This window comes from Diabrotica undecimpunctata, chromosome 9, assembly GCF_040954645.1.
Source record: "Diabrotica undecimpunctata isolate CICGRU chromosome 9, icDiaUnde3, whole genome shotgun sequence".
In the NCBI taxonomy this organism is placed as follows: domain Eukaryota; kingdom Metazoa; phylum Arthropoda; class Insecta; order Coleoptera; family Chrysomelidae; genus Diabrotica; species Diabrotica undecimpunctata.
This window is the reverse complement of record NC_092811.1, coordinates 69,520,383-69,592,471: the sequence shown is the minus strand read 5'-3', so window position 1 is coordinate 69,592,471 and position 72,089 is coordinate 69,520,383. Positions and strand designations below refer to the sequence as shown.

The following is a 72,089-nucleotide window of genomic DNA, read 5'->3' as shown; positions in this document are numbered from 1 at the left end:
TAAAAACTGAAAAAGCCCGTTTTCTCCATGTTTTGACTACATAACCTCAAAAGACTCTGAAAAATGAATCGTGAATTAGAACAGACTTGTACACTCAAAAGTTGTAGAATTTTAACCTAGCGAATATATCTATATACGTGCTATTACATCACAATGTACATGCATTTATACACAGGCGCATATCTATATGGTTCCATGACTTTTAAGATCCTTGTTATATACATTCATAAGCTCGTACCACGCTCGTATATGTCTTACTCTTCCGCTTAGATACAAGAGCGTTATACCCATGCTTATATCATTATTCTTTTATTTTATATTTACTTAACTGTTTTACAATCCTTGATGTTTTAGCCCTACATCTCGCAACGCATATCCAGGGAGCTTGATTGTAACAGAAAACATGGCGTTGATAGTTGCTCCGCACGGTAGTTGATATTACGCGGCGCAACTCTCATCTTCAGCTGCGACCATTGGTCTCAAAAACAATGAATGTGTAGATCACTTGGCTAAAATGAGTGTAACAATTGGCTCTACGTTGAAATATATGCTTAACACATCAGATGTTACTACGATTTTCAAAAAAAATCAGCAACTTAGATGGAAAGAGCAATGGAAACATTACTGTTCTACAAACCCTAAAAGGTATACCTCTTTACAACCAACTCTACCTCAAACAACCTGGTTTCAGAATTTCAAAGCTCCTCGTAAATATATAAATCGAATACGCTTTGGACATGCATGCTACCCATGCCATTTATTTAAAATTAAAGTCATCGATGATGATAGTTGCAAACATTGCGGCAAGCTAGGTGACCTCGATCACATCTTCTTTGAATGTCCTAAATTTATTCAGCATTCAAACTCCCTGTATACAAAATTAACTAAATGCAATACATACGCTCCATATAATATACATTCCTTGTTAGCCATAGGTTCTGTAACAATATATAATTTAATTATAGAATTTTTATCAGACACATGCATAGCTTTATAAATCTGGTACTCGTTCATGAAAATTTTCATGAGCGTGTATAGGGTTAGACTTGTACCCTTTGTTTATCCTAATGTAACAATACCTTATCCGTGGTCCAGTATTGTTTGTCTGTTAAAATAAATGTCTTGACGGACCCCTAGACGAGAAGCGAGTGTCCTTGTATTTTCCTTCGACGTGTTCTTCTATTAATTATTCGTCTATTTCGTTTTAGGGATATCGCTGTGCATTTGTCTGACAGAAATATATATAAAGTTTCATACTAGAGAACATTTTTTAGTTTAAATTCACTTATTTCATTGATAATTTTGTATTATTACTACTCTTGTTACTGAAATAGATAAATATTTGATAATAAACTTTGTTACTTTGAACAAAGTTTTAAACGTTTGGAGCAAAAAAGTGTAATAATTTTAATTACTATTTAAATGGGAATAAGCCACAATTAAAGGTTAAAATACGTTTATTGACGTTTCAATTTCCACTTCGGAAATCGTTCTCAAAATACAAAAAAATAGGTTTGTATTTTGAGAACGATTTCCGAAGTGGAAATTGAAACGTCAATAAACGTATATTAACCTTTAATTGTGGCTTATTCCCATTTAAATAGTAATTAATTTAAAATGCCACAAGAAAATAGCTTCAGTGTAATAGTTTTATTTCAAGAAACCATTGTAGTTTTGAATTTTTTGTATTATAAAATGTAAATGATTACAATTGTTATTATACTTATTTTACTTGGGCTTGTAAGCTACCTTATAATATTATTTTATAATATTTATATATATTACATTATTTTTTTAATTGTTTTATAATATACTTTGTTGTACATTGAACTTATATATGTATAGTTTCACTGTGTATTACTTGAGAAGTGATAAGTATCTAGATCTTGTATCCGTTCAAGTGCTTGGTTCAGAATTTAATTTATATTGAATTTTCCGTGTTAATAATTTTGGCTTGATCAGGTTTAACTGTGATAAAGTTGGTGAAATTATGCAATTCTTTCTTTTGTATTAAAAATTTTGTGTGAAAATGTTTACTGTGGTAGTAGATACCTCCGGTAAAGCGTGTTTTCAGCTAGGTCCAATTGTTAAAAAAGGTCTTGTTGACTAAGGTTGCCAGTTTATTTTATTTGTCCCAATTTTTTTAGTTTATAACCTATTAGGCAACTAACAAATGAATTTTTTTATGGATACGTTTTATTAGATTGTGAACACAATCTGGGTCTTTATTATCACTTTCTTTCAGTGAAGTCTTTATGTTAAACTCGGAGTTGAGTTTAAATCAACTCTTCTACACATATTGTTTTGGTTACTATTGGTTAGATTGGTTATTTATTCAATAGTACTTTATTTTTGTAATAACATTGATTAATTTTTTTCTATTCATTCAAATTATTAACAATCAACAAAAATATCTTAGTGAGTATTTCTTGATAAATCTAATGATAGCATAATTATTATAAGATTTTATGTATAGCTATATAAATTGTATTTCAAAACTGTTTAAGCTTTAAGATTTTCCAAATGGGTCATATGAGTTTTTGTATAGAATATATTTTATTTTTTTTATCGGTATTGGCCCTTCTCCTTCTGCGCCTTACAATTCCTCTTTCATTTTTTATTAGCTACTCTACAATACACACTACAATACCATGTTTTATTTAGCATGTGCCACTGTCAGCTTTACTAACATATTTAATAAGGAAATAAATCTTCTTTGTGGCAAAAATAAGTTCTGGTTGAAAAGTAACTGTCAATTCTGTATAAATATACTTGTTGCTATTGTACCTGGCAAAACAGGATAAAAACAATTTTTAGACGTTTTGGCAGGCGTATGACATATTTGAATTAATTAAAAAAGGTTATACTTATAATTTCAATGTACATAATTATTTTTTCCAATTCGAAAATATGAATATTAATCATAATTATTAAATAATTGTTAAAATTATAACTAAAAATGTTAGGACAAATACTTGAAGCCAATAGCTATTTACTTTTCTATTCGTTATAAACAATGTCATTTTTTTTTTCAGTAACTCAAATATGGATTTCCTTGCTGCTTTTAATGCAAATACTCAATGCTGCAAATGTTTTCGGATAATCAACAAATCCGCTGCTCGCATAAAAATTATTAATACTCCATCTGAATGCGAGGCTATTCGAGAGCAATTAGATATTAATGTTGAAGTCGGGTTCAAGCTTTGCGATTCATGCAGAAGGCACGTTTTTTTTGGATCAGAGCACAATATATCTAAACCACAATCAGCAGCTAGTCAATCGAGTGAGAGCCAGTTAAGTTCGGACACACCCATTTCATCCCAAAGTTCTGGTAGTATTTTTGAGGTTGTAGTTAATCCACCTAAAGAAAAGAAGCCTACGGTTGAACTACCATTAAATAGAACATTTATTTCACATATACTTTGTTGTGTATGTAAAATGAAAGATAATTTAACCTCAGTACCAATTGATGCCAGGCTGCAATGCTTCCAAAAATTAAATATTTTTATTCCTAGTGGAAATCGAGTTTGTACTCGTCACTTAATAAAAAAAAAATTTTTTGATGACGACTTACATATGATACAAATACACAATAACTCCAGTTTCTTAACAACGGATGAGATTTGTTTATTTCTCACACAACTATCGAATTCAGCTTCTTCAACATTTTTAGATAAATTTAAATCAAATGACCTTAGTGAGAATCAGTTATTCGCTTTTACAAGTTTTAATAAAAATCAATTAGAAGATCTACAGCAATTATTAGTTTCGATGAGAAATTCAACTTCAAGAGATGTTATGCAAGCTTTGGTTGTATGCTTATTTAAATTAAGAACTGGATCATCAAATAATTTTATTTCATCAGTTTTCGAAATAGATAATGAGATCAAAGTATCTGATTTTTGCGAGTCTGTTATCAATTCATTGGAGAGAGATGTATTGCCACAATATTTTGGAGTAAAAAGTCTCGTGAGAGAAGACTTAATCCGTAACCATACTTCTGTTTATGCCATAAAGTTATTTAATTTGATGGACGATCAGCTCCCATTAATTTTCGATGGTACTTTTTTAGCTCACCAAAAAAGCAGAAATAATTGGTATCAAAGAAAATCATATTCGGGACAGAAGAAAAAACCGTTGTGCAAGCCGTTTACCATCTGCACAAAAGACGGATTCGTTGTAGATCTATCCGGTCCATTCTTAGCTACAGAAAATGATGCAAGCATCATGAAGAAGGTTATGGAAGATCCTAATGGAATAAGGTCACTTATGAAAAAAGGTGATGTTTGTATTGTAGATAGGGGCTTTAGAGACGTTGTATCCTATTTAGAATATCTTGGAATATCTTGGTCCACGGCATTCTTGGAAAAAAATATAAGCTCCTTCATCAACAGTTGGATAATAAATTGTTACCAAAAGCTGGAGCATATTGCAGAATTGCATGTTTCCTTAATAACCGTTATGGAAAAAGATTATATAGCGATGAAGAAGATGAAGAATTAAAAAAATTAATAATACAGAGAATGTTGAATTCCAGTAAAGTGGATAACACATTGGCTAAAGAGGCTGAAACAGCAAGGTGGTCTAGACGAAGTAGGACGACAACCAAGATAACATCGCGAGAAATTCTCGATTTTCCAGAGATAACAGAGAGAGATCTCAAAATATTCTTTTCGGGTACGTACCAGTTAGGTCAAGCTGTATGTTACCTAGCTGAGTTACTGAACGATAGAAACGAAATTAATTTAGAATACATCCGAATGAAACCGAATATTATCAAGGTTTTGATACAATCCAGACATCAATAAAAATTTTTATAAATGTTACATTGAGTATAAGCCAGAATATATTGGCTACAATGCAATTTTACGTCACTCGTGCGATTGTGCTAATGGATTGAGAACTGTTGGATCCTGCTCACATGTTGCTGCTATTATATATTATTTAAGCAATGCTAGGTACAAATCGGACATTATTAGACCAGCTAAATTTCTTTCAGAAATATTTGGTGAAACGGAGATTGATCCGGTAATCGACGAGGATAGTGAGGAAGATTAATAAAATGTAATTATTCTGTCATTCAATGTAACTAGATTAAATAGAATATTGTAAATATAGATTGTTAATTAGTAAATATATGAATTTTCTTTACCTCCAAAAAAATATTTTGTTTTCCTGCGTACAATCAGCTGTAAAAATTAATTAAAAGATATCGAAAATATGGTTAATTTTTCAGAGTCTTTTGAGGTTATGTAGTAAAAACATGGAGAAAATGGGGTTTTTCGGTTTTTGAGAATGTTGGGAGATAAAACTAATGCTTTAAATAGCTGATTTTGATTGTAGAGGGAAAGACACATGTGAAAATGTAAATTATCATTCATTTAGACACTGGATGTAGAGGTTATATAGCGAAAGATTAAAAACTTTTGTTTTTAATCTTTAATTAAAACAAAATTTTGTTTTAAATCCTTTCATTCTTTGTAAATTGATACTAATAAAATATATATGATATCTGGTACCGTATATTACTACCGTCCTTTTAAAAGAACATGTCAAAACTTGACAGGTATCGTCATAAAAAAATATATGATTGTGTTTTTTGGTTCCATATGCTATAATTTCCATGAAAATTCGAAATTAATTCAAAATGTTAACAATAAAAGTTTCAGTAATATCTGGGTTAATATAGTATACATGGTGTTTGGTAACGAATGGCCATAACTTAATCTTAGATTCCTGAGATTAAAATAGGCCGATTTAAACTAACTTACTTTAGTAAGAAAGTTGATAATAACCAAAATGAAGGGGGTCAAAGTTAAACTTTTATTTTTAAATATTTCGTGATAGGCATGAGATAACAACACGAAATTTGGTAAGCTGGAGTTTTTTGGGACGAGAAATCAAAATTCGCCACTAAAAATGATAAAGGACGCCACACACATCTTTCAGTGCTCGTTTAATACGTTCAATTTTTTTTATCTCCCACTCGACATACTTTTAGAGTCAAAATTTTTATTCTCTTAATATTTGTACTTAGAAAAGATATACTACATCGCTGTACAACCCATTACTTTTTATTATTGTTTTATAAATTTGAATTAATTACAATAAATAATAATTTTAGTTTAGAAGGTAATAGTTACACCTCCCTAAAACCGCGATAGTCGATGAAAGTCGCTACTCAGGTATTCAGTTGTTTTGCTATCGAAGTGGACACGGACAAGTAACAGTGGTGTGATGACGATGAGTAGAATACTATTTTGCTGACGTCACGTTGCCCAGCAACCGTCGATTCTATTCGTCGTTGCTACGCAACGTGGCGTCAGCAAAATAGTATTCTACTCATCGTGGCCCCACCGCAGGACATGACTCACATATCGATTAGATTATCTAAGCAGTGAACACTTATTATACTGTTGTGAGTAATATGGAAAGTGAAAGCAGTAAAAGTAAACGACGTCCAAATTTTTCGATGGGAGAAAAAACTATTATATTCAATGTGTATTGTGGACTCCGTGAAAGGAATAAAAGTATGTCGGTCAACGATGTAGTTACCCTGTATAGTGATTTGACTAAAGTTTCTACGAGAAGTGTATACAGAATTGTAAACAATTTTAAACAAAGTGAAGGCAAATTGCATGATGGACCTGTTGAAACCATTGAAACCAGAGGTAGAAAACGCATTCAGCTTGAAGATCATACCAAATATGCTATTCGGAGGAAATTCCATGCTTTCTTTTTTCGGAGCGAAATCCCAACCTTAAAGAAAGTTGAAGTTGAAATAAATTCCGATAATTCAATACCCAAAATATCACGACGTGTTTTATTGCGAACATTAGAACAAATGAACATTAAATATATAAAAAGAAGCAGGAATAGTGTTCTTTTAGAAAAAGATGAAATTGTTTTGTGGCGGAGAAATTACTTACAAAAAATCCGAGAGTATCATCGTGAATGACGAAAAGTATACTATTTAGATGAAACTTGGCTAAATCAAGGTCATACTGTCTCAAAGGTGTGGCAAGATTTGGAAATTAAAAGTCGTCGACAAGCCTTCATTGAAGAGCTTTCATTAGGATTAAAAACGCCAGTGGGTAAAGGACGGAGGCTCATAATAACACATATAGGCAGCGATTCGGGTTTTTTGGACAACGGCTTGTTACTATTCGAATCCAAGAAAACCAACGATTACCATGAGGAAATGGACGCTCAAAGATTCGAAGGTTGGTTTTCAAATATTCTACCAAGCCTTGAAGCAAATTCTGTCGTTGTTATGGGCAATGCGTCATACCACAGTCGACGGTTGGAGCCATCACCAACGACTACCTGGCGAAAAGGTGAAATAATCAACTGGATCTTTAAAAAAATATACCATTCGATGACAACATGTTGAAAGTACAATTATTAAACCTCGCGAGGATACATATACCCGTTTTCAAGAAATATGCAGTCGATGAAATGGCTCGTGCAAACAACATAATTGTACATCGCCTCCCTCCTTATGATTGTGAGCTGAATCCTATCGAGCTTATATGGGCCCAAATAAAAAACCAAGTGGCAAGGGAAAACTTGAGTTTTAAAATGAAGGAGGTGAAGTGCTTGTTAGCTACTCCCATACAAAATGTCACACCTGAGTCTTGGAAAAATTGTATAAGACACACTATAAAAGAAGAAGATAGAATGTGGGACTTAAACACAAGAGTGGACATTTCGGTTGAACCATTAATTATCAAGGTAAATAATAGTGATCGCGATAGCTCTTCATCAGCCGACGAGTCGTCTTCATACGATGATTAATATTTTAACTTCCTGTGGAGGTCGAACCATTTTATTAAGATTACTTTCGTATGTAAGTAAGTTTGTTTTGTTAACCTAGTTTTCAAACTGAAATACATTTTGTACCAATATACTTTGCTCTTAAAAAAAATGAATACTTCTTATATACACTTGCGTGCATAGAAATCGGCCCACTCTAAACTTTTGACTATTCCTATCAAAGACAATTTAATATGCTTTAATGTGAGTATAAATTTATCAAGAAGGCTTATCGTTTACATGCGTAGTAACCGGTAAACAAATGAAACGTGTTTATGTGGTGATTGTCACGAAAATAACAAATTTGTCTAATTGTAAAAGTATTGCCTTTGCAAGTGAAATTTGCATATGATTCGTTTTTCATAATCTCAGCAGTGTTCAAGTGTGTTAGTTTAATGCATACTACACCACAAAAAGCCGCCCAAGTTATTGCCCTAATTGAAAATGGACTTAGTCAGCGAGCTATTGCTAGACAATTGGATATGACACGCGCAGCGGTTCGAAGAGTGTGCCAACGTTATGAGGAGACTGGATCCTTTCATATGCGACCTGGAACAGGCAGACGGCGATTTACAACCGCTCGTGATGACCGCTTTATTGTGTCAACATTAAGAAATCGTCACCTTAATGCCGTTCAGGTGCAACGACAGCTCCGTGAGGTGCGAAGAGTGGCTGTTAGTCAGTGGACAGTGAGACGAAGACTGCGGTAAAATAACCTGACCCCTAAAACACCTGCGATTGGTCAAAAACTTACTCCAGCTCATCGGCAAGCACGCCTGCGTTTTGCACAGGATCATCGGAATTGGACGTTGGAACAATGGGGATCTGTTCTGTTCTCAGATGAGACCAAAATATACCTCTATGGTAGCGACCGAAGAAGGAAAGTGTACCGGAGACCAGGAGAGAGATTTGCAGAATGCTGCTTTGAAGAGCGGAGTGCTTATGGGGGTGGTTCCTGCATGATCTGGGGTACAATTTCTATAGGAGCACGAACCTATCTTGAGTTCATTCGTAGGGACGACTGTGTTCACGGAAGAAGAGGTTTAACGGCTGCCAGATATATCGAGGAGATTTTAGCAATTCATGTGGTACCTTACGTCGACTACATTGGAGACGAATTTATCTTTATGCATGACAATGCAAGGGCACACAGCGCAAGAATCGTGCAAGATTATATTGCAGAAGTGGGTTTTCAGGTTATAGACTGGCCAGCAAACAGTCCTGACCTAAATCCGATCGAACATTTATGGGATGAGCTAAAACGAAGAATTCGACCTAGACTTCATACCCCAGACTCGATCCCAGAGCTTATTCTTGCAGCAGAAGAAGAGTGGCTTAACATCCCACAAGCAACAATAGCAAACTTGATTAGATCTATGCCTAATCGTATGAGAGATGTTATTAGGGCAAGAGGAGGTCATACCCATTATTAAAAAATTAAGTGTTAAGTTTTAAATTGTCAATAACCCTATTTATGTTAATAATAAAAAAGCTTAATTTGCTTAATGAATTCATTTCACTATGTTCAACATAGGAAGCCGAAATAAGTTTTCATAAATTTATACTAACATTAAAGCATATTAAATTGTCTTTCAAACAGTATATTTGTTTTTGTGATCTGATGAATATTTCTTGAAAAAAATATAGTTAAAGTCAAAAGTTTACAGTGGGCCGATTTCTATGCACGCAAGTTTATATTAGGTATATTCGATTCGATTTATTTTATTTAATTATAATATATATGTGTGGGTGTTTATATGTTCACTAAAAGTAAAAGTTCACTTCATGTAATCGGCAAGTTCAGAATTGGATTTTCATAATTATGTAAATTAGTATATTTAAAATATAAGTAATTCCACTGAAAAGAAACCTTTCATTGAAATAACAGCAGGGTAAATCTCTATACCTGCCTTTTTGATAATTAATTTTTGTAACAAACAAAAAATGTCATTAAAAAAAATTATAGTTTGTCATTAAATGTCATAGAAAGTTTCTTTGTCTCGTATGTTTTGTACAAAATTATGGAATTTGAAAGTAAGTGTTTTTTTGTGATAAGTATACACTTCAAAGTTAAATATAAGTCTCATATCATATTATATTAAGATTAATTTTTAAAAGTCACTTAAACAGTGTGAACGATACGCTACTGAGTGCCAAGCTAGGAAGTCAATGAGCAATTTATCTCTCTCTCTCTATATTATGACAACGTTGATCTACTATTCCTTTCTACCGGTCCTAGAATGCGATGTTGTCATGTATGACTTTTACAAAGAATATTATCGTACTTTAGATGTTTTCTATATATAAGTATTGTATATAAATATAATATTATACATAAATATTGATGTTACTAAATACATTTTATTATATACCTTAACAAATAGAAAACGATCATTAATATGATAATTTTGCTGCATGTCACTGATTAAATGATAAATTGCTAGAATATCTATCATTAAAATCTGGCAACGATGTTGTTGGTTTATCGCATTCACAGTTCGGAGAATTTACTGCCTACAAATTTGATTCTCAAGTATAGTAAATTGCGTGTGAAGTGCGTAGTTCATTTGAATATTTATTAGTCTTATTAGTTTAGAAATAAACTTAATCATGCCGCCTCAGAAATCTAAGGTATTATGTCAGTATTATGCCAAAATGGATAGCACTAAAGCCACGTGTAAGAAGTGCTTAAAATCTAGTAAGTACAGAGACAACACTTCAAATTTGTATAAACATTTGAACAGTGTACATGGAATTGTGGTGGATAAAAGAACATCTTTAAGAAGTGAACCTATTATGTAAGTAAATTTTATATTAATTTACTGTATAATTTATAATATACAGCGTGATTCATAACTATTGGGACGTAGACTAAAATTAGATTACTTGGATCAAAACATGCGAATTAACTAAATATGCCTTAATAACCTGTTGATGAATAAAAAGATACAGGGTGTTGAACCTAATTTTTTTTGTTTTTTGCTAATAACTTTTACTATATATTTATAAATGCTTATTCAAATTTTCACAGAGGCATAGCTTTAGACAAAGACTGTTATTTTATTTATTATTTAAAATTTTGTTGTGAAATTAAACTGGGACGAAACTCTTTTTTTGATTTCATTTCAATTCAAAATTTAAAAAGTTATAAATATATATATATATATATATATATATATATATATATATATATATATATATATATATATATATATATATATATATATATATATATATAGATCTAGCGGTTAATGGGGGCTCCGTACTAAAACGGTATTATACTAACTCCAGGCGAATATACATCGTGTATATTATTATCTGGGTAGCGCTTTATGTGGACTCCGACCAACACGTCGGATTAAGTGGACTCCGTAATAGGTTAAAACACTTTTGGGATCCGTATACATTTCTTTGCATACACAACTAAACTCCTCCGATGTTGCCAATAATTTGATTAGTCGTAGATTTTTAAATTTTACAGCAAGTACGTTTTGGAACTTCAAATTTATTTAAATATCAATCAATTTAGTCATCGAGAAATTTCACAAATAGGTACTCGGTTAATGTAGTTAAATATTTTATGGTGGTTATTTATATTACTTGCTTTAATTATTTTCAAACTTAAAAAAGTATTTATTATAAGCTTGGAAATGGCTAGTTTTCGTTTTATTTATTATTATTTTTTGTTAAAATGAATATGCACTTAAACATTTAGTCTCTAAATGTACTAACATCGAGTAGAGTAGTCGTGTAACAGTTTAAGAATGTAGAAGCCCTTCGGTAGGATTATAATAAACTACATAAAATTAAAAGAAACTCTGTAAACAGGAGATCTTTGTAATTTTTCAATTCCTGCAATTTATGACGTGCAATATTTGTTTCATAAAGTAGTTAAATTTAAACTATAATAATTTATGGGAAGCGTTTAAAGAAGTAATCGCTAACCTTAATTAGAATACGGCACAATAAGAAGATGAAACTTACTGTATTTTTAATTATTATATTCACAGAAAGAATATCCAAAGTAAAATTTAACACGTTTTAATGGAGTTGTAGTGAAATTTGCCTTCTTATTACGATACCGGATCCTGTAAAATTTTAAATACATTAAATCTCCCGCAAATTATTAAACTTATTCTTAGAATAAAATAATTAGTAATTAGGTACAATATACCGTTCACAATTATGTGATAATGTATAGGTGTCAAGATTGCACGGTCATGTGCCATAAGGTTTCATCTTTCATATAAACATCGATAGTTTTTAACTTTGGGTGTATTTGATTCCACCGTGCTGTAACCGATCCAACTTGAAAAGTGTTATTTTACATAAAATTAGCACGTTGGCCCTAATAATGACCTATAACTATACATTGCTAAAAATTGTATACATTTATCAATTTAAAACATTCTTTGTCGTCTTCTGATCTTCATCTCCATTCGTTCCTAATTAAGCACATGTTATCCACAGGATACCTCTCTCATTTTTAAATCATTACTCTTTTTGCCTTTTGCCATGGATTTCTTTATTTTGTTTATTCATATCGTTTTTACTCATAACAAATATTGGGTAGATTATTGTATCATTAAACTTTCTCCTTATATGTCCGTTTCATATAAGTTGTCTAGTTATTTTAGCGTATATAATGTCGTATGTTAATTCCATTTTGTTTAACAATAAAACAGCAAAACTTCTACAAAATTATTTCTATCTTATCACTACAGTTGTTTCGGAGAGTGCCTTTCTCAAGTCTCAAGTTTCTCGAATCCATCAATCATCCATTGTATTTCTTATACTTTCATTTTAATCCTCTCCAATCAAAGATTTTGAAGCAGCTTTGCTCTATAGTCCATTTTTGTTGCTTTTTGTCACTGTTTCTCCTTTCTCTTTATCATTATCAATACGTAGCGCTACAACACTGGGTAGGTCTTCGCTGACTACAACTTATCTCCAAGTTGATCGATTTTCCACGAATCTGCAATCAAATGAAATGTTCATTTTTTGAGATATGATTGGATGTTTTCTCTCCATTGTATACTGACATGCCCAAGTGGCATTCTTCTGTGCTAACTTCCTTCCACACCAGTTCTACAAGTTTGACATCTTGGCGTCTATGCACGTGTCCGATATACCTTAAGGGATTTATTTTCCTGAACAATATCGTTATGCGAGCTTTCTTTATTCAGTATGTTTTCTTATTCTATACGGATTTGTAGCGATATGATAATGAGTTCTGAAGCTATTTTCTTGTGGCATTTTAAAGTAATTACTATTTAAATGGGAATAAGCCACAATTAAAGCTTAAAGTAAGTTTATTGACGTTTCAATTTCCACTTCGGAAATCGTTCTCAAAATACAAACATTAGTGAGAATGATTTCCGAAGTGGAAATTGAAACGTCAATAAACTAACTTTAACCTCTAATTGTGGCTTATTCCCATTTAAATAGTAGTTATGATAATGGGGTTAAATAAAAATTTCTGATTATTTTCCTTTCAAATATTCGGAGTGCTTCCTTATTTGTTTTAGTCATTCTCCATGACTCACATCCATGTATTAAAATAGGTCTGAAGTTTGAATTATGCTGTGTATTTCTTTAGTGGCATTATTACTAACCGTGATTAGTGATCTAAGATATTTAAAGTGTTCCATACTTTCGAAATTGTAGTTGTTGACTTTAATGTTTTTTCTAAATTTATTGAATTGGTTGATTGGTTTTCTGTTGATTCGCTTGTATTTGGTTTTTATTTCGTTGATTTTAAGTCAAACATTTTTTGTGCTCTCTTCACTTTATTGAAGTTTGTGGAAGAAAGAGTTTTTCATTAGAGTTATGAGTTCTATATCATTAGCATATGCTAGGAGTGCTTTGTCCCTTGGGCCGTTAATGGATTACATCTTAAATAGGCGTTATTTCTATTTTAGTAAGCTGTTCATTAATTTTTTGATTATTGGAATCGAGAATCTGTACTTTATTCGACTGTTTTATAACACAGAGTTTCTTGGAGCATATTTTTATCTTTGGTTTCCAGTATCATTATTACAAGGATTTTGCTGGATATGGACATAGTGAACCCGGTGGTATGTACATGATGTTTTCATAACCAACGTTCAAAAATTTTTCTTACTGTTAATTTATGATTATTTTACTAGGAAATATAGTGTTGTTTAATAATAATAAAGTTCAAGCGACAATTCCTATATGCATTAACTCGGTAATGATAATTCTGCTCCCCGATACCAGGTAGCAGTACCGAAAACATTAAAACTGCTACACTCATGCTTCTCATTATCCAACAATTAGCCAGTCCAGAACTATACGCCTTATTATGGTACTGATATTGCTGCTGCTCCTCATAAGTGAATAGAATATGCAAGGAAGGTTTTGACAATTTAATAGGATTTTGTGTGTTAGAATATTATTTCTCCGAGAAAGTGAAGAATATCTATTTGCTATCCGGATTTAATCCATAAATTAAATAATAGAATGCTCTAAAATAATGCTAGTAGCAGCAAAAAAAAGCGGTCTAATAGTCATCATCATCATCATCAATCAGTCATGAGTTGTCCATTGTTGAACATAGGCCTCCTCTAGACTTTTCCATCTGCTTCTGTTCTGCACCTCTGGTATCCAATTGGTCACGATTCTTTTGAGGTCGTTGGTCCATCGCTTTGGGGGTCTTCCTCGGCTTCGCTTGTCAGCCCGTGGTCTCCACTCAAGCAATTTTTTGGTCCAACTGTTGTCTTTCATTCTTGCAACATGTCCTGCCCATCTCCATTTTTTTTTTGTAATATGTTCGATAATGTCTTCCACTCCGGTTCGTCTACGAACTTCCTCGTTTCTTATTCTATTGATTAAATTTATTCCAAGCATTGATCTCTCCATCTTTCGTTGTGTCCTTCTCAATTTTTCGGCTGATGTTTTTGTGAGAGTTAAGGTTTCTGCTCCGTATGTGAGGACTGGTAGAACGCACTGGTTAAAAGCTTTTTTTTTTTTAAATGGATCGCTATATTTGTTTTAAATACGTCTCTCATTTTTCCGAATGCAGCCCAACCCAGACTTATTCTTTTGAGTAGCTCGCATGTTTGGTTATCTCGCGTTAACCTTATTTCGTGACCCAAATACACATATTTTTCTACAAGTTCTATGGGCGACTTTTTGATTTCTATTAGCTCATTGGGGACGAGATTGGTCATCATTTTTGTTTTTCCATAGTTTATTTTTAAACCGACTTTCTGGGTTACTTGCTGTAGTTGTTGTAGCATAACTCTGGCTTCTCCTAAGTTGTCTGTTATGAGAACAATATCATCGGCATATCTGAGATGATTGAATATCTTTCCATCGATTCTAATACCCTTTGATTCCCACTCTAGCCTTTTAAATGCGTACTCCATGACTGTTATAAATAGTTTTGGCGACAAGGTATCTCCCTGCCGCACCCCTCTGCCAATTTTTATCTTCTCAGTGCAATGGAGGTCAACGGTTGTTGTCGCATTTTCGTATATATTTCGAATAATATTTGCATACCTTTGATATATTCTGCATTCTGATAGTGCTTTTAAGATAGCAACTGTTTCGACTGTGTCAAATGCTTTGTGGAAGTCGACAAAGATAAGAGCAAGGGGTCTGTTATATTCGATAGACTTTTCAACTAGAGTTTTAAGGCATTGCAAATGGTCGTTTGTTCCGTGTCCCGCTCGAAATCCTGCCTGTTCTTCTGATTGATAGAAATCGAGTTTTGCTTCTAATCTGTTTGTCAGTATTCGAGTAAAGAGCTTGTATAGGTAGTTAAGCAAACTAATTGGCCTATAGTTTTCGAGATCTGCTTTATCCCCTTTTTTGTGGAGGATGATTGTAACCGATGGTGTAGTCTCAATGACTACACCATCTTGCCCCGGACCTCTATTATTTTTCATATTTTTGAGGGCATGTTGAATTTCCTCTCGTGATATATCTGGTATATCCTCCGATCCTACATTATGTACCTTTTGTATTGGTTGTTCGATGAGCTCTGGAATAAGTTGACTTTTATATAATGTTTCCATATTTGTCTTTAAGTTGGAAGATTTCTTTTTTGTCATTTTCTATTTTTCTCCTCAACGCTTTCATGCTTTTGTTGTCTTCTATAGTTTTTATAATTTTCTCGTTGTTGTATTTTCTAATATCCCGTCTGATGGCTTTAGAGATTTCTTTATTTATGTTGTTTATATCTTGTGAGTCAACATTTCCTTGACTTCTCAGCATTCTACAATATTACATTTTTTGTTTCGTTTCTTTACTATTTTTTTGTTCTTTTCCATGTTTAGGGCCAAATTTTTCCTGATCTTGTGTTAATGTATCTACTATTTCTTCGTTTAGGTTATTTATGTCTTCTCTTGTTGTATTTCTGAGTAAGTTATTGGTGATATATTTTTCAAACTTAAGTTCATTCGTTGGGCGCATCCAAGGTTTGAATTTTTTACTGTTTATCATCTTCAGTCTTTCGTGCTTAATATTGACTTCTACAGTTGCTCGGACCATTCTATGATCGCTTGCAACCGAAAATTGATTTAAGACTGTAACATCTTTGACTATATGTTTTTTGTCAGTGATGATGAAGTCGATTTAATTTTTTGTCTTACCATAGGGGCTCTTCCAAGTCCATCTTCTATGGATCTTCTTATAGAAGAAGCTATTCATTAAATATAGATTGTTTTCTAATAGGAAATTTAAGAGTATTTCGCCCCTTTCGTTTCTACCTGGTGTGCCAAAATTTCCGAGGGCATTTTCAGCTGGGTCAGTGCTTATTCCTATTTTGTCATTAAAGTCGCCACATATTACCGTAAAATGTTCTTGGTCTTCTGAAACAGCTGTGTACAAGTCATCATAGAACTGTTCTATTTCTTCGTCAGCGTGACTCGATGTTGGTGCATAGACTTGAATGATCTTTATGGAGTAACGGGTGTTTAGTTGTAATTTTGCAAGTATAACTCTTGTGGAAACTGCTTTTACTGATATGATATTCTCAGCTAGTTTTTTATTAATAAAGAGCCCAATGCCTCCATTCCCATAGTTTTCTCCGACATGATAGAAAATGTGACCGGATTTTAAAGTGGTTAAGCTTTCTTTAGTAGATGTTCTAGTAGAAGTTCTTTAACATACAAAAGAGAGGATCGAGGGTAGGGCATAACGGAACAATAAAACCATATAATTTTGAAAGATTGCAGCGTCTTAGATGCCGTAGGTAATGTTGTTACATAAAAAATAAAAGGGAATATTTAGGTAGCTAACTGATGTTTATGTATATATAACCCTCTTTTAAATCCAGAAGTCTAATTCGAGTCTCTAAAATCAGGATATATAAAATAGTGATCAAACCAGTGCTAATGTGTGGATACGTGACGAGAACGTATTAATTAGACCAGGATTGCTAGAAAAGCCATCAGAGGTATTTTCCGACTTACAGAGGTTTGAGTACTAACCAATACCGAACAGAGCTAATTCCAAGATCAAACACATATATAAAGATAGCAACGTCGTACAAGAAACTAAATCTCAGTGCTAAAGTTGCGCTGGCTTTATCCAAAGACTCTATAATAACTGCATTGCCAAGTTAAATTGGGAGGATGCCCCAAGAGAAAAGATGCCTTTAAGACTTCCACAAATGAAGGAGGAGGTAACACATGGTCAGATTTAGGAATAATGAGACTATCTACCGACCCATTATATTTATCAACACCTGCTATCCTACCTACAATCAATACTTATCTGTTGTGGAATATCAAATCAATTACATGTAATCAAACGAACTGGGCTTAAAAAAAATATCCAAGGAAAGGCACTTCAGAAATATTGACATAAATTTTAAAAACGTCATTTACCTGGCTGTATTTTCAATAGGAAAGGAAAGACAAAAAGAAGAAAAGGCAAATAAAAGCAAGAGAACTATAATTATAAAACGAAAAGATTACGAAATGAAAAGATCATATAAATCCCTTATATTTACACAGACTGTTTTACAAAAGGTGACCGAATGAGCATAAAAGGACAGCTGTTTTACAAACTTAATATTATTAGACGCATTTAGGATCAATTTCACTCAAAATATGATATGCTAAAATATGATACGACACGAAAAAGGCAATGACTTTTACAGCTGATTACCACATAAATATCAATGTAACCCAAGTATAATGATTTTTGCCACAGCAAATTTAAACTGTTCCATACTTTCGAAATTGTAGTTGTTGACTCTAATGTTTTTTCTAAATTGGTCTCTTCTGTTGATTCGCTTGTATTCGGTTTTCATTTCGTTGATTTTAAGTGAAACATTTTTCGTGCACTTTGTTAAAGATGTTTGCGGACCGGAGAAAGTTTCTTATGAGATCCATATCATTAGCATATGCCAGGAGTGCTTTGTACCTTGGCCCGTTAATGGTTTACATCTTAAATAGGCGTTATTTCTATTTTACTAAGCTGTTTATTGATTTTTTGACTATTTGAATCAAGAATCTGTAGTTTATTCGACTGTTGAATAAAACAGACTTTCTTGGTGCATATTGTTATCTCTGGATTTTTGTTTGCCGTCTCCTTATTACAACGATTTTGCTGGATATCGACATAGGGAACCTGGTGGTATGTACATGATGTTTCCATAACCAACGTTCGAAAATTTGTCTTACTGTAAAGTCATGATGATTTTACTAGAAAATATAGTGTTGTTTAATAATAATAAAGTTCAAGCAACAATTACTATATGCATTAACTTGGTACTGATATCTCTGCACTCCGCTAACAGATGGCAGTCCCGAAAACATTAAAACTCATGCTTCCCATTATCCAACGATTAGCCAGTCCAGTACTATACGCCTTATTATGGTACTGATATTGCTGCTGCCCCTTATAAGTGAATAGAATATGCAAGGAAGGTTTTGGCAATTTAATAGGATTTTGTGTGTTAGAATATTATTTTTCCGAGAAAGTGAAGAATATCAATTTGCTATCCGGATTTAATCCATAAATTATTAGAATACTATAAAATAATGATATTAACATAAAAAAAACGGTCTAATAGTCAGTAATAAAGCATATAAATGTTCTTTAACATACAAAAGAGATGACGTAGAGTAGGGCATAACGTAACAATAGACCCATATAATTTTAAAGGATTGCAACATTTTAGATATCGTAGATAACGTTGTAACATAAGAAATAAAAGGGAATATTCAGGTAGCTAACTGACGTATATATAACTCTTATAATACTTTTAAATTCAGAGGTCTAATACGACTTTCTTAAATCAGGATATATAAAACAGTGATTAAACCAGTGCTAATGTGTGGATATGTGGCCAGAACGCTAACAAAACAATGTACGTAAAACTCAGGTATTAATTAGATCAGGATTGCTAGAAAAGCCATCAGAAGTATTTTCCGACTTACAAAGGTCCGCGTACTAACCAATACCGAACGGAACTAATGCCAAGGCCAAACACATATATAAAGACAACAACGTCGTGTAAGAAGCTAAATCTCAATGCTAAAGTTGCGCTGGCTATATCCAAAGGCTCTATAATAACTACATTGCCAAGTTAAATTGGGAGGATGCCCCAAGAGAAAAAATGCCTTTAGGACTTCCACAAATGAAGGGGGAAGGTAACATGAGGTCAGATTTAGGAATAATGAGACTATCTACCGACCCATCATATTTATCAACACATGCCTGTTCAACTACCTGCTATCCTACCTATAGTCAATACTCATCTGTTGGGGACTATCAAATCAATTACATGTAATCAAACAAACCAGGCTTAAAAAAAGTTATCTCAGGAAAGGCACTTTTAAAACGTTATTTACGTGACTTATTAAAATTTAAATTTTTAATGAAAAGTAAAAGATTAGCCATTTGTTATGGGGTTCAGAGAAAAACCTTCACGATGTTAATTTTTTGAGATATGATTGGATGTTTTCTCTTCATTGCATACTGAGACGCCCAAGTGGTATTCTTCTGTGCTAACTTCCTTCCATACCAGTTTTACAAGTTTGACATCTTGGCGTCTATGCATGTGTACGATCTACCTTAAGCAATTTATTTGCCTAAACAATATCGTTATATGAGCTTTCTTTATTAAGTATGTGTTCTTCTTCTATACGGATTTGTAGCGATATGATAATGAGGTTAAAACAATTTTCCTATTATTTTTCTTTCAAATATTCGTAGTTCTTCCTTATCCGTTTTAGTTATTGTCCATGATTAGCATCTATGTATTAAAATAGGTAAAAAGGTTAAATTATGATCTGTATTTCTTTAGTGGCATTATTATTAACCGTGATTATTTATCTAAGATATTTAAAGTGTTCCATATTTACGAAATTGTAGTTGTTAACTTTAATATTTTATCAAGATCTATTAAATTGGTCTCTTCTGTTGATTCGCTTGTATTTCTTCTTAGCTTGACGAATTCTTCTTTTTTCATTCTGTGAACTACTAGTGGGTTCTTTTTACGGAATTTTTTCATCACGTTTAGATAATCATCAACGGTATATAAACGTTGTTGAAATTTTAGGGCATTTTCAAAATCTCCAAAATCACTACCATTGGGTAAAAGCTATGACTAGGAAAGAAATAGCGTAATGTAATTTTTTCAATGGTAGGATGAGTTTCCAAAATCATTTTCAGAATCAAAACTATTTTAATGCTGCGGTTTTGGCCGCCACAAGAGTCTGACCACAAAATTACATGTTTTGCAGAAGTAACATTTTCTTCAATGTGTTTCTTAAGACAAATGCCTACGTCCTGGGCTCCCCGACCAGCTTCACCTTCTATCCAAATATAACAATGACTTTTTTATCCTTGGCGCTATGGATACCAAGGTTGTAAATACATAATTGACGTTTATAATATACAATATTTATTAGAATTCTCGAAAGGGGAAGAGTTTTTCTTTAAATCAAAACAAAAGGTTTCCACTTCTGGTTGATCGTTGCTTATCTTCATGTCTAGCTTTCTTTCTTCTAAGTGCACATTTTTTCTTTTTTTAACGCTTAATTGTTCGTTATCTGCGCAATTTTTAATTTCTAATTCGAAACAATCACATCTACTACAAGTATCTTTTTTCAACTTTTTTCTTTGAAGATTAAATCGTGTTAAAAACATTTTTTTGTAAAACGAAAATTTAACAAGATCATTGTCTGCTTCTTCAATATACAATTCATACATTTTACTTAATGTTATGTCTTTTGTTAAGTATTCTCTTTCTGTGTTAGCTCTTCTGTAATGTGAATATTATAGAAAAATTTAAGCAATAACTGCCACTACTTCTTAACCTAAACGCCTCAACAAGTTGCCAACGTCACCATTGTTAACCACTTTTATGTACATATGTTGCCAAATATTCAATTTACAATCATTAAAACGCTCGCAAGAGGCGCTTGGTCCAAAACTAATACACAAAAATTAGTCGCTTGCTCTAGTTATGCAAAATTCAAAATCCAAAATAAAAAGAAAGGTACTTAATCTTTTTAAATATATCTGGTTATCCGTTACTAACAGGTTAATGGGATTTATTACGTAGATAGTTTATGCCTTTTTCTATCTTCTTCTTTAAGTTCCATCTTCTATCGAAGGTTGGAAATCATCATGGCTATACGGACTCTGTTGACTGCCGCTCTATAAAGTTCTGCACTACTGCATTCAAACCATTCCCTTAAGTTTTTAATCCAGAATATTCTTCGTCTTCCCACATTTCGCTTTCCTCGGATTTTGCCTTGCATAATAAGTTGTAATAATGCGTATTTTTGCCCTCTCATCACATGTCCTAAGTACTCAAGTTTTCGTCTTTTGATAGTTAATAATATTTCCGCCCCATTTCCTATCATTCTAGTTACTTCCACGTTTGACATTCTTTGAATCCATGATATTCGTAGGATTCTTCTGTAACACCAAAATTCAAAGGCGGCCAACTTATTCAGATGGACTTGTTTTAGTGTTCACGCTTCCAAGCCATAAAGAAAAGTAGAGAACACGTAACATCGAAGCATTCTCAGGCTCTAACTTTATATCCCGAAAACAAAGAAACTTTTAAAGTTTAAAAAATAATGCACGTGCTATTTCAATGCGTGTCCTAATTTCTTTTGTTTGGTCTACATCTGATGTTATCCTGTTGTTCCTCTTTTCCACCAGAAAGCGCCATAATCCACAATTTAAGAAATTGGGGCTGGGTCTAGTGATACATAACGCCGTTCATATAGCAATTTGTTGTCACATGTTTATAGTTTTTCAAAAAATGAACTTCGATTTAAAGATTAAAACTTAAAACAAAATATAAAAACCTATTGAGGGACATTCTTAATAAATGTATAATCTAATATGGAAGCATGTTTATGTTTTACAGACTTAGAAAGCACTGAGCACACAAGTATTTATTTTTTTATGTACTAGGTCGTAAAATAAGTATACTCAAAACAAATAAATATTATCTACCAAGTATTCTACTCCACTTTAATATCAATGCATCAGATATATTATAAAGATTTCGTCGTAGTTGTAAATTAATAGGAGATAAAGCCAAATGTAGAGCATATAGTGAAATCTGAATATCTTAGAATAACTATATCGAGCGGGAACATTATTGATGAGCAAAAGGGAGACCCATCGCTGAGAAAGTGACAAAGCAATTGGCAAAAGCAAAGGGTACTTTGTACTAAAGTACCCATACTCTAAAGCATAAGCAGGTCTTTTCGTACTCTTTTAGTAAGTGATAGATTCGACCGTTACTTGATGGAAATTCATTTTATCTAACAATTAAACAGGTATGCGTTTACACGTCATATTTTGTAACTGAATAAGTTGAGGAGGGGATAACTATTTGTCTCAAGTTGGTCATTCAGAATTATGTCTGTATTTTTTAATTTGCTAATTTCCATAGATTCTAATATTCATGGAATCTACAGATAGCTTAAGGCCTTTATTATAAATACACTTTTTTAGTAATAAAAATATATAAATAGAACCTAGAATACGCCTGTAAAAGTATGTAACCTTTGATCTCTGGGATAAACCCATCTCCTGAACAATGGTGCCGATATATGTAGGTAAAATTTTCTACACCTATTTATTTAAACCTGTTTATTTCCTCATTATCAATATATATGAGTTGTAACCGATACCACAAACTCATTTACTTATAGAGACTATAGTTATTACTATACAAATCTGACTCGAAATATCGTCTTAAAATAACAGTAACAGAAAAGTGAAAGATTAGTCATTTTTTATGAAGTTTAAAGTAGAAGCGTTCACGAAAATTGAAGTACTAATAAGACCACCGCAATCGGGCGTACCCTGGGTAATGAATAATTAAGTAATCGTTAATTCTTAAATCACCCGTTCAATATGTTTTTTGTCAAATTGGTCCTTTTTAGGACCAACTATTCTAATGATGTGTATAAATATTAAGAGTATATCTAGAGATAAAGACACTCCACTTTACATATTCGCTTAACAAAATGCAGGAAGCACGTAGATGGCCAATCCTATGGTATTTGGTATTAAGCTTATCGCTGAAAATTACATATTAAATACAGGCAAAGAAGCAAAGAAAAACTTATAATGAGAGAAAACAAAACCAGTCAGCTGAGAGAACCTTTCAACGATGTTGAGCTTGGATCCGCTATCCACGTATATAATGAACAATATTACGGCTCCTGGCTGAGGATCTAAGCACAAAACTAACTATAAAATTGGAACTAAAAATACAACAATGGCTAATATTCAAAGTCTTTAGACAAGCAAAGCAAAGACAAAGTTGTTGCCTTTAATATGTGCGCATTAATAATACGGTAAGTGAACCCTGTGTGTGGTTCTTTTAATAATATTTCTTAAGTCTAGTATTTTAGTGGAAAATATAGTCACACGTATGGTGATTTGTAATAGTATTTTTTTATTTGCAGGTTATGTGTTCTTACGAGAAAGAAACAAAGCGTATTTTAGCCATGTGGGCTGAAATTGAGAGCGACGATGAGATAGGTGGACCACCTGAAGACCAAGATGACGTTTTGGAGAACAATGATTACGACTCCAATTCAGAGCAATCAGAAGGAGAAGAGATACCAGATTTTAACGAAACTCAGCAAGATCTAAATACTCGTCTGTGTTTTGTGGGAAGGGACAAAAAGACTTTGTGGAATAAATTTCCCGTAGCTGTTTCAAAAAAAAGACCCTGAGCAGAAATAGAGTGACTCAATCTTCTGGAGTAATTGGAAAAGCCAGAGAAGCAAAAACCATTATTGATGCTTGGCAATTGTTTTTTCCAGACTCCGTCATCAGCGAAATAGTTGAACACACAAACAAATATATTCTAAAGCTTAGGACAAAGTACAGTAGAGAAAGAGATGCTACCAGTACAAATATGGAAGAAATTAAAGCACTTATTGGTCTTCTATATTTTGCTGGAGTCTTGCGGTCATCACACCTACATTTGAGAGATCTGTGGGCACAAGACGGAACCGGCGTAGAGATTTTTCGTCTTACAATGGGAATTAATCGATTTCAATTTTTGTTACGAGCGCTTCGCTTTGACGATCTTGATGATAGAGAGGAACGGAAACAGTACGATAAGCTATCTCCTATAAGAGAATTTTTTGATGGATTTGTTGAGCGATGCAAAGCCAATTATACTCTTAGTGAATTTGTAACAATTGATGAAATGCTTGAGTCATTTCGCGGCAAATGTGGATTTCGACAATATATACCGAATAAACCAGCAAAGTATGGAATCAAAATATTAGCGCTTGTTGATTCCATGTCATATTACACTTATAATCTAGAGGTGTATGTTGGGACTCAACCAGATGGGCCCTATAAAGTTGACAATAGCGCCTCTTCAGTCGTACAACGATTAATTAAACCAATTTCTGGAACTGGAAGAAATGTAACTTTCGATAATTGGTTTACGTCGATACCTTTAGCCTTAGATTTACTAAAAAAACACAAACTAACTGTTACGGGCACAATTCGCAAAAATAAAAAAGAAATTCCTGAAATTTTTACTGCAAAGTTAAAGGAGCGTAAAGTTACTTCGAGCATTTTTGGTTTCAACCAAGACATGACTTTGGTATCCTACAAACCCAAGCAAAACAAAATAGTTACATTATTGTCAACAATGCATTACAAAGACGAGATTGATCCAGAAAGTGGCGATGCATACAAGCCATCAATGATTACATTTTACAATGCAACAAAGGGAGGTGTTGATACCGTTGATGAGCTAAAAGGAACTTACTCTGTGTCACGAAAAAGTTGCCGATGGCCTCTAACATTATTTTTTACTTCCTTGAATATATCTGGAATAAATAGCCATATCGTTGCTGACAAAAATAACAATACTCATAGAACTCGCCGAAACTTTTTGAAATCATTAGCAATGAGTCTCATTACACCGCAACTTGAACGTCGTCGAGAAATGGTTATGTTACCAGTAACTATGAGAAGTCGTATAAAAGAAATGTTGGGCATCCAGGAGGTATCTACGTCACATAGCCAGTATGACGTTCCAGGCAGATGTCATTTTTGCTCATCGAAAAAGAACAGAAAAACGAAGACCCTATGCGTACAGTGTCAAAAGTATATATGCCGAGAACATACTTCCCAGGTTTGTACTGAATGCTATAAAAGCCAACAATAAATGAAAAATTGTAACGTACGTTTAAAATAAAAGATTTTTGGTATATATTTAGATTCTACTTGTTTTTTTTTATTAATTAAAACCAAAACTATGTCTACGGTCGATTTGACCGTGCGCGTGTTACAACGTAAGTTTTTTGGCGCGTGTAATGCCGGGTTAAAAACAAAGTTGTTTACTTTTATTGTCAATGAAATGCATTAAAACAAAAAAGCGTTGTTTACTTTTACTGTCTATGATATATGTTAAAACAAAAAATCTGTATTCTGTAAATATGTATAAAGCGTATAAAGTTATTTTGTCATTTTTGACTGCTTTAAATTGTCCAGTATTCTATCTATCATATTTTCTAAAGATGTGAAACAGTTTTATGCTTCTTCATTTGTGTTTTGTCCTTGGATAAAGTTTCTGACAACCTTTAAAACACTTTCCACATCTTGTCTATTAGGACCCATATTAGGTGTGAATGGTCAACCCAATACAATGACACTTGTGAATCATAAATTTTACATTTCCGACTAAGAATCATAAATTGTAAGAAGTTTATTGCGGGCGGCCCGCAATTAAAAAGGGTATTTATTTATAGCAACGGCCGGGCCAAAACGTAAAAAACACGTTTTGCAACCTTATTTTCTCTCGTTATAAGCAAATTTACCTCGCTATAAAGGGTTATAGTTCAATAGAAATTTCACGGGACATCTAATGTACGTCGTTATATGCGAAACCTCGTAATAACCGTGTTCGTTATAAAGGGAGTATACTGTATATATATATATATATATATATATATATATATATATATATATATATATATATATATATATATATATATATAATTACTAATATATATATAATTACTAATATAACCAGTAGGGAAGATTTTGGATTGGAAAGCAATAAAGTTTACGTTATTTTTAGGAACATCAGCAAGATTGATACACTTCCGGGGCCAAGTGATGTACATGCACTTCCAGGACCAAGTGGTGTACATGCACTTCCAGGGCCAAGTGGTGTACATGCACTTCCAGGGCCAAGTGGTGTACATGCACTTCCAGGGCCAAGCGGTGTACATGCACTTCTGGAGGAGCCAAGCGGCGTACATGTACTTCCGGGTCCAAGCAGTATACACACACTTCCGGGGTCAAGCAGTGCAAAGGAATTATTTTCACCTCTTAAAGATGCCTTTCTTAGAATTTCTTCTGAAAAGGGTAAAATCTAAATTAATTTCTGTCTTTATATTCTGGTTATGAGCTTATGGTTTATTTATTATTATTATTTTTTTCAAAGGGAGGTTTAAAACATAATAAAATAACCATGGCGCTGCTGTATTTTATATGTAAGGATGTCAGACCATTCAATATTATAGAAGGTGAAGGTTTTAAAAATCTTATGAAGCAAGTGGCAGCTTTCTATAAAGTACCACCCACGACCTTCATCAAAAGGAAATGGACAGAAAAATATGAGGTAACATCCCTAATTTTTAAATCAAAATTATTAACTGCGGAATGTGTTATGCCACTGTAGACATCTGGACAGAAACTATGGCCGAAAAAGGTTTTTTGGGCCAAACAGTACATTTTTTGGATGGTATTAGAATACGTAACCGTAATATTGGTGTGTCAGAATTGACAACAAACCATACAGCCAAATACATTGCTGAAAGATTAAGGTTTATTCTTACAAATTTGAATATTCCAATTTCTAAAGTAAGATCTATGGTATCGGACAATGGAGCAAATATGGTGGCTGGTATACAATTAGTAGTTGGAGAAAATAACCACCTATCTTGTTTTGCTCACATTATAAATTTAGTCTCTGAAGTAACTTTAAGTAATAATATTGTTAAATTTATAAAAAATAGTGTAAATAATTCAGACAAATTACGTAAAATCCAAATAGATAAGAGGGTTTCAGAAGGGTCAGTAAAAAAACTCATACTAGATGTAACCACAAGGTGGAATTCAGTATTCTACATGATAGAAAGATTTTTAGAAATGATCCGCCCTGTTACTCTAATTTTAAAAGATAGTAGTAATTCCCTAGAAATGCCAAACTCCCAAGAAATAGATATTTTATAACAGTTATTATCACTGCTCAGACCTCTAGAATTTGTAACTAAGGAATCATCGGGAGAGAGTTATGCTACAATCTCATCAATTATTCCCATGCTGCATTGTTTGATAACACAAATAAATTCAGTGCAGTCTGAGAATGATTTAATAAAAAACATTAAAACAACTTTACTGAATGAAATAAATAGAAGATTTGGACAAATTGAATTTAATAGACATATTTCTATTGCAACTTTGCTAGATCCTAGGTTCAAATCACAGCACTTTCAAAATGCTAGTGCTTGTGGTGCAGCTATTCAAAAATTAAAGCAGTTAGTAATATCCCCAACAACCCCCTCTAGTCCTAACAGCAGTGGTACAGGTACTAATGGTGACTCAGAAGAAGACGAATCTGCTAATAAGCAGTACGATTTTTGGGAAGTCCATAAACAGTTGGCTATGGGTCAAAAAAGAAAAAAAACAGCAAGGAATGATGAGGTAACCCTTTATTTACCAAGTCCTGTTTCTTCATTAAAAAGTAACCCACTGGAAGAATGGAATGATATAAAAATACTTTTTCCAATACTGTACAAACAAGCCAGGCATTTTCTAGTTGTGGTTGCAACTTCAGTTTCCTGCGAACGTTTATTTTCAAAAGCAGGTGCAATCATGACTAAAAACCGTAATAGGCTTAAAAGTAAACATTTAGATGAATTACTGTTTTTGGGAGATTCCTCTCATGAAGAGTTTTTTACCTAAATGTATATCATTTCACTGGAGCTATTTGTGCATTAATTCCTTTGTTATTAAATTCATGTTAATGATTTACTCAATTTATGTAGTGTAGATTAAATAATAACTAATAATATACATATATATATATATATATATATATATATATATATATATATATATATATATATATATATATATATATATATTGAAGCATGTTCATAATTTCTTTAAATTATTCCCTTTAGTAAATTATTTTCACGCCGCCCATGCCTGCATATCTTCCATAAATAACCGACACTACCGAGCGATTCGTTACGCCTTTTTTTTTAACAAAGAAATAACTTCGCCAAATGCTCCTTCTTCTTTTTATCTTGTTTTGGTACATAAAAATCTTTCCTAATAACAAAGGAAAAAGGACCTATTGTGAAATCTCCGAGCTACCTTCTCAGAAAAACAGAAGAGTTGTTTTTCGTAGAAAGTTTACTTTCCATTGGTAAAAGCTATGACCCCAGTAGACTCCAAAAGAACCCCAGTAGCCCGGCTATTTAATGTCAATTTCGCGTGGCATCCTTCAGCCAATATCCCCTCCCTATTTTCAACCTTCGCTTGTCTAAGCCCTTCTAAGTTCACAATCCGATGTTTATTTCCAAGTTGGTTCCTGTGGCAAGCGGTCTTATCTTCGAAAATCGGCGGTAAGTGGATTTTCAATTCACCCTTATTTATCTTTACACAGTGTGTCTTATATTAATTATTTTCTCTTTTGTCAAACAGACGTCTTCCAATTGAAGTCACTTCTGTTTGCCGTTCAGATTCTACGCCGTTCAGATTTTACACCGATTCATATTCTACACCGTTCATAGTTTACACCGTTCATACGTGTACATTATTCAAACATTCACCGCTACGTTCGTTCACCTCGATCATCAGTCATCTTCATTTTATCTCAACTACCTGTACTACTCCGGCCTAGCTGCCTCTTTTAGGGATTACGTTAGGAAGACCGCAATTTATTATGGGCGTGTCATCCCAACTACCTGTTGTACGGACCGAAGTCAAGTGCCTTATTGAGGGCGTAATACCATTATCTGAATACACCTGTTTCGTGAGCATAAGTTTTATTGACTAAACTGTGATAACGAAATCTTTAGAAGTTGATTTATGACTCCAGTTCAGTGTACCTTCTTATTTATGGAGGTTTAGTTTGACTGAGTATAAAAATACAGGATAATATATACGTATAAATAACGTACAATTTATTTTATATGTAGATTATATTTCTGATAAATTCTATTCTTAGATTTGAAGTGATCACGATCAAAAACCTAGTAACTTCATGTTTAGGTATCCTCAAGGCATAAAATTCACTTGCTTGCCAAATATTGACGTAGACATAATCATAATGTTCCTTGCCTTTTTCTAATTCTTGAGGATACTAAATTATTTATAACTATTTTTCAAAGAGATATTTTTTGTTTGTAATTAATAATCAGTTACGCAATAATCATGCCATTTAACTGTTCAATAAAATTTGGTATAGTACATTTACTTTAACAAATATACCTAAATATAATTTTGTTAAAGAACTATTTGCTTTTTATTTCTTTTATATAATTTGAGTTTATATTTTTGTGTTTCTCTTCCAGGCATTTTTTATTGAATTATATTATTTGTTTGATCGTATATTTTGAGTATATGTGTCGAAATATTACGAGTGTACCGCATAATTCCGATACCTTTTCTCTCACGGTTTACTTTATTCTCGCGTGAGTTCTCTAGCTGTACCTTACCTTTCTCGTCATCCTTTTCTATGTGCCTTAAGGTTTCCCTGTTCCTCTAAAAATAGGGTGGTGCCCAAATAACTTTTCTTCTCTTATCTTCTCTTCTAACTTCTTGTCTTTGTGTTGTAAGTACTTCTTTAATTGCTGGTGAGATTTATATTTATTATTATTATTTATCTTGATTGTCAGTTCTGACATTCAAGCTTTCAAATACTTTATTTTGCATGATATGATCATAACAGTCAATATCCCTAGCCTTGCCTTTGTTAATATAACATTTCAAAATTGACAATTACATTTTTTGATAGATTTTAGAATCAATCAATGTTTTCAAAAGTTAAATTAAAAAAATTATTATAAAATTACTTTAATTGGGAATCTTCCGGCGTTCTGTGTTTTTGCTGATTTATTTAATATATTAATATTTGATGTTTCTTCACAATAATAACATCTTAATGCTACAGATCTTTTAAAGGTAAGATCATTTACTTAATTGTTTTTCATATAGATGTATCGTTTATAATACTCTTTTAGATGAACTGATGACGCCCAATGAACATTGGGCGAAACGTCTTCAATAAATAGATAAAGTAGCACAACTCTTGTCTTTTTTATCTCCAAATTGACCGAAAATATCCCATTCACTTAAGAGTGCACATTTTTTTATATTAAATTAAACGGTCATATTCCTTAAAGATATATATATATATATATATATATATATATATATATATATATATATATATATATATATATATATATATATATATATATATATATATATATATATATATATATATATATATATATATATATATATATATATATATATATTTTAGCACACCACCTTTCGAGAAAAGTTTTTTACTCAATTTACCTACTTTCATCAAAGTTATTTTTATTTGTGTATTTATTACTTTACTGTTTTAAGTACCAAGTATCTAGCATAGATAGAAACAAACACTTTTAAAATTATTGAAGTTTGTTTGTCCTTGTGTAGTGTAGTGTGTTGTACAATTATATGTTTGACATTTTATTCTTGTCGGATAGGCCGCAATTGACGAAATGCCCCTGAAGATGATCTAGGGATCGAAAGTACTTGGGCCAGATTAAATTAAACTGTGCTCGATATATGTCTTTTATTTGATCAAAGTTCATTTATCCGAGCATTCAACCTTATATTTATTTAAAAAATTATCACATCAAGAGATTGAAGATCAACTACAATCTTTGATTTCCAGTTCACTAAAGTAGCAAGAATGATTTCAAAAGCAAATAACACTCCTACTTCCCTTGTCAGACTCGCAAACTCATTATACTAAGGCTCTCCGTGACAAGATCCGTATCAAAGGTGAACGTCTAACATGTGATATGCCGTTATCAGTCACGGTTGCACCGATCAGACCAAAATATTGCAGCAAATACTGTTCTAGTGGTCATCTCGCCGCTTCATGTCAAGCGAGAGCACCACGTTGCCCCAACTTTGGACAGGAACACAGTTCAAATAACTGTCCAAATGCCCAAAATCCTAAGTGCCCGAATTGCGTAGGCGACCATCCAGCGCATTCACCTCGTTGTCCGGCTAGACGGGCTATTCCGGAAAGACCGGAACAAATTCAACCTGTATACCCATCCAGACAAAACCCGCCCTATCCATTAACTCAAGATATGCAGTACATCCTGATTATAATAATATGCTACTAATGAACTTGTTCCCGGCACAGAGGCAACATAATGCAAGCCTGGAGTAACATTGTACAAGCGTTATTCGGGCATGTAGTTGACCCTTTGCAGCACGGAAACAACGTTGCTTTTAGATTCGTACCCGTCTTTTAAATATTGCAATAGTTTATGAATAATAGTGTAATAGGGACAGTTAACTGCCAGGGTGTCAGTAGAAAACACCACCTGACAAAAAATATCCTCCACACGCACAATATACAAATCCTATCTTTAACTGACACCCTTCTAAATCACACTCCTTCTTTCACTCATTATACTGTTTTCCACCGCCCGAAGGACTTAGTATCTAGAGGGAATGGTATCCTAGTTAAAAACATTCCTTGCCCACCTCATATAATCCCACAAAATGCCAATGTCCCAGATACTGACTTCCTGGCGGTTGATATTCACCTAAGAAATAACGAAACCATAACGATAATCTCGTATTACAAATACCCTTGCATGCCACTATCAGATGAGCTTTCTGACTGATCTACTAATCGAACTTCCAATAATTAGAATTGGAAATTGTAACCCTACCTTCTTTAACTACAATGGACTGTCAATCATCGATCACATAATATGTACAGAAAACATAGTGGATAGATTCGATGATGAATGTTTCATTGGAGACTCAATAACGTCAGATCATCTACCGTTACTGGTAAATACAAATCTGACGACCCCTCAAATTTTAACACCGATTAAAAAACGAGATTATCGTAAAGCCAATTGGGACCTCTTCAAAGAACCAATAGATAACAATCTACCCGAGTTAGGCATCATAATGAATACAAACCAAATAGACACTGCTATTACTCAAGTCGATAGCCTTATAACAGAGGCTATCGAAATAGCAATCCCGTTAACCACGTCAAACTTATATTCCCCGGCCCTGCCCGCACGTATCGCGGCAAAAATTAAGCAAAAACGCCGACTCCTGAGGGAATATAAAAGGTACAGAGACCCAGTAACAAAAACAAAATACATCAGGCTGTCTGCTAGTGTGAGATTCGAGGTTAATGCAATAAAAAACCAGGAATGGAAGTGTATAACCGCGAGTCTCGACTACAAACAGGGCTCGAAATTCTGGAATTTGTTCAAAGTCCTAACAAAACAAAAATCGATCCCAAAATCACACCTAAAAATTGGAAATCAAATTATTTCCACGCCACTACTTATTTCGTCCGTTGGACCCATTCCCAGTTTCAAAAGCTAGTTTCGAACCCACGACTCGCTCTCCACCAACCATCTGGCTGCCGTCCGCAGTGTCTCCATCCAAAAAAGGTTTCAGAGGTTACACATATTTTTATGCCGCCCAAAGCGTGTCTTTTTCCCTTTGCTTGTCTTTCACATTTATATAACTACAAGCTACGAGAACCCCGATCAGCTCCCGTGTTCTATTTTTATTTATTTCTTCTTCCGTTCCGTCTGGTAAACACACTACAAAAGTTCTCCAGATTTACGTATAAATTTTGGAATTAAACCTGATCTTTCTTTGGTATATTTGTACTATTTTTATATTTTTTTATTAACTGTAGACTCAAATTAAAAAATGAATAATTTTGAAGTCAATTTTCTTACTTCAGAGGAAATTAATTATGAGTTGAAAATCAGCGGAACTGTTACAAGTAGAGAAATAAAAGAAAGGAGGAAAATCCTCAAGAGATTGTTAGTTAGGGATAACAGCAATCAATTATCTTGAGATACGTTAGATTATGATAACGAAAAGACTGCTATTACAAATTCTATCGATAAGACTTCAAAGTTAGTTGAAGAGTTTGAAGGTTCTTCAACAGATTCTTGTTTTCGCCAAGTCAAATCACGACTTATTCATTTGTTAGGTAGAATAGATCGTCTCCTTATTCCCGAGCCTTATTCTGAGGAATCTATTTCTTTTCGAAATGAATCTAATGCTACCTGTTTGTTATTGGAGCAAGAGATGAATGATAAAGTCATTCCTTTAGCTTCTAGTCCTTCTTCTGTCGAGTATGTCTCTCCTGCTGCTCCGCAGATTATACATGTTTCTACTCCCGATTCAAATATCTCCCAATATTCCATATTTAAATGGAATGTTAAATTTAATGGTGATCCCAAGTTTGATTTTATTGAACGAGTTAATGAGTTATCTGAATCCCGTAATGTCCCGAAAGATATTTTATTCAATTCGGCTATTGAATTTTTCTCTGGCGATGCCGCGGTGTGGTTTCGCAGTATTAAGTCCTCAATAAGTTCTTGGGATGGACTTGTTGAAGTTCTTAAATCCACTTTTTAAACAGTAAAATTTGAGCTTTTTTCACTTTTAAAGACAAGTCCACAAAAAAATTCGGCATTTTTAAATCGTACTCTCGGATTCAATAATTATCATTTTATCTTCTATTTACATTCACCATGTATACATAATGGCCTTTCTTTTAAAAATTTTATTTCTTTGGTTAATTTCCAGAACAAATATTCTATATTTTTATTGTCTATGGCCCATGATGTTAAGTAACGCACATACTGATAGATGATGATAGAGCGATTGGCTACGGCGTTCGGTAGGTATTAAAGCTTGCGCAGCGAAAGTGTTAAACGATGAATCACACGCTACCCCTTTTAATTTGAACTTTTTTCAGGGGTAACTACTACCCCTAGGGAGTTCAGGATACATTTGAATAAATTGACATGTTTCAGGATTTTCCATTTGTATTCACAATATTGCATAAAATGACTATCAGTTACTTCACATGTAGACCTCACTGTACATGAAATAACTGCAAAGTACATTACATTTGCTTGTAGATACAATTCCAATTTCTTGTTTTATAATAATCATAAATTGACTTTTCAAATTTAAAGTCAATGTTAACCTAACGATTATTATAAACAAATAAATAAATATATATATATATATATATATATATATATATTTAGTATTTTTAGTTCAATTAGTAGTAATTGTTTTTGACAAATATTTAATTTCATTCATTTTTTTTTTTAAATAAAATACTCTGCTCATGCATGTTTTTTTTTATATCAAATTAAAGCTAATTCTTCTTAATATGATATAAGGTTTCATGGGAAAAATGGCCGTAAATTAGGGTTGCCAGCTGCTAAAAACGCGAGATACAATAAACTTAGCGCGCAACAACACTGGTTTGACAAGTGATATGTTTATTATTATAAATATATCTATCGATAAACCAGTAGCGTTGTGTGATGGTTGTCTTTTACTTTATCTTTGATACCTCACGTTTACCTCAACAGCTGGTAACCCTAATTTGCTACCATTTTTTTCTCAGACCTTATATCATCAAATAAAAGCTTTAATTTTATATAAAAAAAACATGCATATACGTCATGAGCAGCGTATTTTATTTAAAATAAATAACGAAATAAAATTTCTATTCAAAAATTAATTACTTTTAATTGAATTAAAAATATTTAAGACCCCTTTTTGAACTACGTTATGAGGTCATCCTTAGTGTTTGAAATCATTGATGTTGATCTACCACTTTTCACGTCATAGAAATTCAGTAAATATCTTATCTGAATTTCAGTTAGCACTCCACTCCTTATTGCATAATTATACACCTATTTTTTAAATATAAAGCCGACACTGGCGAAATGTTTATTACAAATAAACTTATTACGTAAATTATGTGCTGCTTTAACTATTTTTATTTTTTTGGTATTAATAGCTTTGGTTACGACCAATTAGTCACAGACCGGTGGATTTATAAAGTTAGTATCATCACTGTTACAACAGGAGAATAATAAATTTATTAATATACGTCAGTGAGTCTTAGTCTCATTTACTCAAAAAGTATTTTTAAATAAATAAGACGATAAGGTCCTCAGAGTTCCACAACAAACTCTTCTGCAGCTCTCTACTTAATTCGAAAGCTACTTTGCTGTAGACTGTCCAAGTGCCTCATCCATCACATTATCATATATACTTTTTGTGTCTGGTTAATAATTTTACAATTTAAGTCTAAAACTGACAACAAATAGAACAGTAAAGATGGCAAAAAGCGGCCCCAATAGGAATACCGTTAGTAGGAAGACCACGAAAACGATGGAACTCCAACTTGCTGGGGGCACATTGAAAAACAGAGAGTCTCATATCTACATAAAAAAAAAGAATTAGTTGAAGATTGTTGATAAAGTTCATAAAATATTAATATTTTCTGAAAAAATAATACAATTAAATTAGACCTATAGGAAAACTGGCTATAAAAAAACACCACAACAAACAAAATTTAATATTAACAATGCTTTAGGACTAGGATAGGATGCTTTAGGATAGATTAAGATATTGAATGCTATTTGCCGTTGTCTTTTTTTTTTCACAATTTCTGTTTTGATGCTATCCTGTCTTATATTCTACATTCAATTCGGTGTCGAACCAATCCACCAGCATATTATTTATACGAATCCATAAAAAAGATCAGACTTAAAATTGCATCTTCTGACAGAAAAGCTTTTGTGGTAGACAACAAACCAAACTCCATGATGTCCACATTCCTTAATAATTAAAAATCCATTTATATGTATTCAGACACCATTTGAGACACCCCATTTGAGCATGGCATTTTAACCTGAAAAAAAAAATAGAATTAGAGTAAATCAACATCTATTCAATCAATATCAATATATATATTGAATCAGGCGCGCGACATGGTTTGAAGTAACCCCAAAAATTACGCAACATAGAACTGTATTTTAAATTTATTTAAAAATTTCTTTATAAAAGGTTTAATATAAAAAAAATTTAATTTTATTTTTTTATTTTAAATGTATTTTAAATGTTTATAAAAATTTTACACAATTTCTCGCGCCTGTCCCTGAACAGTCTTTCGGAACTACAAGCCCATTTAGAAAAGGATGCCATTGGTATGTCACAATGTTAAAATTTATATACTATTTAGGTACAGTTATCGTTAATATTTCAAAACAAATTTTCAACTTCATTATTTAGGGATTTAGGGCCATATTTTTATCGAAAACAATGATAACAATTTTACAGGCAAATTAAATGAAGTTGAGAATGGTGAAATACTATTTACCTTACACCCAGAAATTGGTAATTATATTTAAAAAATTGATTCAATTGGATGCAACCGGATTAGGATAAATTCAAAAACTATGCTAGTGCAAGTATCTTAATTACTTCTAAATTGCTTATTCAAAAAAATCTAATTGCATATATTCCGAAATTTCAATTATTTAAATTAGGTGTAGTTAGGGATATAAAATATCACTCCACTGTCTGCAGAATTAGTAATTCCTAATCTACAAATGAATGCTCAATACGACTATCCAGAACAAATCCGCTTCTTAATTAAACCATTTTCTGACACTGAACTTGACTTTTTGTTAAAGAAAAATTCAAATTCGGCATCAAGCGCTGATGAAATCCATTACTCGATGCTATCAAATTGCAAGCCCCAATCCCTAGCACGAAGGAGGTTCAGCGGGTTACCCGGGCCGCTCGGCTGGCTTCATGTATACTTAAAACATATGAGAGACTTATTAAAAACCGTCTGGAATTTTGGTTAGAAAAGAACGACCTATTACCAAAAACTCAGTTTGATTTTAGAAAAAATAAATCCACACAAGAAAGCCTCAGGCCAATTGATAGATATTTATAGTTCTTTTACTTATAAGAAAGCAGTTAGTGCTTTGTTTTTAGATATAAAAGGGGCTTATGACAATATTAATCTCCACATTCCTACAACAACCACCATCCTCGTCTTCCTCTTCTCATAAAGTGCATAAACATAACCCTCAAAATAAAGTTTTCACTCAGCAAGAAGTAAACAGTGCAGTTTTACAGGCACAGATTACAAATAACTTGCAAGATATCCAACAATTAGGGAATCAGGTACGCACGCCTAATAAAAATAATGAGTGGCAAGTAGCCAAACGCAGAACCCGTCGCTCTGTGGTGGGCCGAAATGAAAATACTTCCCAGGTTCAAGCAGTTCCAAAATTTATATCATTTCATGTCACTAGGCTTACTCCAGGAACTAAACCTGAGCAACTAAAGGCCTTTTTGGAGCCAAATTTCCCAGGCGTAAAGTGTGAAGAGCATTCATCATCCCACCCGGAACATTATGCCTCAATGAAAGTTACTATCAGACAAGACGATTGTAGAGAAGCATGGAAACGAGAGGCTTGGCCAAATGGAGCAGTAGTCTCGAGGTTTTTCATGAAAAAGAGGATGCCACCAAAATAGGAGGATCCTCAGTTATAAAGAGCAGTATCATCCATCAAAATGTTCAATCAGTGGGAAATTGTATGGATACAATCCAAGAAGAAATATTACAACATAAAGAGTGCATCGCAGTTTGTTTAAGTGAACATTGGAAATCAAATACCCAATTACAAAATCACAATTTTATGGGTTTCAAATTAGTCTCTGCCTTCTGTAGAGATGAAGGCAAACATGGGGGCACAGCAATTTATATAAAAGAAAGCTTATCATGCAGGATAAGAAAAGATGTAAATGCTAAGGCAAAAACATATGTTTTTGAATGTTCATGTGCAGAAGTGTGTTTTTTAAATTGCAAAATTTTAATTCTTTGTATATATCGTACTCCAAAGTCTTGTGTGCAAGAATTTTTAGATATTCTAGAAAATGTTTTAATGTATATTTCAGGTGAGAGCTCTCTAGTTTTTATTGCAGGTGATTTTAATATAGATTTGAGGAGTCAAACTAAAGATAAAACAGACTTTCTCTATTTATTACAAATATTTAATATATTGCCATCAGTTTCTGAATATACTCGCATATGTAGAGCTACAAAGACGTGCATTGATAACATTTTTACAAACTGTGAACTCTATGTAGCAGAAGTATTAGATACTCATATTTCTGATCATCTTGGTCAAAAAATAACTTTCAGTATTAATTTAAACAAAAAAGAAAATACAAAAATTAGAAAAAGAATTTTTGATTCCCACAGTAAAGAAAATTTTAGGCAAATGCTTCAAGATTTATGAAAATCATTTCTTTGTTATTTGACCAATGCTTTCCAGAAAAAAATATAAATAAACATAGAAAATATATCAAATACCATAATACAAATGAAATAAATCAATATAAAAGTCGCTTAGACCTTTTGCTAACGTTAAGTAGAGTAGATGACCATTACAAAGATGAGTACAAACAAACAAAACGTCAGTATAATAAAATGCTTGTGGATTCACGAAAAATGCAGTATTGGCAAGAAATATATAATAGTCAAAATAAGTCAAAAAGTCTATGGAAAATCGTTAAAGAAATCACACAGGTAAATTGTATCGATAATAATGTAGCTATACTAGGAGATCCAGTCATGGTAAGTAATAATTTTAATGAATATTTTTTAAATGCTGCTACAATCTTTTAGAAAATATACCAAAAATAGAATTCGGCACCAAAATAGAGTTTAACAAAAACTCATTTTTTCTAACGCCAGTAACTATAAATGAAGTAATTGAATTAATTAGAAAATTGAAAAATAAATTCACTTCAGGATATGATGGAATACCTACAAAAATAATAAAACTGTGTGCATATGAGCTAGCTATACCATTATGTCATATAATAAACAATACCTTCATAAATGGGATATTTCCAGACAACTTAAAAATAGCTGTAGTAAAACCAGTGTATAAAAAAGGTGATGCCACTTTACTAGAAAATTATCGTCCGATAAGCCTCTTACCATCATTCTCTAAGGTTTTTGAAACAGTCATGTGTGTCAGGCTTCTCAGTTTTTTCTATAGTGAGGGACTGTTATGCCATGCACAACATGGGTACCTTAAGGGAAAATCTATAGAGACTGCCATTTATGATTTTATAACAAAGATAAATGAGGGTTATGAAAACAAAGATATATCCATGGGCATATTTTTAGATTTATCAAAGGCATTTGATACTTTAAATCACAAAATACTAATGGAAAAGCTTTACAGATATGGCATTAGAGGGACAGGTTATAATTGGATAAAATCATACCTATCAAACAGAAAACAGAAAGTAAAATTTGAGTACGAGAGAAGAAATTGCTTCTCTGATGAAGGACTCATTTCAGTGGGAATTCCTCAGGGAAGTATTATGGGTCCTCTTCTCTTAGTTTTTTATGTAAATGATTTAGCTTTCGACATTACAGACAACAATCAGAATACTCTTATTGTGAAATTTGCAGATGATGATTATCCATACTTACAAAACATTCATCAGACCGGTCATCGAGTACAGATCTTGCATCTGTGCTGTGATGCCAAAGCACCTCAACAATAGACTAATCTCACTGGAAAGGAGAATCTTACGCAAACTCAACAGAAAACGACGCGACTATCCCTCTGCACTCATTCATCGCCTGTCGAACATCCAGCCCATCAATGAGAGGCTTTCCTCTCTGAGCAGGAGTTATACAATTCGCACCATCCGGGGCCAAAACCTCAGAGCCCAAAGCATTCTTAAAACTACGTGCTCGTCCCTCGGCAATGTATTCAGAAGACGACCTAAACCCAAACTCCCATTCCTACCCACTATTCTGCTGGAACTCGCCAGCAACGAGCTCCCTGACGAATACATTGACATACAGGAGGCAACTCCACTCTATTACCGCCGTATATTATAATACCGAAAGTTCATTTCGAACTGACACCGACGGGGGGGGATCGGTTTTCTGTGGTTTTCCGATCCCATTGCACAACGATACCCCGTCGTTTTCGAGGTTACCAGTCCACAGCTGCCCTCACGCGCCGCGATATTCTCTCAAAAATTAAATTGATTTTTTAAATTAATAAACATATAAATTTCATATATTTACTAATTCTGTTTTAGACCAAAAAAATATTCTGAAAGGAACCGTTCACTTCTAACCCTTTCGCCCCCGATTGTCCAGGACTAGCAAAGCAGCACAACCACCAACAACACTGCAACACCAGTGGACACTTCAAAATCCCAGTGCCACACCCACCAAAAAAGAAAACACGTCCTGAAGAGGCACAAGCCTAAAGCAGGACATCAGACGCATCCAGCACAGAAGATAAACACACACTCACAAAACCAACGCTACAATGAATCGATAAAATCATACCTATCAAACAGAAAACAGAAAGTAAAATTTGAGTACGAGAGAAGAAATTGCTTCTCTGATGAAGGACTCATTTCAGTGGGAATTCCTCAGGGAAGTATTATGGGTCCTCTTCTCTTAGTTTTTTATGTAAATGATTTAGCTTTCGGCATTACAGACAACAATCAGAATACTCTTATTGTGAAATTTGCAGATGACACTAACATTTTAACTATAGGGTCATCCTTGAATAATTTATTGAATATCGCTAATAATAGATTAGATAAAGCACAGAGATGGCTCAATATGAATAAACTCATACTGAACAGAGAAAAAACAAATTATATCTGTTTCGTCACTAAAACAAATAATAGTACCTTACCAGAATCGCAAATGGTTACTCTAAACCAAAGCACAAAATTTCTGGGGGTACATATTGACCAAAATTTAGATTTTGGAGTGCATATAAATGAGATATGTCACAGGTTAGCATCTATCTGCTACTCTTTCAGAATAACAGCAAATTATTTGGACGAAAAATGTAAATGAGTTGTATATTTTTCAAATTTTCATTCTGTAATGCGATTTGGAATAGTTTTCTGGGGGGGAAGTGGTAACGCTGAACAGGTTTTTATATTATAAAAAGAGCAATCAGAACTCTACTTAACTTGAAATACAGGGATTCATGTAGAGGTAATTTCAAAAAACTACACATACTAACAATGGCTGGAACATACATATATGAATGCTTACTTTTCATTTTTAAAAATAGACATAAATTCTTGAAACACATAACAAACCATAATACTAATACACGAAACAATCTCATAAACTATAATATTCCAATACACAGACTAACAGCATCTGAGAAAACCACAGAATATGCCTGTATTAAATTCTTTAATAAACTGCCTTATAGCATCAAAATAGAAACTGACATAAATAAATATAGAAAGTCTGTTCAACAGTTGCTCATACACCTTGAACCGTACAAAGTGGAAGAATACCTTCAAGCTGACCTGCAGGGAGACTGAGGGCTCTTATCTGAATCTAAATGTCACTGTTATTATCCTTATATTTTAATATTACTTTTATGTTAAGTGTAGGTTGTTACAGCAACCATTACAAATTATAATTGACACCATTCTCTCTATTGACAATTTATATTTGTGTGTAACTTGTGAATCCTGAGAATAAAGCTTTTTTCTATTCTATTCTATTCATTCTATATGCGAAAATGTTGGAAATAGGAATACCTGAAACTGTAACACTAACTTGTATATTAATCGATCAGTACACGTTAGATTAAATGGGGATAAATCTAACACACATCTTTGGGACTACCACAAGGTAGCATCTTGAGTCCTCTATTATATATTCTGTATACTGCTGACTTAGAAAATAAACTTCGTCAACATATAAAAATCTTATAGTATGCTGATGATGTTGCAATCTATGTAGAAAATAAGTCAATAGATAAATGTAATGAGTACCTTAAATCAGGATTGAATATTATAAAAAAAATGGGCGACAGATACGAATTTAACAACCTCAGAGAGTAAATCAACCATTGTTAATTTCACAGAAAACGATATTCTCCTCCAAACCACCTACAGTTTGATAATTATAAAATTCATTATAAAACTTCTTGGCATATTCTTAGACTCAAAATTAAATTGGAAAGAACACACAAATTATAAATTACGAAGAATGGAAAATGCAATGAATATCACCTAAACTGTAAGTGTCAGTAACTGGGGAGCTGATCCAAACATCTCAATATTACTATGCAGAAATTTAATGAGATCGATCCTAGATTATGGATCTATATTTTATGGCTCAGCATCAAACGCTGTATTCCAAAAAATCGAAAGTATAAAAAATAAAGCACTTATGTTAACCACTGGTTATCTTCTTAGTACTCCCATATTGGTCATGGGATGTGAGCTTAATGAACCTCCACTTTCATTACACAGAAAATTCTTAAGTGAGAAATATATTAAGTGGCAGTTAACGATAAACTGTTGTTGAATAAAATTGTACAAATAACCACTACACATACCTAACTCATCATTACTGGGAAAAAAAGAAGCAGCTTTTAGTTTTGGAAAGTTTTCTCAAATTTTCTAAGTTACATTGACCACATATACCAAATGGAACAAACCTCATCTCGAAAATTAAATTATGAAGATTATTTATCTCCATTTAACTGCCATTGTAATATTCTTGCCACAGATTTTCTTACCAAAATAGACCATCTTCAGTATGTACAACACCATAATTATATAATGGTTCAAAAATGGATGGCAAAACTGGATATGCTATATTCTACCCCCAAAAAATATAAAGATAAACAACAGATTACCCAACAAAATGACAACCTTCACAGCTGAACTCATAGCAGTCAAAGAAGCCTACAAAATATGTATGAATCAAAAACATCTAAACTATGTTATATTTACAGATCACCAAAACATTGTACATAAACTGAAATATAATATACATAATTTTGTAGAAAATAATATCATCAGTGATATCATAGCACTGAACAGTGAGGCTTTGAAATCAGGTAAAAATATCATATTGTGCTGGATAAAAGCACATATTAGTATAAAAAAAAACAAGGAAATAGTAGATAAACATATAAACTTCCTATGGGAGATTTAATATATGTAATCAGGTCATTCAAATGAACAAAATGGCAGGGACACTACAACAATTCAGAGAAAGGCAAATATAAAAGAATCCAACCTACACTTTCAAAATATGGTTTAAGCAACTTTTCAACGGCTTCATCAAAACTATTTGTTGAATAAGAATCAATCATTGTATGACTCCAGTCTACAAAAAAAATAGGACTGGCAAATAATGATGAATGTATATGTGGGGAGCTACTTGATAGACAACATATGCTGTTAGAATGTCCTTTACATTTTATTGAAATATCAAATTTTTTTACCAAGCTAGTTTAAGTTAATGTTCAATTACCTTCTAATCTAACACATCCTTTAGAGTCAAAGAATCTAGATGTATATAAAATGTATAGTCATATTCATTTTTTAACCTTCCGTTAGTTGTTATCGGTGTCACACACCGACGCCAGAATTAATCATTCAGGATTTACAAATAACTGTTATTTTTATATCGCCACTTTCTGTACCTCTCCCTATCAACCAAACTCATGTTAGTGTACATTCTTACCTGCCTGGGTACAGTTGTGCGAGTTTTATAGTTATTTTCGGCGCGAGACTAACGGTGTAGCTATTACTTGTTGGCATAACTTGCAGATCAGGTAAATATTTAGCATCTTATTATTGCACTTTATCGGTCAGTTTTGTCAATTCTTATTTATAGATGTCTTTTGAAGCTGACCAAAGACTCATGGTAGAATTATGGGAAATGGTTCCTACCGACGATGAAAATTATTTTGACGATGAAGGAAGTGAAAACGAACTCGATCAAATTGAGGAACGCAATGACGGAAGTGAAACGGAACAAGATATGTCAGACGAGGAAGAAGAAAGTGGAAGTAATACCTTAGAGTTTATTGAAAAAGACGGAGTTAGCAGATGGAAAAAGGCCGTTCCACCGCGAAATGTTAGAACAAGACAAGAAAATTACGTAGCTATGTTTGCCGTCGGGATTACCTACACGTGACTTGAAGTAATATTTGGAAATATTTTGTGAATCACGCTATGTTAGAAATGATTGTGGAAAGAACGAACAAATAGATAGACTCAATAAGGAATAACTGTTCATGATCAGGATGCTAGACACACTGATATAATAACAATATATTGTTATACTAGTGTTTTCTATTTTGTATATGTTGTTTTTCAATAAAATATTTTCAAAAATATTTTTCAGTCGTTTCTATATACAATATAAAATATTTGTATGAATATTATAGCAATAACTATTTTTTTTTAATTGTCGGTCTCAGACACTGTAGCGACTCTCGATGCTCAGTTTTTCCTAGCGACTAACGGAGGGTTAAAATGAAAGCTCTGAAAAAAAAACAATAAAAAAATAATAAAAAATAAAAAAAAATGGAGAACAAAATAAAAAAAAATAATAAAATCTAAACCTCTGAGGTGTTGAATCGGGTTTATGTCTTAGCATAATAATAAAAAAAAATAATAAATAAAAAAAAATAAAAAAGTAAAAAAAGATACAAAAAACAAAACAGTAATCAGTAAATACAACAATACAATACAATAGTTTTAAATGTAAATACTAACCCTATCTTGTGTAAAGAGAGACAAGAGCACACACGAAATCAATAATCAGTTAGGTTTTCATAAAAAGTATTCCTGTGAGACTGCACTGCAACTTTCACTTTGTAAATTCAGGTCTGAATTGGACAATGATAATTATGTAGTAGTGGTATTCCTTGATTTAAAAAAGCTTTAGATTAGATTAGAATTAGAATGCAATGGTATTGGACGAAATGTTCTTGAATGGTTTAAAGATTTCTTATTGGATAGAAAGTAACAAATCAGGATTGATATTACTTCTGAAATCGGTGTTAATACTGGTTTACCTCAAGGCAGTGTCTTAGGACCCCCTTCATTCATATTGTATTTAAATAATATAAACTTGTTTGTTAAATATGATCTCTTTAATTTATATGCAGATGACACCCTACTTGTATGTTTTCATTCAAACTTAGAAATGCTGAATCTATAATGAATTCGAAATTACAGTCTGTTAATAAATATTTAAAGATCAACAAACTAATAAAAATGAAGGCTATGATAATAACAACTAAATATAAACACTTTAATATTGATATAAATACTATTAATCTTCAAATTGACAATGATAAAATAGAAATATTCACAACAATTAAGTACCTTGATTTTCAATTGAATAATTTATTGTCTTTTAATGACCATTTTAGTTGTATATTAAAAAATATTTCTAAAACTTTATACCTTTTTTAAGAATATCTAAAAATTTGTCAACTTCAGCTAAAATTACAGTTTTTAACACCTGTTCACTTTTTTGAGTTTATTACGTGGAATTGTGATATTCAAAATTGCCCTAGTGGAGGTAACTGCAATTTACACATTGTGAAAACAAAAAGAATGGCTTCAAGAACCTCTTTGTTGTTTAAGGGTTTTGATCTTTTTAATAAGCCCCCTCAAACAGATAAAAGTTGTTTATCATCATATTATCATATCATATTATCATCATATTATCATCGTTGTTGATCATATTAAAAGCACCAATAGTTAGGTAGTTGTTTTTTAGTCATATTTTTATGTTATATATTATTGTTTTATACTTTTAATAACTTTAGGTACTATATTTAAGTGTAATTGATACTTTTATCTTATTATGTATTAATGTTATAAATTTATTACTTTTATGTATATTAGGGCTTTCCCTATTTTTGAATAAATAAACTTCTATACATCATCACTTCATAGACTTCGAAAAAAAACATACATGAAAATATACACTAACTATTTTTAATAGAAACAATAAAAGAATTTAATTTGCCAGCAGAACTAATAGTGTTGATTAAAGAAATTTTAAAAGTAGAAAGTAGTCTGGATACAAAAAAATTAATAGTTGGAAAAAAGGGACTATGTCAGGGAGATACCCTATAATGCATTGTGTTCAACATCATACTCAAAAAAAAAAATAGTAAGAGACACAACAGTAGAAACTCGAAGAGCAATAATTAATGTGCAAATACTAGCATTTGTGCATAACCAATGGTTATAATAAGAGAAATAATAGATGCATTCAATAAAATAGAATGAACAGCACAAAATATTGGCATTAAAATCAATCAGGCCAAAAATATGCATGCTGATAAAAACACAACAAGGCAGCTACAGAATCTAAGAATAAGAGAATACAACTTTGAGGGCGTAAAAAACTTTACATACTTGCGATCCCTAGTTACATCTTATAACAATGTTATAGTGGAAGTGAAGAGTATGTTCAATTCCAATAAAAATATTGCCATGGCTTAATTATGCAACTGAGATCAAATGATGTCACAAGAAAAACAAAATGCCAAATATACAAAACCCGAAGACTTGTACTTACATATGGTTTAGAAACTTATCACTCTCCAAAAGTATGAATGATTATTAATTACATTTGAAAGAAAAATCTTACAATACATACAAAGGCACAAAAGAAGTGGAGTTTGGCGAAGAAGATATAACTTTGAACTATAGAAAATATACCAGGATCCAGATATCATAACCTTTATTAAAATGCGAAAGCTGCATAGGATGGGTCACAGGATCAACTGTAATAAAGTATTACATGAATGGAATACACTTGTGATCATATATCATCCTACAACACAGAACTTGAGATCAACTTCAACATAGAAACTATTGGGTGAGTAACTTGCTGAATTGCCTATAAGATATTACCAAAAATTATTTGAGTGCGGAAATTACACAATAATTTGAAATATGCGGAACAAATAGTTGAAGGATACTACAACTACTTAGTCTAGATTCTGTACATCCACAATAGATCATCAGATATTCATGATCAGATAGCAGATCCTATAAAAATTCTGAATTAAAGAATTAAAAACAAAATACATGCATGTAGACAAATCCACATGGTTGAGATATCTACAGAACATAACCATAGTAGGTGCACTAGTCACCAGCCAGAATAATGTAAGAACAAATTAAAAGAAGGATGCAGATTGTATATAAAAATTATAATGGTCTAATTAACAATTTAAGATCTGATCAAAACACAAAAATCAAATATAAAAAATCCTGGTACCACAGCATACTTACATGACTGAAAGAAAATGATGTATGATGCAGATGATTCATTTTGAACTATAGACAGCATACAAAGAACCTAACATCAAACACGAATGAAGATTATTGGACATTTACTTTGGATATGTTCAACAGATGCAGAAGGAAACACAAAAGAAAATAATATGCGAGGCACCAGTGGGAAACAGGTCAAATGGAAGACTCAAACTTGCATGGATATAACCTTAAAAATTACAACAAGAAAAAGAAAACAAAACAGATCAGAATTGAGAAAAATCCTGGAAGACAACAAGACTCATAAAGGATTGTCCAGCTAATGATGATGATAATATGGATCATAATAAAACAGAATATCTAACAAATAATCTAAATGGAGATTCTATGTGACAATACCATAAAATTTAAAATATTTAAGAAACCTTATATAAAAATTCGGGCATTTCGCATTTTAAGGCACTCTAACCTAGCCAAGCTTTTATATGACAGTTAACATACTCTTAAATGGTGTCAGAGTTGCCAAGTCTCCAGTTTTTTCATACTCTCAAATAATATTAAAGAAATGCATTTAAAATTTAAAAGGAAATGCATTGAAATTATATAAAAATTCATAGATTTTAGTTAAATTAAAGATAATCAAATGCATATACAATAAAATTGATTACAATGATATAAAAAATTAATAGTATTAATTAAATTACCGTATATAATATTTGTTGTATACTTATTTAAAACTTGTAGCTTCTCATAACACAAATTATAATTTCGTAAAAGTAACTTATATTTTAAACCTTCGTATACATTTTACAAAAAAAATATGGCAAGTTTTATACTTATTTAATTCTTATACCTATAATCTGAAACAATTAACAAGATACATTATAAGTTTATATAATATATAAGTATATATAACAATATAAGTACTGTTATAACAAAATTATTTTATGTTTGTTCAATATATTTTACATGGAAGAGAAATTGATTATAGCTTATGAAAATTAGGTAATTTCTACCTTATTTAAGTAATAAAAGTTACTGAAAGAATAGTTAGGAGTGTACATAAAAACGAAAACTTTTGGTAGAGCAATAGAAAACAATCCCAACAGAAGTATTAACAATAATCAAGAATGCAATTTAACTATCCCGATTTAACAAATAAAATAGTATGGCCTAAAAGCGCTATACATTTTTTCCACGAACATGTGTAGCAACCTGCAGATCGATTGTGGTTTGATTATCACATTCAGAAATGTACGCAATTTAGATTAATTACTACGAGTGTCCTCTACCGCTGTAACTATGATTGTCTAAATATATATACTTAAAACAAAATATAAGGAAAACTAAGAATATTGTTAATGGTAGTTATGAACTAATTATATTACTTACATTCCTTAGTTGTGGACCATACATTTATAAGTGGTCAAATTATAAATTCAACTGTTCCATTATAGATTCATCTTTTAAAGAGAATATGTCTGCAAACACATTTCCACAAAAGAATAAAGATGTATATGCGTCTATATTCTTTGTATACCCTTTAAAACACCAACAGCGTCTAAGAACAGATAAAACCAAACGAAAAATGGACGCCATTCTCATCAATCTCATCTCACAGACAGGCGAACAGGAAGGAACAGCAAACGGAACGGAGTGACATTGACACTCGTCACTCGTTCTATTTCCGGCATGCCAGCGCAGGGGCCAGTTCGTTGCACAGCATAGACAAACAGGACTATGTAAGCTCTGACGTCATAATGGGCAGGGATTTTAAAAACCTTTCCACAAATTTCTAATTTGTGCCATAAGAAGTTGGAAATATTAATTCGCTATTATTTATTGTTCGTGAATTTGTGAGTTAAGATTACCAAAGATATTTAATTTAAAACTTTACTGTATTATAAGTTATTTTGTTGTTGTTTTTATCAGGGTTTTTTGAAAATAAATCAATAAATGATTCAATTTATTTACGAAGTTGAAAAGTATTTAAATTATTTTTTTTTTATTTAGAAATTACAGCCGCATCCACCATAATGGTTATTAGCGGCGGCTACAGAATTACAAAATTAGAGTTTATAAAATATTCCTATAGATTTTAAGAAATTTACGATATTAATAACAGAAAAATTAGTGCCTAATAAATTACTTAAACTGTTAGGTATGTTAAATGTACGACGAAAATTGGCAAATCTATGACATTTAATTAATAAATATTTAACGGTTATTTGTACATTACATGTTTCACAAATAGGTGGATCACTTTTGGACAGTAAATATGAGTGAGTAAGTCTCGTGTGTCCAATTCGTAATCTAGTTATCACCAATTGTTCTCTTCTGTTCCTGGTTGAGGGTTGCCAAGCTGTAACGTCATTTTTAATTTGCTTCAGTGATGTTTGAGAAGATTGCCATTCGTTGTTCCACTTGCACAAAACTCGATTTTTTATAAAAGCTTTTATATCACTCGCGGTGTTTCGATTCTCGGCTTTTTCTATATCGGCACATTTAGCAATTTCACTCGCGCACTGGTCCGCACTTTCGTTGCCAGCAATGCCAATGTGGGATGGAATCCATATAAATCTGATACTCCTAGAATTTTCTTGAGCCTTCATGAGTTCTAGTTTTATCAGTTTCTTAAGGGGACCTTTAGGATAGATCTGTTTAAGGGTTTGAAGGGCGCTTAGTGAGTCACAAGATAACAGAGTTAGAAATGTTATTAGAATTTATATGCATGATAGCTTTAAACACTGCATAGAGCTCAGCGGAGAAAATCGAAAAGAAGGTTGGAAGACGAAATTGATATGTATCGCTTGGAGTAACGAATGCAGCACCTACTCCTTTATCACACTTAGATGCATCTGTAAAGATTTTATAGCAATGTTCGTAATGCTGACGGAGAATTAGATCTAGATTATTCTTAATCTCTGCGTAACAGTTAATATGTTTGTTGTATTGGGTTAGACAAGTATTTAAATTTGGGGTATTAATTTTCCAAGGAGAGGGGCTTTTAATATTGATTGGAAAGGTAATTGGGAATTCTATATTAAGACATCTCAGGTAACACCGTACTCGCTCATAGTAAGGCTTATGTTTGGTACTATTGGTAAAGAGATTTATATATTTATTAGTAAACGTATTATTAAATAGAGGTTTGTTTACATTTGAGGCTATTGACGTTGTGTGTGAAAGTGTTAAGGAAATTCGGCGGTGATATAATGAAGGCTCCCCACTTTCAGAATATAAACTTTCCACCGGTGACGTTCGAAATGCGCCAAGAGAGAGTCTAAGCGCTGTGTTGTGAATAGAGTCTAGTTGTTTTAACAATGTGGGGGAAGCAGAGGCGTAAGCGATTGATCCATAATCAATTTTTGATCTAATTAGAGTTCTGTAGATTGTAAGTAAGGTAGAGAGGTCAGAGCCCCAAAATCTATTTGACAGTGTTCTCATTAGGTTAAGTTTCTTATGACAAGTCGAAACTAATTGTCTAATATGTTCTTTCCAAGTAAGTTGGTTATCAAACCACATACCTAAGAATTTTACACATGATTTGAAGGATAGCGATGTATTGAAAAACTTGAGATTGGGATTATTTGAGAAGTTCTTTTTTGAGAATACCATACCAACGGTTTTTGTAACCGAGAATTGAAAACCAGTATCGCGAGACCACTTTTCGAGTTTTTGTAAGAAATTTTGCAAAATTGTTGAAGTTAAATTAATATCTTTGCCTTTTACATAAACCACCAAGTCATCTGCATATAAACGTGCTTTTAAAGGTTTTTTGAGGTTCTTGATTATGTCATTAATAGCAATTAAGAAAAGTGTAGGACTAATAATTGAGCCTTGAGGGATACCGTTTTCTTCCTCCTGCATTTCGGAATAGAAGTTGTTAACTCTTACACGAAAAGATCTGTTTTCTAGAAAGTTCTTAATAAAATGAAGGCAATTTCCACGAATGTTCCATGACTGTAACTTTTTTAAAATGTTGAATCTCCAATATGTATTAAATGCTTTTCTTAAGTCAAAAAATACTGCGATACAATGCTGTTTTGTTGCCAGAGATTCATGAATATCACTTTCCAGGTCCAATATGTTGTCTATACCGGATCGGTTTTGTCGAAAACCATTTTGTTCGTTTATAAGTAAGTTCGAATTTTCTAGATGCCAAATCAGCCTTGAGTTAGTATTTTTTTCTAGTAGCTTGCCCATTGCACAAGTTAGGCTTATCGGTCTATAGGAATTGGGGTCTAGACGAGATTTTTGGCTTTTGAGAAATGGGAGAATGATAGATTTTGACCAAACAGATGGGTACTGGTGTCGCTGCCAAATGAAGTTAAATAATTGAAGCATGTAATTTTTAGCGGAAGTGGGTAGGTGCTTTAAGAAAATACTTGGGATATCGTCAGGCCCAGGACTTGTTTCTTTTAGATCGTTCAGTGAGTTGTTTAGTTCTTGTAACGTGAGAGGAGCGTTTAATGGAATGTTATAGTTTTCTAAATAGAGGTTAGACCTTTCGGCCTGTAGTTTATTTTCCAGAAATACAGGGTCAACATTTTCATTGGAAGACATTTCTCTGTAGTTTTTAGCTAATGTATTAACAATTTCAAGAGGAGAGGTGACAATTTGATTACCTATTTTGAGACTAGATATTGGGGATGACTCCTTTATACCAGAAATTTTACGTATTTTCTTCCATACTTCTCTTACAGGAGTGGAGGTGTTAATGCTAGAGACATATTGGGCCCAACTGGATTTTTTTGTTTGATTTATTAAACGTTGAGCTCTGGCCTTCATTCTTTTGTAGTTAAGTTTATTTTCGAGTGTTTTATGCTTCTTAAATCTATTAAAAGCTGTTTTGCTGACACGTACTGCTTCCTTACACTCCGAATTCCACCAAGGCACAGAAACATGATTTTAAATGGGCTTTGTTTTGCCGATGAAGAGCTCCGCACTCTGCAGAATGACACTATAAAAAGTACCTAAAGAATCGTTAATATTATCATTTAGTATAAGACTCTCCAAAGCCTTATCTATATAATTTTCAAAATCGATCCACTTAGCCGAATTTATATTCCATTTGGGCAAGAAGGATATTGGGCAAGGCTGACCTGAGAGATTCTCAATGGTAATAGATAATAGGGTGATGGTCGCTACCATAAGTATACTCGAGAACATTCCAAGAGAGACGCGGAGCAAGACCTGGATCACAGAGGCTTAAATCTATCACGGAGGATTCTCTAGTGCAGATGTTAAATCTTGTAGGTGAACCATCATTTAGAAAATTTAATTGAAGATCCTGCATTACCTTTTCTAATAGTTTTCCTCTGTGATCAGTACGCTTAGATCCCCAAATAAAGTTATGACCGTTAAAATCACCTACGATGATTCGAGGAGAGGGTATCTGTTCGATAAGGCTTTTTAAATCTTCATATGTAGCTGAAGAACTAGATGGAAGGTAAATGTTACAAATAAAAATTGGAACGGAAGCGGTGATCTCTATAACTATAGTTTCAATGTTACTATTGACAGGAAAAATATTTGAAACCAAAGATTTTTTGACAAGTGTCATAACACCACCTGAAGAGAAATTATTGTCATGTACTCTATCTTTTCTAAAAATGTTAAAATATTTGGAATTATAGTTTTTTTGGGGGTTTAAATTTGTTTCTTGGAGACATACTATTTCGGTAGAGAATTCAGAAATAAGTTTTTGTAAGGTTGGGAGTCGATGGAAAAATCCATCTATATTCCATTGCAGTAGTTTAGTGAATTGTATTATATAAGAAAAATATGAATTTACGGGTTAACCTGAGATGACTCACCCTCGGATTCAGAGATGTCGTTACCCAAGTGTCGGAGGATTTTCTTTCTTAAGAAGGTCATATAACGTTTGGTTGATCTATCTTTTAATTGCGGATGAACTTGAGTTAATATATGAACTAATCCCAAAAGGTCAGAAGTAAACTTTTGAATTATCTTAGAAGGATCTTGCACGCCGCTAACATTGCTTAGAAGTAGATTTAATTGGTCAAAATTGAGAACAAATGTAGGTAAATGATTTTGGAAAAAATCTTTGGCAGGTTCAGGGTCATATGATTTTGTTGATTTTATGCATGTATGCTCCTCGTTTCTTTTAACTTTCTTGGTTTGGATGTAGGTACAGCAAATGATTTTTCTGTATGAGTTGTTTCTGGAGACGTAAGAACATCATTGATATTACGTTTTGGCTGAAGATCGATATTGATTACTTGGCAGCTTTCCAAGGTGTTAACTTCTTCTTGACCATTAGGATTGCTCAGATTATTTGCTAATTTTTCTTGGACGGAAATTTGTTCGTTTGATATGGATGTTGATGCAGGTTGAGGCATGATGTCAGGGGAGAAAGGAGTAGTAGATTGACTGTTATTAGAATCAATTAAATTTGTTGTTGATTCTAGTTTATCGGGACAGTTGGTGGCGATATGTCCAGACTTTTTGCAGTTATAACAGGCCATAGTTTCTTGAGATAAGAATATTCGATATGTTGTATTATCGAAGTCTAAGGTGAATGAGTCGGGTAAGGAGATATTATGGGGACTGACATATATTTCTCTTCTGAAACTTAAAATATGATTATATTCTGGAAGGGTGGAACTGATTTTCAGAAAAGTGACAGGAGAGACCATATTAAGTCCAATACTTTGTAAATAATCAACTAACAGACTGTGTGGTATTATTGGACATACGTTTGAAAAAACAATACGTTCCGCTGGTGAGATTAATCTTCTAGCTTGTACAATATTGTTCTGGATTTGTATGTGTCCATGGTTTTGCATGAATTCGTCCACGATTTTTTTGTTTGCAAGGTACATGCAAATCCGATTATTGGATAGTCGGGAGGAAAATATAATATTTTTGGGATGAATTAGGTTACCCAAAGGAATTAAGTAATCTTGCAGTCGAGTATTTTCTAAAGCGCTGAAGACAATTGCTTGGTGTTTTGAGGGAAATTGTGTAGAAGCTGCTGATGAATAGGTTTTATTGGTATTTGTCTGTAATTGCGATACTTGTGGTATGTTAGAGAGACTCTGGATATTAGGTTCCATTTTTGATTTTAACAAGGAACATGTGTTTAAAAATAATACGGACCTGCCTAGTAATCAAACAGGTAGCAAAACTGGAATAATGTTTCTTGAGTCGTATCTTATTGATAATTGTTAAATTAAAAATCAACCAAAAACTGGTTGATCACGTTATAATAATGAAAACTAATATGATGTGTTCACTTACTGGTGTTTCATGTAATTGTCACTTAACTATTTATAAATAAACTGTTATAATGACTGCATAAAATTTGCAAATTTGTTGAGACCAAAATAAACACGCCTTTCGGTGGCTCATTCATGGCCGAACTCTATTTAAATTATTGTTTTATTCTTTTTTCGTTGCCAGTGATGTTATCCTGTAAAAGACTATTTATTACTATTACTAAAGATATTTTTCTTGTAGTATAAGTTGTATTATAACATTCTGTAGAAACCTTTCTATTAAATTGCTATAATAAGTGTTTAAAAAAATGTTTTTGATGTTGTTATAGTTTATTTTTTTAGATTTGGGCATATAATGGCTAGTAAACATGTGTTGAAGATATCAGTATTGCTGAATTTTTCAGTAATGACAACAAAACTATTAACTATTTACCTATATTTCGTTGTTCCCATCGCTATAATATACTAAGGACGAATACATAACTTATAGACGATGGTAATGGCATCACGTTACTAGCTACAATATCTGACGTGAATTTGACAGGTGATTAATTATTTCCTGATATTTTAATGTTAAGCAGGTATCATTATATGTTTCAGTCAATAATTTAATGTATTCGTTTTAGAAAATTAATAAATTCGTTAAATTTTTAATATTTTGCATTCAGTCACATCAGTGGCGTGAGATGCGCAACTGATGTGGGAGATACCTACAGAGTTACAGAAATAGTAAAACATAATTGTAACTAAATATATGTAGTTGAATAATAGTATTGCTTAATCAAATTGGAAGTAGATTCTCTTTTGTGTATATATGTGACTAAATCATGCAAATATATTATATTTGAATACAATTTACTTGTTTAAATTATTTTTATTACCTACATACTTTTGAATTGGGCATAATGCAAAATAGTGCAAAACGTACTTTAGCGTACTAAAGTACCTTAGTTTAAATCCCTTGATAGTTCTGTTTGGGACCAGCGAGACTTGTTTTCTTTTTAATATTATTGTTGATTTGGTGTTAAAAATATGTTTTGCTTTTTCCTTAAACTCGGTTTCGCTTTCCACTTTAGTTGTCTCCAGTTATCTAATCCATGATTTAAGTTTGTTTTCAGTATCTTCTTTTTCTAGAAGTTTTTGTTGAGGTTTCACGTTTTCTTCTTTTATGTTCTTTAATTCTCTTTTTATTATATGTAATTCTGATTTTTTATTATATGAAGGTTTTTCTGGTAAATCAATATGTTGGGTAGGAGTATTCATGTGTATAACTTTTATCTGCTCCTCTTCAGTATTGTATTCTGTAAAATTATATGTTCTACACTACAAAACCTTTATTTTCTTTCCTGGCCATGCGTTTTGATCTCATACTTATTGTTTTACGTTATCTTTATTTGGCAGTAGAAATATCGACGGAATTACTAAAATTAAAAGTTTTAATTATAGAATAACTAGGTATATGAAGTTGTTATTAATGATATTTGTTTGATTTTATACTTTATTTAAGCTGAGACCGTGCCGGTCTCAGCTTGCGTAGAGGAGGGACTTTGAATTGAGTAGGAGCCTCTCAATACTTTGCGTAAGACAGACTGGGCGGGGGATGTCCTCAACCCCGACACGGCGCATCCCAATGGCTGATAGGGAATGTTCCTGCAGATATGCAGGGCAGATACGAATAAGGCTTAACCAAATCAGTACCCGCGGATCAACTGAGGGCATGGCATTAGGCAGCAGTGATGCCATTACTGAATCAAGGCTGTTAGAACGACATCTAGGAGGTTTGATGACAGACACCCACAGGCGGCAATCCCATAATGATTTAACTGGCTGTGATACTGCGGTGCAGAAAGCAATGGGAAACTACTGCACTAAATCTTCCAAGAAAAGCTCCATGACAAATACAAATCATACTACGGCCCCGAGTCTCCGGCGTCCCTTTAATGGGACAGGGGTGCTAAGAATCTCCGGAGGGAAAAATAAAAATAAAAATAGATCATTAATAAAACATATTGCTACGTGGAATGTTAGAACTTTATATCAATCAGGAAAGCTAAAAAATGTACAACTCGAAATAAAACGTCTGGGCCTGCAAGTCCTTGAAATTAGCGAAGCTAGATGGACCGGATCGGGAACTGTAAAAAGTGGAGGTTATATTACTTATTACTCCGGAAAAACGGATGACGTTCATGAAAATGGTGTTGCTATAATTCTTGAGGAACGACTTGAAAATCTGGTTGACAAATTTGTTCCTCTTTCAGAGCGAATAATGATGATAACTATTTAAAGTAAGATTAATATAAACTTAATACAAGTATACGCTCCTACAAGTAACAGTACAGACAACGAAATTAATGAATTTTACCATGTATTAAAGCAAGCACTAAATAACACAAAAAAACACGAAATTTGTATAATAATGGGAGACTTCAACGCTAAAGTAGGAGAAGACATAACTCCCGGAGTTACTGGAGGATTCGGTCTTGGGGAAAGAAACGAAAGAGGTGATAGATTGGTAGAGTTCTGCCAAGAGGAAAACTTTGTTATCACCAACACATGTTTTAAACAACCAGAAAGACGTCTCTATACATGTATATCACCGAGAGATGGCCATGGTAGTGTAATGCGTAACCAAATAGATTATATCATGATTAACAATAGATTTCGAAACTCATGTAACTGTACTAAGACATATCCAAGTGCCGACGCAGTCACCGATCACAATTTACTGGCATCTAGAATCAACCTAAAATTAAAGACAATCAAAAAGCCTTCCATTACAAAGAAATACGATACACAAAAACTAAAAGAAGAAGAATTTAAACATCACTTTGAACAGACAATGAACGAAAAAATTCGAGACAACACCACACAAGTATACAATGTACCAACAGTCGAAGAAAGATGGGATAACATAAAGAATGGTATCATCGATACAGCAACGCAAAGTGGAACTGTCACCCATTATAAAAAGCAAGCATGGATGACAGATGAAATAATCGAAATGATGGACGAAAGAAGACAGCTTAAAAATAGAAATAACTCAGAGTATAAACGAAAGCATAATCTGATTCGAAGAAAAATCAGGGAAGCCAAAGAGTTATGGATGCAAGCAAAATGTGAGGAACTAGAAGAATTGCAACGAAAACATGACGAATTTAACACACATAAATAAATAAAAGAAGTTACAGCACACAAAAGAAATACACCCATAACATTAACGAATAATGAAGGTCATGCACTATCCCTAGAAAACGAACTAATGGAGGAATGGGAAAACTACATTAAAGCATTATTTAAGGATGATCGAGGATCACTACCTAACTTAAGTGCAAATACAGGACCATCAATCTTAAAAGCTGAAGTGGAAAAAGCCATACACCAAGCCAAAAACAACAAAGCTAGTGGACCAGATCAAATATACAGCGAATGGCTAAAATTACTCTCAAATGACAATATAAAAGAACTCACTGTACTTTTCAATCAAATATATGATACCAGTGAAATTCCATCGGACTGGTTAAAATCGATCTTTATTCCTCTACCTAAGAAACCAAACGTTAAGAAATGTAGCGACTGTAGACTCATTAGTTTAATGAGCCATGCCGTTAAAATACTGTTGCATATTCTCCTAAATCGAATTAACAACAAGTGCGAAGAAATAATTAGTCAAGAGCAGTTCGGGTTCCGGAGATGCCTTGGAACTAGAGAAGCACTATTTTCTATGCAAACACTCCTTCAACGATGTTGGGAGGTAAGAAAACCCGTATATATGTGCTTCATTGATTTTGAAAAGGCATTTGATCGGGTTCAGCATACCAGACTAATTACCGCCTTGCAGAGCATCCAACTAGACGAGAAAGACATCAAACTTATTGCCAAACTTTACTGGAACCAAACATCCATTATTAATACCAACAACAGAGAATCAAAGCCAATCAGTATTGAACGAGTCGTAAGACAAGGCTGTATACTATCTCCCACCCTCTTTAACGTGTATTCTAAAAATCTATTTAGGCAAGCTGTAAAAGATCAAAAAGGAATTATCATAGGAGGAGAAATAATTAACAATATACGGTACGCCGACGATACTGTGATTCTAGCTGAAAACATCGACGATCTGCAGGAGCTAATCAATAGAGTTGACATGGAATGCACAAATTGGGGACTGTCGATAAATATCGATAAAACTAAATACATGGTGACCAGTAAAGTGAATATCGGCGCAACCCAACTGATATTAAACCAACAACCGCTGCAGAGAGTTCAGAGATTCAAATACCTTGGATGTTGGATTATCCAAAATCTAGATCCATCCTTCGAAATTCGATGTAGAATTGAACAGGCAAGAAACTCATTTCAAAAATTCAAGCCTCTATTATCCAATAACTCATTAAATTTGGAAATCCGTGAAAGTTTACAAGATGTTACGTGTGGTCTGTACTTTTGTATGGATGTGAAACTTGGACTTTAAACGCCGATATCATGAATAAAATCGAGGCGTTTGAGATGTGGTTGTATCGAAGTATACTAAAAATTCCATGGACTAGCAGAACCAGAAACGAAGAAGTTCTTCGAAGAATGGGACATCAACGAACTCTATTAAATATTATTAAGAGGCGTAAACTAGAATATCTTGGACATATAATCAGAGGACCAAGATATGAGTTCCTTCGGCTAATTCTCAAAGGTAAAATCGAAGGAAAGAAATGGATAGGATGGAAGAAACTATCTTGGTTGAGGAATTTGCGGCAGTGGACAGGTTTGACAGCGGACCAATTGCTACACGTAGCGCAAGACCGAGATCAGTATAAAAATATTATAAGCATGGTAGTCGCAGACGTTCCGTAGGGATATGGCACTCTAAGAAGAAGATACTTTATTTTGTGAAACTCAATCTAAATCACAAAAATAAAGACAATGAATTAACACCATCTTTTTTCAGCTTTTTAGGTTTTATGTTTATTAGTTTATCTTTTAAATAGCTCATAATCTTTCATGCAAAAGTGTATACGACAAACTCTTTTTACGTTTTTTGGAAATGTAAAAAACATTAAATTTATTTCATCCTCTTTGGACTTTTTTGAATTATTTTTGCAGATTGCTACACTGCAAATATTTCCAGCAGTCATTTAAATTAATAAAAATATTTTAATTAATATATGTTAAACATTATCCTGCATTATTACTAATGTTACCTTTACTATATAATACAGCAGAAATAAAATCCAGTTAAGTAGGTATTTAACGCAACCACATTAAATGTATCTTAACACTTGAATAAGAGTTTTGGGGAGTTCGGTTCTGCATCGATAATTTTAATGTTGTATTCAATTTGGGCTCCGAATATTTTTAACATGAACAAAGTTTAATGTAAGTTATAAATTGTGAATCTTAGTGATATATTGAAAGAAACTGTAAGTGTACAAACTCCTTACATAATATCCAGTTAAATTAGTATTAAAGTCAGCAAATTGCAATTATTTGTTATTGTTGTCAATAAACAAATCCAGTTTTACCAGCAAAAAACCGCTTTTAGTAAAGACCGATATACCTGTTTTAGCAGTTGTACAGAGTCGGACTTACTTTTCACAAACGTTTATCGAAATGAATTCAAAAATGGAATCACACAACAGTTCTACAATACAAGACAATCAAAATCGAATAAACACGTCACAGTCATACTCTTCGGCAGCGTCGAGAGTGCAATTTCCATTAAAGTCCCAAGCAATTATCTTTAGTGCCTTAGAAAACACCAAACTTCAAGACTACCTTCTCCCACTTGGAAATATAATTCAACCGAAAAATATAATCTTCTCTTCTAGATTATCTAATAATCACATATGTATGTATTTATCCAATAAACAAATAGTGGACGATTTTATGAATAATCACGGTCAAATACAAGGTGAAATTGTCAGAGCAAGAAGGTTAGTTACACCAGCGGAACGACTTGTACTCTCCGGCGTATGTCCTTCAATACCGCACGACTTGCTAATCAGTGAGTTAAAAAAAATCGGCATAGTTCCTGTCTCTCCCATGACCTTCCTTAAAATAAGTTCTTCTATGCCTGAGTACAAGCACATCCTTAGTTTCCGAAGACAAATCTATATCAGTCCTCACAATCTAATACTACCAGAGTCATTTACTCTTGTTTTTGACAACACGACATATAGAATATTCATTTCTCAAGACAGTTTAGTTTGCTTTAGATGCAAGAAGCCAGGACACATCGCTTCACAGTGCTCCGAACCACTAGCTCAAATAAACCCCAACCAAAACAACGAAGCATCGGTATCCAGCGCAACAAATATATCCTTGCAAGCATCCAATGACACGAACCCTTCTCAGTGTGAACAAATGTCTATTTCCAATATCCCGGAGATACCGAACAAAGTAGACTCATCAAATAAGGACAGTCACATAATTAATCAACCAAAAAGAAACTTTGATGAAATTATTTCACCTGAAGCAGATCCATCTTCAAAAGAACGTAACATTTTTTCACCACCTAAAGTCCAAGCAAAATCTAAAAAAGCTAAAATTAGTTCAGCAAGCACTTCTGAATGCTCATTTTCTCTCTTACCTGACCCTGCTAAAAACTTCATAGAAAATCACCCTCTATCTTTCCCTCTAAACATTGATCAACTTAACATGCTCAGCAGATCCTATAACCACAATTAAAGAATATACCACAGACCTATCAGCTTTGTACCATATGCTCAGTCAAGTTTATCCTCATTTAAAAGAAAGATCCATAAAACGTAAATTCAGGTCCATAATGAAAAAAATCTACAATTATATTAACAGTGAGGCATCGGAAGCTGAAAGTGACACATCCCAGTTAAGCCAACATTAATTAAAAACATCCCTTGTTGTCTAGTCCTTTCTGACTCTCTCAGCGCAGTCAAAGCTATGCAAAATGTATACCCTAAACACCCCATTGAGAAAATTATCAGGGCCAAATTAATGAAAGCTCAAGAAAATTTCAGAAGAGTCCACTTCCTATGAATACCATCTCATATAGGCATAGAAGGGAATGAAGAAGCAGATACTAGTGCACGTAACGCTATCACCAGTGACACATCAGAAACACAGTGTCGGAGTATCGCAGGCGATCTAAAAGTCTATTTCAAAAATAAGGTGTTAAGTGCGTGGAATCGGGAGTGGAATGACTCTAGTTCGAAACTCAGAACCATCAAAAGTGATATTTTTTCATGGAAGTCCACAGCCAGAAGTAGAAGATGCCAAACTATTATTCCACATCTACGACTTGGACACTGTAGGTATACTCATGCCTGTCTCTTCACAAATAATGAACCTCCAAAATTGCGAAACATGCAATACAGTAGCCAGTATAAAGCACTTCTTGATAGACTGTCCTAAATACGTAAATCAAAGACAGTCTTAAAATTTGCCAAATAACCTAAAAGCACTCCTCAACAAAAGTTTAGTTCCGAACAATTTATTAGGTTATTTACAATGTATAAATATGTTACACAAAATTTAACTTAATTAATTGTTACAAATGTTTTATTGTTCACAAATTGTAATTAATTGTTACAATGATTGATTATTACAAATGTTAAATTTAATATTATTACAAATGTTACAGGAATGTCGCTAATAACCTTTGGGTGGATGCGACTTTATTTCTTTAAATAAAAAAAAAAAAGAGTATACTGAAAAACACTCAATAATATCTATAGACAATTATATTATATCTCAAGATATAAACATAAACAAAAACACTAACAACAAACCACTTATCCTGTATTCTTCAAACCACTTATACTATTTTGTTCTCAAATAATTGGTAAAATTGATCCCCTTTTTGACGCCACGGTGACATATTTCATTATGTGAATGTCATAGTTACCATGCAACATGTCTTTTGCTTATTTGCCTACCCGCTTATTTCAAATCGAGTGGCGAGCCCTTCCACGAAATAGTTAATCGCACCTACAATAGAATATCTATGATCAGACCCAAGCAGTGGCGTTGCAATATTAAACAAATTAAATTATTTGAAATCGCACTAATTACAAAATTATTACTCACTTAAATAATAAATGGAGTTTGATTGTACACAGATTGTTTTATAGATACCTAACTTTTTGTTTGTTATAATACCATCTTTAATAATTGATACTCTATAAAGTTTCGTAAAAGTTAATTTCTAATTTAGTATCAGTTACCTTAAAACCGTAATTATAAAGTCATTATTAATGAGTTCTTAACGACTCGTTAAGTAAATATAAAGAACTGATAAGAATTATTTCCGAGAATTTCTAGTCACTGGATTTCAAAAGAGTTTGTAATTTAGTCTCATTATGTTGTCGAGGCTCAACAAGAAAGGTGCTACCACGCGTATTAGAACTATTTTGTAGAATGGAGATGGTTAAGTGTAGTACGAGTAAACAGATCAGATTGACACCAAAAATTCAAAGGAATAGTTTACAATGTATTTAAATAAATGCAAATACTATTTTCTGTAGGTAATCGAACCAGTATTAAACAACGTGTGAGTGAAGCTACTGGAGTATCTTTACGTACAGTAGAAAGTATTATTCAACAAGCAAGTATGTTAAAAAACGCACTCAAATATTACACTAAAATTTCCTGCTACAACACTTGCTAAAAGGAAAGCCACCGTGGTAAATTTGAGGGAGTATGACAAACAGTTCATTAGAAATACCATTCATCGTTATCATGAGACTAAACGTTGTCGTGTATCATTGAAACTTTTGCAGAAAAGACTTGAATAGGTGTACGAGTGGACTGGAAGGGTGAGTTCTCTCTACAGAATTGTGAAAGATTTGGGATTTAAATGGAAGAAAACGAGAGATAATCAACGTTTATTAATTGAACGGAATGATATTCGTGCTCTACGCATTAAATATTTGGACAAAATTAAATATTACAGAAGCGAAGGCAAGTCAATTGTATATGTAGACGAAACCTATGTACATGCAGGACACACTACGCCAAATAGCTGGACAGATGACACTGGCAAAGGATTGTTCAAAAACGTTTCAAAAGTATGTTGGTTATCGTACATGATAGTGGGGAGATGGGTTTCATACAGAATGCCCTTTTGATTTTTAAGTCAGAAGTTAAGACAGGAGATTATCATAATGATATGAATTCAGAAAATTATGAAAAATGGATGAAAGAACAGTTAATCCCCAATTTTCGAAGTTAATATATACTCTACATCGTTTTTGTTAGTCAAAAAATTGTACATTTGCGACATTGATGTACGTGTAAGTAAAATTCCTTTTTGAAAAGGAATCATTTTTATGTGAGTGCCTACTCTCATAGACTTAATTAAAGAATATCATCACTTTATCCCGTAGGATTCGTTGGCTATTAATATATATATATATATATATATATATATATATATATATATATATATATATATATATATTATGAAACACACATATATATCTAACCTAGCCAATGTAAATTTAAAATAAACTATCTTTAAATTGATGTTCTTATAAAACTAATTAAATTCTATAGACAATGTTAAATTTAAACAAACTATCTTCAAAATTGAAATTGTTATAACACTAACTAAATTATATTAACAAAATTTTGTACCTTTCTTTCACTGAATGCCTAAATGAACTGTTTTCCACTATATATATTCTAATCACCACTGAATGTCTTCGTACTTCGGTTATCCTTGTTTTTGTGAAATTTCTTTTTCCAATTATCAGCTTCTACCAATTTAAGATATATTTTTCTTCACCAGCATTTATATACCACCAAGCAAACCAGCAAACAGCATTTATATTTATTCTTCTTTTCAATATACCAATATCCAATTATTATAAGTTGATTTATACTAATCTCCAACCATAACATAATTTAATTTCTTCCAATATACCTTTTTTAATTATATTAAACAATTGGACTATTTGTACTTGATTCACTGACTCCAACTAACTTTCATATTTCTTACTAAACTTTTCTGACTGACTTCTTGAAAATTCTGAACAATTTACTACACTAACTAAATGTGTCTACTAACTTTCATAATGAACTGGCCTGACTTCTGACTAAAAAACTGCCCTCTTGAATCCAAATCACGGGTATTTATATCTTTTTGGATATTCCAGAATCATCTGGTAAGAAACCATGTTCGATCTCGTTCTATTTCTTCCATATGGATGTTCTCGAAAAAATATCTGTTCCATCCACCGACATAATCATTATTCCAGAATGTTCGACCGTAAACAATGGTCACACTCTGCACTCTGGAGAATTCGTTAATGTTCCATTGATAATTTGTTGACATTTAGGCTTTTCAGATCGGAATAAACACTTAAATCATTAAATATATATAAATTAAACATTTTAAACTAACATTATTATTATAACCCCACTTTATATTCCTTATAATTCTTAATTTCTATCTGTCACTTCGAGAGTATTTTTGGTTGCCTATGCACATGGCTCACTTAAATATATTTACAACATTAAAATACAACTTTTTACAATTATTATATGATAATTTCTTAAAAATACCCTCACATAAATAATTTTTATTAAATTCTCTAGTATATAACTTATTTAAAACAACCAAATATCTAATATTATGTAGTATATAACTTATAATTATTTTCTATAAACCCTAATCGTATCAATACCCCAAAATAATATTTAAAATAAATAATTTACTTATTATTTTTTTAAATATTAATTTTCTCATACCTTATTAAATTTAATAAATTAATAATTTAATTTTTTTTTATTATTTAAAATGTGTTAAATACATCCCTGTTCGCTGTCTATGTCAAAGCAGAGAACAACGGAGCACAGTTCGGCTATTCTATGGTCAAACTGTCATGTCAAATGGGGCAATGGATGCGATATCAGAGAATAAAATATAACCTTAATTAAAAATATAATCGATATGGTGTTCTGTTTGTTTATAGACAAAATCTAGGAATTATTTCCATTCAAAATAACTTTCATCAATATAAATTGGTAAGTTTTTTTTCACTTTATTATATTAGAAAGACATTTTTATAGCAATTATAGTATCAATTTTGTGTCTAACCCCAAATTATGATTTTTAGGGTACAAATTAATTTCCATATATACAAAATTCAACAAGTATGATGTCAAATTGATTCAAAATAATGAAATCTACCATCTACCATTTAACAAATCAAGTCTATTGAATAAAATGGATATATCAGTAAGTTATTAGTGTTATTATATTTGTGTTAAAGGTATAGAAATCATTATTCAATCTCTTCATGATATTGAAAAATGTCGTTGATATGAAATATGCCTCTTAGTCTGTTCTCTGCATCTATTAACACATAACTATTTAGTCCATTCTGATTTTCAATTGTATATGGACCTTCAAACATTGGTTGTAATTTCTTACAACGGTTTTCTTTAACATTACTTTTTCTAAGTGAACGAATTAACACTAGGTCTCCTTTTTGAAATGTCATTGGTTTTTTTATATTTCGATTTTGTCTTCTGATATATTTTTCAGCTTTCCTCCTAATTCGGTTATTCACTTTCTGCATTACTTGTTCTAACATATCCTGATTATATTCACTAATCCACTTTCTGTTTCCTATATGGCCAAACATTAAATATTCTGGTACTTCCTCTGTATTCAAATTATGTGTATTATTTAAAAAATACTCTACTTGTGGTATATGTTGCTGCCAAGTTTCGTGTTGATTTTGGCACAGTATCCTTAAATATTTTATAACTTCTTTAATATATCTTTCTGCAGGATTTGCCTGAGGATGTCTGATACTTGTAAAATGAATGTTGATTCCCTTTTTCTCACAAAATGTCCGAAATTTTTGGTTGTTAAAATATGTAGCATTATCTATTATGCAATTTCTAAATGGTCCTATTTCTTCGAAAAATTGATTAATATATAATTTTAATGTTTTAACATTGGTTCTAGAGCAGGGATATAGTTTAATAAATTTTGTATATAAATCAACTATCACTAGTATATGCTTTTTTCCTGTTGGACTGAGAACTAAATTTGAAATAAAATCCATGGAAACTGTATTTAGTTTTTCATATACAACATTAGATTTATATGTGTTCTGGTTTTTGAAATTCTTTTCTTTGTTTAGTTGACATATTGGGCATTGGGTAGTAATTTCTTTTGCTATACTTATGTCATTCTTTGCAAAATAATTGTCCCTAAATAGCATCCATAGCTTTCTTGAACCAATATGCATATAATTGTTATGTAAATTTTTCAATATTTTCTTTGCTAAAGTTCTAGTTATTACATATACTTCTATGCCATTTATTATTTTATAATATACCCCATCTTTCCTAAGGACTTTTTGTTTTTCACTCAAATTGATCTGATCTCTTATAATTTCTTCTTTAGAATATAATCCAGTACTTTCTACTAATTGATTTAATCCAATTTTTATTGTTCGCTGCCCTTTTTGTGGTATATTTTCTAACCTTGATAAAGCATCTGCCACTATATTGGATTTTCCAGAAATGTATTTGATTTCAAAGCAGTATTCACTAAGTATTAGACTCCACCGATGTATTCTACTGTTTCCATATTTGTTATTTAATATAGACGTTAAAGCTTGGTGATCTGTTTCTATTGTAAATTCATTACCCAACAAATAAAATCTTAATTTTGTGACACAGTGTATTATACTTGCTAGTTCTAATTCTGAAACTGAGTAACCCTTTTCATGTGGCTTTGTAATTCTTGAAATGAATTGTATTGGGTATTCGACCCCATCATGTATTTGTAATAATACCCCTGATAATCTCTCTATTGATGCATCTGTTCTTAATATGAATGGCTGTGTGTAGTCAGGATAGTATATTTTCAAATTTGACAAAAAAATGTTTTTAATTTCTTGGAATGCTAGTTCTCTTCTCTGATCCCATCTCCATTTTACACCTTTTCTCAGTAGTTCAAGTAATGGAATTTCTTTTATACTTAGATCTGGTATCATCCTTTTATAATAATTAATTATTCCAATAAATCCTCTTAAAGTTCTTAAATTGTGTGGTGTTTTATATTCCTGAATGACTTGTGTCCGTTCTGGATCCATTTCGATTCCCTTAGTGTTAAGTTTATAACCTAGATATATGACTTCTTTTTGAAAAAATGTACATTTTGCTTGATTTATTTTTAGTCCAACTTTGTCTAATCTATTTATTATAATTTTTAGGTGTTTCTCATGATCTTCAGCCGTTTTAGAAAAAATTAATATATCATCAATGTAGTGAATTACAAAATGTTCATATTGATCCAAAATATCATGAAGACATCTACATAGAGCACTGCAAGATGATTGAAGTCCAAATGGTACTACTTTGAATTGATATACTACTCCATCTATCTGAAATCCTGTATACTGTCTACTTTTTCTTTCTAGAGGTATTAACCAGAAACTATGCTGTAAATCGATTTTAGTGAAAAATGACATTCCTGTAATTCTTCCTAATATTCCATCTATACTCATTGGTGCTTCAAATTGCTTTTCAGTAATCTTGTTAATATTCCTTGCATCCAAACATAACCTGATTTCACCTGATCTTTTTCGTACTACTACTATGGGGTTAATAAAACGTGTGTCTGCCTTCTCAATGATCCCATCTTCTAACATATTATTAATTGTTTTGTTTACTTCTTCTCTGTATTTATATGGTATTGGGTATGATTTTGTTTTAAAATCTTTTTCTTCTTTACCTTTTATACTATGGATATAATTTTGTGCAATTCTATTTTCTTTATTGACAAGTCCCTTGTGTTGCTGCAATATGGAAATGACTATTGATTTATATTCTTCAGGGCAATTTAAAACTTTCATCATATCTTCTTCTTTACAAATCACATTATTCTTCAATATGTACTCATTATTCCTTGCTTCCAATTTTACGCACTCCGCCTCGTAGGCATCCATCTGCTTAAAATTTCCATTCCTTAAATATTCACTACCATTATTCTTTACATTCTTTTGGGACATTTCCCTATCATCAAAATACATTTCTTCTTCATAAACATCATTATTTTCTTTTAATAATATCCTATCAACTCTTATTCCTTCTTCCACCTCATCTTTCTGCATAAATTTAATTATTTGCCCTTCCAAAGTTACCATTTTTTCTTCAAAATCTATCTTTACTTTCTTCTTTTACAATTCATCATTTCCCATTAATATATCAACACATAAATCCTTGACAATAAATCCTTGCATATTAATTTCTTTATTAAGAATATTAATTTTAAAATTGGCTAGTTTATCAATTTCACCCAACTTCTTATTATTTGCACCAACAATTTTAATTTTTGGAATCTTTACTATATCTGATAATTTTAATGTATTAAAAATAAAATTCTCCGAGACTAAAGTACTTTCTGAACCAGTATCTATCATAATCTTAATCATTTTATTTTTGGCCAAAGCATTTATATAAATTAAATTAATAGATTCAATAATTTTATCTTCATCTAAAGAAATAAATTCAGAAGGTTTTTCATAATAGCAATGGCCTAACTTGTAATTCAGAAAGTTTACTGCACAAAATTTTGATTATTAGAATTGTCAGATTGTATCTGACCACTTGAATCTGATGTACTATGTCTTTCCCTACTATGACTTCTACTCACATTTTCTTGCCTTGTACTATTTCGTTCCCTGTCTTCGCAGCTCCTATTCCTTCGAACACAATTTACCTGTCTGTTATAGTTAGGTCGCTCTGTATTTCTTCGATTATTAAAATCTTGTCTATTATTATTAGTACTGTTATTAAAATGTTGTCTATTATAATTACTGTTATTATTATTAAAATTTTGTAAATTATTACCATATCTATAATTATTATATGATTGTCTATATTGTTGATTATCATTTTTATTATATTGAAAGTTATTATTGTTTTTTCTGTTGTTATTATTACTTGTCATATTGCCTCTTTGTATTCTTTGAATAAAATTAATAAAACTATCTATTGTTTGAATATTTTGTACAGTTACGGTTTTCACAACATCAGCATCAAAATGTCTAGATACATTTAAGACTGTTTCATCCTCTCTAAGTGGTGGTTCTAAATATTATGCAACTGTTATCAGTTTCAATGCATAATCTACCATATTTGATTTTAAATTGTGATTATACTTTCCAAAATATAGAATTTCTCTAAACTTTGCTTGCTCTAATTCACCCCAATAATAATTTAAAAATTTATTTTCAAATGTGTGAAAGTTATCTATGTCTATGTCATTTAATGTCATTCTAATATAATCTTTAATATCATTGATATTATTCACAAATCTTAATTTATGTTTTAAACTATTTATGTATACTCTAGGATGCAAATTTTTTATATTACCAGAGAATTTAATCCCAGTCTCATTTGTTAAATTTAAGTAGGGTCTCCCTATGTCTCTCATTTGTGAAATATCATCTATTCTCTGTTCCACATTTCTTATTTGATTACTATTTATTTGGATATTTTGTTGTATATCGTCTAATTTTTCTTCTGTGTTTCTCCTGTCTTCGTTAATTTTTACTTCTAAGTTACATTTCTGTAACTCTATTTTCTGTTCTATATCTATCTTATTATCTTGAATAATCCTCTTTACTTCTGTCCTCTCATTGTCTATCCTTTTCTTGTAGTCATTCCGTATACTTTTTATTTCATTTGCTACTTTTTTCTCTGCAGCTTCAAGTTTTTTATCCATTTGTTTTACAATTTTATTATTATTATCTTCTATTTTCTTTTCTAATTTTCTATAATTCTCTTCCAATTTCTGTTCCATTTTTTTCATGTCTTCTTTGACTTCTTTTGAATTCTCTTCCAATTTTTTTATGTCTTCTTTGATTTCTTTTGAATTCTCTTCCATTTTTTTCGTATTCTCTTCCATTTTCTGTTCCATTTTTTTCATGTCTTCTTTGATGCTTTTTGAATTCTCTTCCATTGTCTTGTTCATCTGCATCAATAATGACATCAAAGCTGCCATATTGACATTTTCCTCTCTTTCTGGATTCATTTCTGCAGTATCTTGTGGAACTTGAACTAAACTCTCCTCTTGTATAGGTTGTGTTTCTACTTCCACATCTTCTTCATTCTTTTTGCTTCTTGTACCTTTCTTTCCTTGAGACATTTTGAGACTTTACTTGTTCAAATATAATTAAAATTAAAATCTATGCTTTTTTCTTTCTACTGATAATTAATTTAATTATATGAGAGCACTTATCTTCCCAAACTAATTCTTTTAAATAGAGAGCCACCGCGTTGGGTGCCAAATTGTTATGATGTGTTTTTTGTTTGAATGATCAGCAATGAGTATTTTTAATAATATAATATATAGGGTTTTTATCGCGGTTCTCAAAGAATTAGCTTGTAAGTACTTTTTTAAATTATCTTTATTATAACTATTATGAAACACACATATATATCTAACCTAGCCAATGTAAATTTAAAATAAACTATCTTTAAATTGATGTTCTTATAAAACTAATTAAATTCTATAGACAATGTTAAATTTAAACAAACTATCTTCAAAATTGAAATTGTTATAACACTAACTAAATTATATTAACAAAATTTTGTACCTTTCTTTCACTGAATGCCTAAATGAACTGTTTTCCACTATATAGATTCTAATCACCACTGAATGTCTTCGTACTTCGGTTATCCTTGTTTTTGTGAAATTTCTTTTTCCAATTATCAGCTTCTACCAATTTAAGATATATTTTTCTTCACCAGCATTTATATACCACCAAGCAAACCAGCAAACAGCATTTATATTTATTCTTCTTTTCAATATACCAAAATCCAATTATTATAAGTTGATTTATACTAATCTCCAACCATAACATAATTTAATTTCTTTCAATATACCTTTTTTAATTATATTAAACAATTGGACTATTTGTACTTGATTCACTGACTCCAACTAACTTTCATATTTCTTACTAAACTTTTCTGACTGACTTCTTGAAAATTCTGAACAATTTACTACACTAACTAAATGTGTCTACTAACTTTCATAATGAACTGGCCTGACTTCTGACTAAAAAACTGCCCTCTTGAATCCAAATCACGGGTATTTATATCTTTTTGGATATTCCAGAATCATCTGGTAAGAAACCATGTTCGATCTCGTTCTATTTCTTCCATATGGATGTTCTCGAAAAAATATCTGTTCCATCCACCGACATAATCATTATTCCAGAATGTTCGACCGTAAACAATGGTCACACTCTGCACTCTGGA

At 32.2% G+C, this 72,089-nt stretch overlaps 1 protein-coding gene and 1 long non-coding RNA gene across 2 annotated transcripts; one reads left to right on the top strand and one right to left on the bottom strand.

Annotated features, from left to right (window-relative positions):
- The first annotated feature begins 7,386 nt into the window (after window positions 1-7,386).
- LOC140451092 (uncharacterized) lies at window positions 7,387-7,797 on the top strand. The gene has a single exon (XM_072544816.1). The coding sequence runs from the start codon at window positions 7,387-7,389 to the stop codon at window positions 7,795-7,797; it is 411 nt and encodes a 136-aa protein (XP_072400917.1).
- A 28,099-nt stretch (window positions 7,798-35,896) lies between these two features.
- LOC140450130 (uncharacterized) lies at window positions 35,897-49,225 on the bottom strand. The gene is made up of 2 exons (XR_011951966.1): window positions 48,976-49,225; window positions 35,897-36,340 (listed from the first exon to the last, which is right to left on the bottom strand). It is a non-coding gene; the product is annotated as an uncharacterized lncRNA (long non-coding RNA).
- Window positions 49,226-72,089: the final 22,864 nt, after the last annotated feature.

What these genes read in the sequence shown, in the direction of transcription:
- LOC140451092 (XM_072544816.1), top strand. Translation starts at nt 7,387, where the DNA reads ATGTTGAAAGTACAATTATTAAACCTCGCGAGGATACATATACCCGTT.